The sequence below is a fragment of the Lactuca serriola genome, chromosome 4 (genome assembly GCF_051521515.1).
Source record: "Lactuca serriola cultivar US96UC23 chromosome 4, Lser_US96UC23_V15, whole genome shotgun sequence".
Lineage (NCBI taxonomy): Eukaryota > Viridiplantae > Streptophyta > Magnoliopsida > Asterales > Asteraceae > Lactuca > Lactuca serriola.
In genome coordinates, this window is record NC_136411.1 from 128,112,659 (window position 1) to 128,184,747 (window position 72,089).

General features: G+C 35.3%; 1 protein-coding gene and 1 long non-coding RNA gene across 2 annotated transcripts; both read right to left on the reverse strand.

Moving 5' to 3' along the window:
• Nucleotides 1–33,003: 33,003 nt before the first annotated feature.
• LOC145102531 (uncharacterized) lies at nt 33,004–38,659 on the reverse strand. The gene is made up of 4 exons (XR_013706176.1): nt 37,649–38,659; nt 37,413–37,515; nt 35,848–35,947; nt 33,004–34,786 (listed from the first exon to the last, which is right to left on the reverse strand). It is a non-coding gene; the product is annotated as an uncharacterized LOC145102531 (long non-coding RNA).
• A 1,697-nt stretch (nt 38,660–40,356) lies between these two features.
• On the reverse strand, nt 40,357–42,711 carry LOC145102530 (cytochrome P450 736A117-like). The gene is made up of 2 exons (XM_079039949.1): nt 41,755–42,711; nt 40,357–41,057 (listed from the first exon to the last, which is right to left on the reverse strand). Exons 1-2 carry the CDS (start codon nt 42,637–42,639, stop codon nt 40,446–40,448), a joined length of 1,497 nt encoding a protein of 498 aa, XP_078896075.1. The 5' UTR covers nt 42,640–42,711; the 3' UTR covers nt 40,357–40,445.
• Nucleotides 42,712–72,089: the final 29,378 nt, after the last annotated feature.

Here is a 72,089-nt window from a genome sequence, read left to right on the forward strand (position 1 = left end):
TTGTTCCTTGAGGATTGTGGTATGGTTATGGTTTGGTGTTGGAAAATTCGCTGGTTGTCACTCATGAGGATTATCTGTGGGAATCTGACTTTTGGTCGGGATGTCGGGTAGCATCTGCAGTCAGAGGAGTGGTTAGCTGAAGATCGAGTTTCTTTCGAGCCCGGGATGATCAGTGTTGTTATGTAAATTTGTGAAGATTGCTCGTTCTGGTGGGAATCAGTTCGCGTGTAAGGGTTTGTGTTGTGTAAGGTTGTCGAGAGAGGTCGGTGATGGCGACCGGTGGTCGATAGTTAGTGCTTTAAGTGGGGGAGAATTGGAGAATTCTCCGGAAGATCGATAAGCATGTGAGGTTGTTTAGTTGTTGGGATTCAACAGTGGTTCTATCAGCCGAGCATAGGCTGGTATGAGCAAGTGATAGACAGGCGGGGCAGGATGCAGACAAAGGGTGATTGATTGTGGAAGGCCTGGGATCAGGCCGGGTTTGAGTATGAAGGGTGGAGATAGAGTTCGGAACCCCTAGAGGGCTAGAACAGTATGCATGAGAGAGTTTTCTGGAGAGATAGCGCGGGATGATGAATGCTAGATGAGCGGTCCGGATAGACTGAAGGCCGGTGGGCGTACCAATCAGGCCAAAGGCTCGGAGAACGGTCCAGATAGGCTAAAGGCCTTGGAGGGCGGTACAAACCTGTTGAAGGTTCTGAGAGTGTTCCAGATGGGCTGAAGGCCTCGTAAGGCGGTCTAGTCATGCTGAAGACTCTGCATGTGTTGATAGATTTGTATGAGGATACGGAATGACTATGTCGCAATGTGATATCATCAGAAGGTCTGGCCCCGGATATTGATCACGGTTAGGGTAGGTCGTGCATGGACTCGAGGAGTTCCTGCGAGCGGATTCAGAGTATGTGTGGTGCATGGGATAGCGGTTATGCTATAAGGAAATGGTGTAGTATTGGGTGAGCGCTGTGGCACTTGTGGTAGTGTCAAGGCAGCCAAGTGGTTTTCCTTGGTAAGGAAAGGGAAAAGAATGTAGCTCCGAAAGGGAGTGTAAGTTCACAAAAGTGAAGGCAGTAGTGCGAAGTTATGATTGGGGTGTTCCAATTATGGTCATTGAGTAGCGGGTTTGCGGTAGTGGTATGGAATCACATCCGGATTGGATGTCTGCTGAAGTCACGGAAGGAATTCCAAGGGTGTAGAAATTCATCCTGAGGGATGTGTATGTAGTAGAAATTCATCCTGAGGGATGTGTCATCCTGTCAGCATGGAGTGGATAAAGTTGGACTCAGATCAGGATTCCAGTGGTTCAGGATTATCACTAGCTCGTATGAGCCAAGTGGTTGTTGTGAATTGGAGCGAGTGAAGTATCATGGAGTGGTACTTGGTTGATAAGTGTGGTTATCAGAGGATGAGGCCAGTAGCCGGCTTGAAGCGGTGGTCAGAACACCGCAAGAAAGGGAAAGTTGGGTTTTGGGTTTCGGTGGTTGTGTCTTGAGGAACCTGGTCTGGTTAATGTCAGGTGATGCATTGCGGGAGTAGTTCTGGAGTTGAGTTGTCGCATCCTTCGAGGACAAATCCTAATTTAAGTGGGGGAGAATTGTAACGCCCCGTTCTTGAAATATCTAATTTTGGGTTCCCAAAAGCAAAGTAAGGGCGTTTCGGTCCTTGATGTGGATATAGATTTGGCAAGAACGGCTTGATGGAGGAGAGGTTGTAAATTAAAGATGTGGGCAACAATGGTCCTTAAAGGGGGGGGGGGAATTTAGCAAAGGGGTCCCATGCATGCGTGCTTGTGTTTGGCTGGGTACGCCTAGCGTAAGCTGGACGTACGCCCAACGTAGTGAAGGAAAGAAACGTGGAGGTCTCTCGACGTACGCCCAGCGTCCTAGATGTACGCCCAACGTACGTCTATCATCCAGAAACCCTAAATTTAGGTTCAGCGGCTATATAAGGAACATAATGGTTCTTACCCTAGCCTCCATAAGCACTCTCTTGAAGAAGAAAGAGGGAGTTGTCAAAGAAGGATTTGAGTGGCTAGAGCTTGTAGATCTTGAAAGACATCATATTCTGAGGCTCTTTTGAGGTAAAAATTCTCTAGCTTGACAATCATATTGTGTAGATCTATGTGTTGTGAAGTTTTGACATCATTATTGTCCCAAAAACCCTTATCTTGATGCATGTTTCGAGTTGGTTGAGATTAGCTGTCCTTTTAGACCTTAAGAGAGGTCTTGAGTAAGAAAAATGAGGCCCCAAGGGCTTTGGTTGTCTCACATGTGTTATAGATAGTTCTTAATGGATTAAGACCTTGGATTAAGAGCGTTATTGACGTCCCAAGTAATAAAGTTTGAGACTTTATGAATCCTAGGCTTATTTGGTCTATGGATCTGAAGTTTGGACTTAAGAGCTAAAGCCATTAAGATCTTATGAGAAGTTGTAGTTCAGCGGAGTTACACCCAGCGTAACTGGGAGTACGCCCAACGTAGTGGGTCTGTGTTCCGTTTCCAATTCGCGAGCATCGTTGTACGCCCAGTGTACCAAGGAGGGTACGCCCAGCGTACTCCCTCTGTTGGGTTTTCATTTTGGGCCTTAAGAGATTGGGCTGTTATTGGGCTACTAGATCTTGGGCCGTGACTGGACATTATGGATGGAGTATTGTGGACTCACTAATTATTATGGACCTTGGATCTAGGCCCATTTGGTGAGGTGGGCCCAATTTAGTAAATTGGGCCAATATTGGGCTTTGCTTCGGACTTTTGGTCTTTGGGCTATTAGTGGGCTTAAGAGCTTATCTAGTGATGGGCCTTTTCATATTTTGATTGTGGGCCTTAGTCATGGACCGGATTGAGTTAAGGGTAAATTGGTTAATTTACCCTTGGAAGAATATTGTGTTTGGTCTAATGGTTATTTTGCTGCTTCGAATAGTTTGGGATTTTCGATGAGGCGGTGATTCAGGAATCTGCTTCTTCAGTTCAGAGTTTCGGCAGTTATAAGTTGAGTTATCCTCACTATAACAACAGGGTCTAAGGCGCCAAGGCTGGACCTTTATCGGATTGTGATCCGAGTATCGTTGTGTGTTATTATTTTGTTATGTTTGCATCCTAGTAGTTAGGATGGTATTGTGCAAGTATCCTGGTATATAGGATGATGCTATGCTAGTGACCGGTTAGGTCGGTATCCTGGTTAGGATGATGTTACATTATGTGATCTGGTAGATCGGCTTGATTGAATGTAAATTGTTATATGATTGAATGTTTATGTGCACATGGTTGTTGGACTGGGGATTGGGTTGAGGTGGGTCCTGCTTTGTGTTGTAGGCCAACATACCCAGGGCGGAAGGGTTGTCCCGAACGCATAGCGAGCGGTCCGGATAGGCTGTAGGCCCCAAGAGGGCAGACCAGACGTGCTGAGGCTCGGTGAGTGGACCAGGGCGACTGAAGGCCCAGTACGGGCGGACTAGTCATACTGTAGACTCAGAGAGTCGACCAGGTGGATTGAAGGCCCAGTGCGGGCGGACAAATCACATTGTAGACTCAATGTATATGGCTAGACTCGGAGGGTGGACCAGGTGGACTGAAGGCCGGTATGGCGGACCAGTCACACAGTAGACCCGAAGTGCATGGCTATTCTGTGTTCTGTGATGATATGGCATGTTGTGCGTGTATGGTATATGTGGTTGGTATTTTGGGGGTATCTCACTAAGCTTTTGGGCTTACAGTTGTGGTTTAATGTTTTTTAGGTTCTGCAGGAGACCGTGGCAAGGCAAAGGCGTGATCGTACCGCTCCTTGTGATTTTGTTTTATGATGTGATTCTGGGAAGACTCTGATGATAATTGTATTGAAAACCTTTTTGTAATAACTTAATGAAACGGGGTTGTTTTTGAAAAGTTTAAATTGGTTGAAATTTTATGGCCGTTACATCATACACCAAAAATGCCTCATGGAAACTCCAAGAATAACTAGTTGTGATTTTGGCTATGGAGTAACATATTTATATATGGGATTCCAAAGGTCACGGGTTAACCCTAACCATACCCATGGGTATAGGATCCATGGTTCATGTGGCCCAACTCTTAGTCCAACATAGATCATTAGCCCAATCCATATGTTTCACTAATTACGATAATTGGTCCACATAGATTTATTTAGTCTCTTTTGATCACTAAATTAATTCCAAACTAATTCTTGATCAATACTAAGTATATCATGTTATTTCATATTAATATATTAGAACTTATAATATATTAATAAATCGTAAATAACCTCTTCTCAAAAGTCCATCCTAACAAATTGTCCTAATGATATGCAACCCAAATGGACCATGCTACTCTCGGGTCACGTACATAACAATTATAGTTATGGGCTTAACACCTAATCCAACAGTCTCCTACTTGGATAAGTCTAATAACTATTATTGCAAATATGAATCTAAAATCTGACCAACAATCGTAGCTCTTAAAAGCTGTTGTCGAACTTTGACCTAGTCAATGACATGTATATTAGATAAGGGATCATATATTCCTCCATTCTAGATATCATATGAACTGAGAAATGGATTATAATTATTCTCTCTGTCCATCTGTTGTTTCCCGATTTCTGATTTATGACGACCGACTAATTGAACAAATCAAATCATTCCAGGCCCAACCGAGCACTTAGGGTTGTCATCACTAAATCATCGAGGGGCCCACAAATATCGCTTTTATCCATCCAAGGGTAAAAGGAATGGATAAACTTCGACTCATATGCTTGCTCTATTTACTCATCAAACCACATATAACAATGCATTTTATAACACCAAGTTACTGGTGCATTTTCACATTATCAATGTGCAACCGACTTGTAGACTGCAACTCATATCTATCCGTTTGAAGAATATAAGATATTATCGTCTCATGATCACTCATGATAAAATCCATGAAGTGATTTAAATGAGCATGGGCTTAATCAAATACTCGAATATTATTCCAGGAGCACTCATGAATACTGCAGCTATGTCTAAAACACCTAGACATACTATAGACCCATTCATGACAGTCTTGCCTTAATACCTACTTCCAAAGTATGATCGGCTGTGGACGGTTTGAATAACATAGTTATTCGGGAAATCAAAACATGCAAAGTGAAATACAATAATAATACTAATCCTATATGACCCCAAAAATTTTGAGTCATATTGATTACTCATTATTCATTGTATAACGTTTCGAATAATCAACTTTATACTTGAATTAAAACAATAGTTATACCATGCTCCAAGCATGCACACTATGTTTACCTATGCTCCTTTCTTTGTGGAATAGATCAATTGAAAACATTTCAATGATGCTCATTTCACAGTTCCAAATCCTTATGATAAATGTAAAAATACAAGATTCTTTTCCATTTATTGAAATCTGTTAGATTCTAAACTTATATGTAACGGTCCTCTTGTATTGACTATGCACAAAAGTCACAAAAACTTTGCAACAGACATTACAAAGTATTCCAATGGAGAGAAATTCCATTGAAATGAAGTCTCACATTCAAAGTACATTCCTTTGAACATCCTTCTTGCATTTAGTTTTCTAATCTTACATAGATTTAATAACTTCCACCTATGGAAACAGTTCCATATTCCCATTTTGAGTATCACTTTTGAACAAGAGTTGCCCCTTTTCAGAATATGTCAATATGGTCCTACCAAAAATTTACACCATACTTCCAATTGTCCATGAGCAACCAATATTTTGTAAACCTGAGATTGTCCTCGACAATTGCTTAATCAATTTAGTCATACCCGGTTCTATTCCTTTTTCCTTCTTAATGCCCTAGGCATTTGGAAATTTACAACGGATGAATATTACAACACATATAATCGATCCTATATCCGAAGCATATGGGACACGATTCATGATGTCTCACATAAAGACATGATACTTGACCAGTCTTTTGCTATAATTTTTCTATTTGCCATGCTCTCACAATTCGGACTATGAAGAGGGATGCCGTAATCATAATCGAATTTTGAGAATGCAGTTAACATTTCCATATATAGAATTTCCTTATGTTGAACCATTCCAACATAACATTCATATATATACTTGACTAAATTTGATTAAAATCTCAATCTAAGCTTTTTATTTCCTCTCCCTTAATTATAGCAAAACAACTTTTCAAACCCTTCAACTTTGCAAATTGAAACTTTTCTTCCCTATAATTAACATTGCTAACTTGCATTACTTAACATAATAATAATCATGCTCCCACTAACATGATGATTATATCCTTATTAGCATAACACTCATGCTCCCACTAGCTTTGATATGTATCCAGAAATCAGCTGGACTTCTAGAAATCAATACTTATCGACTTTCTTACAAAAGTTCAGATTTCTGATACTTGATGCTCTGATAAGTCTTTACAAGACTTCTCAATCCCATACACTTTTCAGATTAAATAGCACATGTGTGTGTTTGAACCTTTTAGAACTTAAACTAATAACCCGAATGTTCAAACTATTTCCCATTTCTCACAATTCGAACTATGAAAAGGGATTCCATAATCATAATCGAATTTGAGAATGTAACTACAAAACTGCCAATTCTAATTCTTTAAAATCTACTTAGTGAAAGTGTTTCCTCACCATCATTTCATGATTCGAAGAGAAACCTTATGACATTTAGATTTTTATAGTGTATATGTTCCTATCCATATGAACATGTCAAAACCATAATCACAAGACAAGGTTAGTGACAAATCCAAGCTCATATAGACTAAACTTGTTCAATCTTAACTTCTTGCCACTTGATAGCACAAGGGCCTACCATGTCTTCCAAGTTGTCATGCAATCAATTGAGAACTCATAGAACTGCCAAGCATAGTCAACTTTAACTGGAAAAGGCACAGAAATATGAATATGTCAACACGATAGGTTACAAACCTCAAGTCGTGTGCTAGTGATTTACAATAGGTTTTATTCTTGATTAGTTCTTGAAACTATTCCAAGATCTTTAAGGCTCCCACTGACCTCTTGACATATAAGATTCTCTTTGTCAAGAACCATTCCTTGACAAAAAAAAATATATTCAAGAGTTAGTGCGGATTCTTATCAAGAGAAACACTTCACACAATTAGCCTTAGTTGGTCTTTGTTTTATCCAAAACATCACAACTCACCAATTTCAAATGTACAAGAGTAGAAAACATTTTACTCTACATTTTTTAAGTGTTTTAAACCTTCTTAACATTATGTCACTCAAGGATAGATCTTGGAGTGTTACTCTAAGACTCAATTTTGGAACGAGGTATGATTCATCTTTTGATTTAACCATTTCAACAATTCACGATTCCTCTTCTTAGTCAAACAAATGCACTAAGATGTCCTTAGAGGATCAATTGTGATATGGTTTTTCATAATCATTAAGATGATCATAAAACATGATACTGAAGTGCTCTCCCATCTTTTCAGATTGGATAAACATTTATCTTTCAGCCTAATTTGATTCTTCTCATTCGTCCTGCCATAAGTTGAAACTTTTCCAATGTTTTAGAATTATACTTAAACTTGTAAGCAAAACCAGATTTACTAAACTTTAGTAAATCATGACGAATAGCCTTATCGTTGTTTATGGTGGACCTGATCAACACACAACCAAGTGTATCCGATCTCCTAGTCCTTCACTTGACTCACATATACATGTGTACAAGGATATAGTCTTAATTTCCCAAAGATGAAAATTCTCATCCATCACACAATACAAGTTGCAGGATTCCAAGTTTCTATGCAACTGAAACTTGGGTGATGAGAATCTTTTCTTATTTGCTAAATTATGACACTACCACAAACGAAAGAATCAAATCCATTTTCCAATATTGCTATCAACAGAATCATATAAACAACAATTTTTCACAAATGCCATTGTAAGGAAACTTAAAATAAAATAAAATCAAAATTTTCTTTTTATTTAAAAAATTGCGGAAAAAACTTATCCTTACAATGCAAATGCATATGAAAAACTTTGTTGTTATCTATTCCTAAGAAATATATCATAACTCTGAAGCAGCAACTCAAAATTCTGATCATCGAACCATGCGATCGAAATCCATCTCTTCACGATCAGAATCAGCATACTCTTCCTTTAAGCTTCCTTTGATTCTACTAAAAATCAAAATGTAATTACATTACATCATGTATTAAGAATCTCCGAATAGGAACTTCATAGAGTTAGATAGTGGACTTTACCTAAAGCATAGCCAAATTTTGACTTATACCATCCTAGTGAACTTTAAGGTAAATAAGGCATCTTCGCAACCAATTCCCCTTCTTTAGGCAATAAAAACATATGGACTCTTTAGTAATGGTACATGGGACTATCTCAGACTTTTCCTTTCTCTTTACCTTTTGGTCAAATGACTTTACCATGGCCGATCCCTTTCCATTGGGAAGATATAGCTTTTATGGACTTATAATGTTACCATTTTCAATGTCCATGGAAGTTTGGGAAGTAGATCTTCCAATCAGCTTTACCAGTGCTCCAAATCATTGCTGATTCAGCAGCCACAAACAAATAGGTAAGATCGATATGTGTCATGTCGTGATCTATCATCAAGGAGTGACTAAAGAACCTAGTCAACAACCAACTTCTTCAAGACTTCGACACCCAGCTCTCCCAACTTGTTAATATGTGACTTCATCTCCAAGATGTGAACACATACAATGATTGCTTGCCAATAGGGATTGAGTAACCTTGAACTTTTCAAGAACTTGTGGGTTAGGGAGAACAATTGGAGGGGGTGTAGGAAATGAAATATGATTTCCAGTCCTATTAATGCACAACAAAGGGATTAATCTTTCACCTTGACCGCCATGTGGGATATCATCTTCATTAGGAAAGCTTCTTCCAAAAGGATAAGGAAGACCATAGTTGTTTGAACTGAGACATTTATGAGGGAGAAATTCAAGTTTAATTGATTTAAGTCCTTAATATAACACCCAATATGAAATATTAAGGCTAGGACCCAACACAATATTTTATAACTTGGATGAGGGATGCCGTAATCTAAACTACAAAATATTTGAAGGTAGGTAAACGACGATTTACCAATTTCCATCATGAAAAACAAAATTTAACATTAGGTTTCAAATGAATTGAAATTCCTAGATCCTTTGAGATTCATTGAAATTTTCAATGGCATGTTTAAATCTCGATTGTGCCCTTCAAGTTTGTGACTAGGATGTCAAGGATCACAAACAAGGAGTGAATAACCATGCAAATTAACTTGGTACACTTAATGTTCCAGCCATCTAATCAATGTGTCGGTTAACCATACACGCTCCATTGATCTATGATTAATATCAAGCTACCCTTTGCCACACATTGTTAGTCCCAGATTAGTGTTCTGGTTAACCACACATGCTCCACTAACGACTTAACAAGGTGCAAAGTGCAATTTCATGGGTTAGCACCAAATTCACATTTTCCTAAAGTAACTAAGATTAGGAATTTAATAAAGTTTAGTTACTTTATATTTATCGTTATACTTTTAATGAATGGAATTAATGTACTGTCCTACCCGTTTGGCTAATGACCCTCCACCAGTCAAGGAAGCGGTGGGTGAGAGTGGACACCCATTAAACTGCCATTTTATAGGTAGTAACATTATACCCCCTTATAAACCGGCTTCGTGCATGAGACCTACTAATGGTAAGATTGACTTTGTTCTTATACATATATATATATATATATATATATATATATATATATAAATATTAAACTTTTAATATTATAATAGTGTAAGGGTTAAATTTTAATTTTTAATTTCTAAGGGTTGGAATTAAAGTATACGTGGGGGTAACTTTACAAATTCGAAAACTTGAGGGAAAAATTTAAACAATTCAAAAAACTTTTGGTTTCCATAACTTATGAGTTTAATATGGTTTTATGGAAGACTATTCAAGTTCCATAACTTGAGGACAAGTTATCGAAGACATAAAACTATTTTATGATAACATTAAAAAATAAGAGACTCTTCCATTTTCATAACCTATGAGACTTAATGTGCTTTTAAATGAAAAATTCTTCATTTTTCATAACTTGAGGACAAGTTATGGAGTTCATAAAAACCATTAACATCAATTATTCCAATTAAGACAGTAATCAAATAATTTTTCTATGAACAAGATTAAACTCATAAGCAAAGATAACTCACATCAACAATTTTCAAGAAATTAGCTAATTATATAAACTAATACAAATCTTGAAACTTTAACAATTATCATTAATTTGGAAGACGATAATCATTACCATAGCATCAAAATCAAATTGTATGAACAAAAAACATTTTGTGGTAATGATCCTAATCCAAAATAGGCCAAAAAACTCGAAAATCTGCATTCAGGACTGCCAAATCGTCGAGCCCCTTGATGCACTCGATGAGTCCAAGACAATCTTCAAGCAACTCGTCAAGTCACCCAGCGGACTCGGTGAGTCCAGCTGACAGAATGCAGAAAATTCAATTTTTTTCTTCGAAAACCGATAATAACATCAAATATAATAGAAAACAACCCATGGCTCTGATACCATTGTTGAGTTTTTGTATACTACAACATCCTCTGGTGCACATACAACCCTAAATGCCTTGGATCTATGTTTTCTCTAATTATACATGTAATGGTGTTTCCAAAGCATTAAGCCTATAACTAGCATGCAATTGACATAAATAATATGAAATACTAGTTAGGATGACATACCACTTATGTAGCTTGAAACCTGATTGTAGTTGGCCTTAAGAGCTTAGCACCAAAAGTATGAATGCCTCAAAAGGCTCACGACTCACCTAGGACAAAGGATGACATTTGAGAGAGAATTCATACACCAAAAACGCCTGATGGAAACTCCAAGAATAACTAGTTGTGATTTTGGCTATGGAGTAACATATTTATACGTGGGATTCCAAAGGTCATGGGGTAACCCTAACCAATAACCATGGGTTTATGATCCATGGTTCATATGGCCCAACTCTTAGTCCAATATGGATTATTAGCCCAATCCATATGTTTCACTAATTACGATAATTAGTCCCCATAGATTTAATTAGTCTCTTTTCGTCATTAAATTAATTCCAAACTAATTCTTGATCAATACTAATTAAATCATATGATTTCATATTAATATATTAGAGCTTATAATATATTAATAAATCATAAATAACCTCTTCCCAAAAGTCCATCCTAACAAATTGTCCTGATGATATGCAACCTAAATGGACCATACTACTCTCGGGTCAAGTACATACCAAGTATAGTTATGGGCTTAGACACCTAATCCAATGTATGATTAGTATCCCAGATATATGAATTGCATGTTAGAGTAGGGCCAAGGATACCTTCAAGAATCGTATGATAGAATTGCCTAATTTGTGTGATGCTTTATAGCCTAGGAGAATTGGATGATATTTTCTAATTCGAATTGATATCAGCCTAGTTAATTGCTAAGTGTATGCTTTAAAAGTTGTATACGATTAGGTTTATGTATCATGTAAAACAATGTATTCATATGAATTATTGCTCTATGTATCATAAACTATACCTATTATAATTTATATGTACTTTATGAATTGGTAAATAACTATTTTTGCATGTAATCCTTTGCTCAACATGTTACAAAGGGTGATTAAACTGATGAAATAACTTTTAATTTTATATACATATACAATTTTATAAATAAGTAAAATTTGAACGACCTTCGGACAAATAACTGGTACTATAAGTCCACATCCAAACAAGGAAAAGGACCTAGCATGAATTATTAGTCCTAAGCCTTTTAAATCTTATTTATATTAAATTATATATACAAATATGTATATTTGGGAAAAATATAAGTTTATAAAAGAGTTCAAAATTTGAAGTATTTTCGATGCTTTAAAATCATTTTATCGTGATTTGAAACCATTTATTTATAACACAAAGTTGTTGTGTTATACTTGTATTTCCCCCCTTAAAATAGTAGAAATTATGAAAATACGGGGGTATGAACTCACTTGGTAGATGGTAATTCGGACAGGGTTTCGTTTCACGAAAAGGAGTTTATTTGTCGAGAAACCGGCTCAAATTGGGCAGAGTTTTGACAGGAGAGAGGATGAATTCTCGAGAATTTCGGGGCTTCACGGCTTACTTCGGGCTCGAGTCTTGATACCGGGGATTTAAGGGTTGTATATAAACTTAAGGGTGTGGAAAAAGTGAAAGAGAGTAAAATTTGGGGTGAAAAGTGTAAAAAATCCGGAAACCCTCGCATGCCTTATATAGGCCGAAGCCTCGGATCCGAAGCTTGTGCGAGGCTATGCGAGGCTGACATTCTGCGAAGGGAAGCAGCTTCGGTTCGGAGGTGGTAGGCTCGGATTGGTCTAGCCCTCGGTCCAATGCAAAGAAGCCACGTGCGAAGGGGTGTCTGAGGGTGGTGCGAGGCGTGTGCGAGGAGCATCCCCGGTGTGTCTCCTTGCGAGGCTGTCCGAGTGGGATTGGACCGCAGCAGTGGCCGAATCAGGAGGTGACACGCGAGACTTCGGTCCACTCAGCAGCCGACACGTGGAGGCTCGCATGCGAGGGGTGAGGTGGCGCTACTGTTCATGCGAATTTTCCCGGGTATTTCTATTTTTCTTTATTTTTTTGCCAAAACTTGTAAAATTCATAACTTTTGCATACGAACTCCGTTTTTGACGTTCTTTATATGCACGCGTAGCTAAAATTATACTCTACGACTTTCGTTTTGACTTCGTCGGCTAATTTTGAATTTATTTTTAATATTATTATTTTAAACAGATCGGGACGTGAATCCGTTATAAATTCATAACTTCTTCATACGACGTCCGTTTTTGTCTGTCTTTTTACCGTTGTTCTACTAATGACGAGACCTTCAATTCTCGTTTAGGTCATGTCGGCTAAAAACCACTCGATCTTTATTTCGAGTTTTTAGCTGTACACTGCTATATTGAAACTTCGAAAAATCATAACTTCCTCATACGAAGTTGGATTTTGGCGTTCTTTTTATGAAAGTTCTCGGTTTAACATAAACTATAACTTTCATTCAGATTGTTAAGGCTAGAAAGCCTTTTATCAAAAATTCAGTTTTTACACTGAACAATGTTTTGCCGGTTTTGTCGCGGATTTTCGATTGGTCATAACTTCTTCGTTATAACTCGGATTTTAGTGTTCCTTATATTTTTGGAAACCTTGTTACAATCTCTATCACTTGGTTCAACCCAATTGAGATTATTTAATAATTTATTTTTGAGGGTCAATTATGTAAATATACATAGTATGCCAAAATTTCTCTTTATTTAATTAAAAAGAAGAACAAATTGACCTACACTATTACATAAGTTTGAAATAACGGTTTGTTACATTATCCCCCCGTTAGAGAGAATTTCGTCCCGAAATTTACTTTACAGATAGACTAGGGAAAAAGATGTGGGTATTTTTGTTGCATTTGATCCTCCCGCTCCCAAGTGAATTCAGGTCCCCGTCTTGCATTCCAGTGAACCTTCACTATCGGGATGCGGCTTTGTTTGGTTTTCTTAACTTCCCTGTCTAGTATCTCTACGGGTTCTTCCACAAAATTGAGGCTCTCGTTTAACTCGATTTCCTCGAGTGGTATCACAAGAGTCTCGTCGGAAAGACACTTTTTCAAGTTCGAAACGTGGAAGGTAGAATGAATGTTACTTAGTTCTTCGGGTAATCGAAGTTTGTAAGCTACAGGGCCGATTCGGGCAAGAATCTCGAATGGTCCTATATACCTTGGGTTCAGTTTGTCACGCTTTCCAAAGCGTATCATGCCTTTCCAGGGTGAGACCTTTAGCAAAACTCGGTCGCCAACCTGGAATTCCAAGGGTTTTCTCCTTTTGTCTGCGTAGCTTTTCTGTCTATCTCTGGAAGCTTTAAGTCGTTCCCGAATTTGTACGATCTTTTCGGTAGTTTCTCGAATAATTTCTGGACCAGTGAGAGCACTGTTAGGAGTTTGACCTCTAGCTAGCTGCGTGTCACCCACTTCAGCCCAGCACAGAGGGGATCTGCACTTGCGACCATAGAGGGCTTCGAATGGAGCAGCTTTTATGCTAGTGTGATAACTGTTGTTATAAGAGAACTCAGCAAGGGGTAAATGAATATCCCATGCTTTTCCAAAGTCTATCACGCAAGCTCGTAACATATCTTCTAACGTTTGAATCGTCCTTTCACTTTGTCCATCAGTTTGCGGATGGTAGGCTGTGCTCATGTCTAGCCTAGTTCCCAGAGCGTTTTGTAAAGATTGCCAAAAACGGGAGGTGAATCTACTATCTCGGTCTGAAATAATAGATATTGGTACACCATGTAATCTAACAATCTCCTTGAGGTACGTTCTGGTTAGCTTTTCCATCTTGTCGGTCTCCTTGATTGGTAAGAAGTGTGCGGATTTGGTTAATCTATCGACGATTACCCAAATAGTATCATAACCACTTGATGTCTTGGGTAACTTGGTTATGAAATCCATTGTAATCCGCTCCCACTTCCATTCAGGGATTTCAGGTTGTTGTAATAAGCCTGAAGGTTTCTGGTACTCTACCTTAATTTTGGCGCAAGTAAGGCACTTGCCCACAAAGGTAGCGATTTCGGCCTTCATGTTAGGCCACCAATATAACTTCTTAAGGTCCAAATACATCTTGTCTGAACCTGGGTGGATGGAGTATCGGGTTTTGTGTGCTTCATTCATAACCACATCTCTGTAACCACCAAACTTTGGTGTCCAGATCCGATTCATGAAATAATAGACTCCATCATCCCTGACTTCGAAGTTCTTATCCATTCCTCTTAGAGTTTCACCTGCTACGTTTTTGGGTTTCAAGGCTTCAAGTTGGGCTTCCTTGATCTGCGTGGACAGATGCGAATGGATTGTCATGGTCAACGACTTTACTCGGCATCCCGAGTATTCTTTTCTACTAAGGGCATCAGCTACTACGTTTGCTTTACCAGGGTGATAACGAATTTCACACTCGTAATCGTTCAGTAGCTCCACCCATCGTCGTTGTCTCATATTCAGTTCTTTCTGGTCGAAGATGTGTTGGAGACTTTTATGGTCCGTGAATATTGTGCATTTCGTGCCATATAAGTAATGTCTCCAAATCTTCAGAGCAAACACCACTGCTCCTAGTTCAAGGTCATGTGTTGTATAGTTGACTTCATGTGTCTTTAGCTGTCTTGAGGCGTAGGATATAACCTTTCCTCTTTGCATAAGAACACATCCAAGCCCTTGATTAGAAGCATCACAGTACACTACGAAATCCTCTGTCCCTTCAGGGAGAGACAGGATTGGTGCACTACACAAGGCTCGCTTCAGCAATTGGAACGCTGTTTCTTGCTTTTCTCCCCAACTAAAGGTTACACCCTTTTGGGTCAGAGTAGTAAGAGGCTTAGCTATTCGAGAGAAATTTTGAATGAATCTGCGATAATAGCCAGCAAGACCTAAGAATTGATGGATTTCTGTAGGTGTTTTGGGTGCTGACCAGTTTTCAATTGCCTTTATTTTGGAAGGGTCGACATGTATTCCTTCTGAACTAACCACGTGACCTAGGAAATCTACCTTCCTGATCCAAAATTCACACTTTGAAAACTTCGCATAGAGCTTCTCCGACCTAAGTTTTTGTAATATTTGATGAAGATGTTGGCCATGTTCCTCTTTGCTCTTTGAGTAGATAAGGATATCGTCAATGAAGACTATAACGAATTTGTCCAAGAATGGACGACACACTCTGTTCATTAGGTCCATGAACACTGCAGGTGCATTCGTCAATCCGAATGGCATCACTATAAACTCGTAATGACCATAACGAGTTCTGAACGCGGTTTTGGGAACGTCTTCCTCCAAAATTCGTAACTGGTGATACCCGGATCTTAAGTCTATCTTCGAGAAGTAGTTCGCCCCTTGAAGTTGGTCGAACAGATCGTCAATGCGAGGCAGAGGGTATCGATTCTTAATGGTAAGTTTATTCAGCTCGCGGTAGTCTATACACATGCGGAATGATCCATCCTTCTTCTTTACGAACAAAACCGGTGCTCCCCAAGGTGAGAAGCTCGGTCTTATGAAACCTTTGCTTAGGAGTTCGTTAAGTTGGCTGGATAATTCCTGCATTTCAGAAGGTGCAAGACGATAGGGGGATTTGGCTACAGGGGTAGCTCCAGGGATTAAGTCGATTCGGAATTCGACTTGTCGTTCGGGAGGCACTCCTGGAAGATCATCGGGAAATACATCGGGAAAGTTGCAGACTTCAGGAATGCTTGCGATGTCTTTCACTTCTTGCTTTTTATCTACCACATGAGCTAGGAATGCACAATACTCCTTGCGAAGGTATTTCTGTGCCTTGATGCTTGAAATGATCTGAAGGTTTGTTCCAGGTTTGTCACCATAGATAATAAGAGTTTCGTTAGTTGGTAAGTTCAAACGAATAGCTCTTTCATAGCATAGGATGTCGGCATGGTTGGGGCACAACCAATCCATACCTATTATGATGTCAAAACTTTTGATAGAGACCGGCATAAGGTCTATTGGGAAAGGCAAGTCATTTAACATAAGGGTACATCCTATGTATATATCGTTGGTGGATTCTGATTTCCCGTTAGCCATTTCTACTGTGAAGGTTTTATTTAGTGGTTGGGAGTTCTGATTTAGTAGATGTTTAAAGTTATGGCTCACGAAGCTCCTCTCGGCACCACAATCAAAAAGAATGCATGCATAAGTATTGTTGAGAAGGAACGTACCCGTGACCACAGCAGGGTCTGCCACCGCTTCTTCGTGACCTAGTGCTAGAATTCTCCCAACCCCACGGGCATTTCCAGCTTTTGGACAATCTTTCTTGAAATGCCCCACATCACCGCATTGGTAGCATGCTCGACTTACTCCAGCGGCAGGTACTTGGTTAAGGGGTTGAGGCAGTGTTCTACAGAATCGGGCAGTATGCCCTTTCCTGTTGCAGTTACGGCACTGCATTTCAGGGCAATTTCCGGTGTGGTGAAAATTGCACTTGTTGCATTTGGGTAGGCTACCGGCATAGGGTTTAGTTGGTGCTGAGTAGTTAGGGGCAACAACAGGTGTAGTAGTAGGTATGGTAGCAGGCACAGTAGTAGCATGGACTGCCACTATTTTTTGCTTCTTTGAAGGTTCCAGAGGAGATTTTCCCTTCCTTTTGTTCCAGCCCTTCTTGTTGTTGTTGTTGTTCTCCCTAGGTTGTTCTGGGGCGGTAACCACAGAGTTTTGACGGTTTCTGTGGTCAATAAGTGACTGTGCCAGTTCCTTGGCACTGTCAAAGGTGACAGGTTTTGATGCAATGACACTTGCTTGTATCTGGGGTGACAGTCCCCAAATATACCTTTCAATCTTTTTGCTCTCTGGAGCAACCATATCTGGACACAGAATCGCCAAGTCACAGAATCGATTCGTGTAAGTCGTTATGTCGGCACCGGCCATAGTAATACTCCAGAGTTCTTGTTCCAGTTTCTGGATTTCCCCTCGCGGGCAGTATTCACGCATCAGCATGGTTTTTAGGTTCTCCCAGCTTATAGTATTAGCCACCACCAAAGTTAGTGACTTAACATGGCCATTCCACCATGTTAGGGCCCTATCTAAGAAAGTAAAGGCAGCAAATTTAACTTTGCTACCCTCTGGACAGGAGCAGATTTCAAATACTGCTTCTATCTTCTCAATCCACTGCCTTAAAACCATCACTCCTCCAGTTCCATTAAAGGTCCTGGGTTTGGCATTCGAGAAGTCTTTATAAGTGCACTCCCTCGAGCGCTCATGACCCTCGACAAGGTTAGAAGGACGTGGATCAGCTCCCGACCCACTAGTGCCGCCAGCATTGATATGAGATAAGGCAGCCGCTACAGCTGCTGTGACTGCCGCTTGGAACATGGCAGCATCGAATTGAGGGGGTGGTGGTGGAGGTGGTGCCGGTGCTTCCGTTTCATTGTTACGTCTAGGATTCCTACGAGGAGGCATCTTTTTCTATAAAAGTCAATAGATAAAAAGATAGTGAGATATCAAGAATGAATATGAATTTGATATCTCTGAACTTAAACACTTAATTCAACAAGAATCTTGTAAAGAATTGAAAATAGATGTCCACTGCAAGTATAACTTGCAATAGGATAATATAAATTGGAGTGGTTATTTTTCAAAGAATATCTAAATACATGTCGATTGTGTTGATATCTATGTAATCTGTATATGTGACCTTCAAGTAGGTCCACAATACTATGAAAGTATCGACATTAAACCGACCTACCGAAAATAAAAATTTTCGCGGCCGTATCGAAAAGTATGAAAAACAACACTGGAACATATCCTTAATCCCAAAACTTTGGAACGGAATGTTTGTGAAAATTGTAATAGCTCTTGTTGAAGTAAGGTGCTTATTATTTTATTGATGCTTAATTTTGTACATGTCCTGAAAGTAGTCTATACATTCAGTATATTAAACTAGAAAAGTAGTGTAAACACTACTTGCGACGGTTGCTACGACGGTTACTGGGTTCCGCTTCGTCTTGTGATTTCCAACGCCTTTCTTGGGCAGCTTGATGCTCCCTCAGTCCTCTGATCTCTGATTCGGCAGCATTAAGTTGCCTTTGAAGGGCTTCAGTATGGTGTTGGGTATCATCTTGCATCTCGTCAAGACGAAGGATATCGGCAGCGTTAGCTTGTGCAGCCGCATTCACTTCTAGAATACGATTGATTGACATCCTTGATTGATCGAATTGTCGGGCAATTCGATTCACTATAACTGGAAGAGCTCTGTCAGCTGCTCCTCCTTCTGAGACGTTATAGAAACCCTGTTGCATTCCGTAGGGAGGGCGTTGGCCGTCTTGTCGACTCCAATGGTTTATGTATTGGCCCCACTCGGGTATAGGTATTGCTTCCTCTTGTCTCGGGGGACGTATCCCCGGGTTGCAGACTTGTGGCTCTGTATCGGTACCGCTTGACTCGCTGTCCTCAAATGGTTCTTCATCTGAGTCTTCTTCTGGATCTTCCACTATCCATTCCTGATTGCCATGATTTGGAAAATAAGGGTCCCCTGGTGGATGATGTCCTGCCATTGTGTCTGTACGAGAATAAGGTTATGAGAAATGCTTGAAAAGAAAACTAAAGCATATCGACGTTTATAATATTCTTATAGTATTTTATGTTCTGTTCTTAGAGTTTCTTTGGTAGTTGGTAAGTTTTAGATACGTCACAACACTACTATCACTCCCAAACATATGTTGGTCATGTCTGAAATCAATATAGTTGATCAGGCTATATTAATTCTAGACATGATTACATAACTGCTTGGGTTTAACTATAATGTTCAACATTCAAATACTTTTAAGTTCTTATGACTATGTACTTGTAGGGATGAGGGTTAGTATACTTCTTGTAAAAATACTTAAAATTCTTAAAAGTATACTTGTAGTCAGAGCTCTTAGCCCCAATGTATTTATAGTTTGTATATCTTTTATGGATTGATATACTGAGTTCACTATAAACAATGCTCTGATACCAATCTATCACACCCCCAAACCAGACGGCGGAAACGTCCGGGGGTGGAGGATTTCATTTGTAGTATCACAACACATGCATCATAGTAATCAAAGTACAAACAACCATTGTATTTAAAAGTGTAATATTTACATGTGTTCAATCATTGTATATTGAAACCAAAACAGTTATACAAAGGAAGAAGATAAGACTCCTAATGGCTTCATCTTCTCAAAAAGCTCGGGGAGTACCTGTTATTATTTCCCTGATAATACAAGTAATTTGAAAAGAGAGTATCAACAATAAGTTGAGTGAGTACATAAGTCTTTATGTTTTGAATGGGTGTATTTGTATTTTGAATATGAAAACACTTCTAGAAAATCCCATATTTTCTGTGGTATGTGAAAAGTAGTTTTATTCCTATAAAACCGTCTTATTTGTAAACCATTGTATTTGTAAAACTTGTATTTGAGAGTGTGCCTGGCTTCACCAGCTGTTATTGAAAACTATAGTATAGCATTGTACTTTGTATTTTGTAAACTGGTACTTTGAAGATATACTTACGTTTAGTTGTTTATACACTAACGTGTTGTTAATATCTTTTTAATGAGTTATTATAACCATACTAAGACATGGACGCCTGAAACAAACGCCTGATGAGCGCTTAAACTGTTGATAACAATTGCCACTCATTGGCATGTATGCCTGACTGTAGCTAGCAGCCTGAGTGCGGGGTTGTCAATCCCGATATAGATCTACACACAACTTGTTTCGATCCCCGGACTGGAGATTCTGGTTATAATGTCAGGGCTTTACCTTGGTTGTCTAGACTGAATCTAAACAACCTGAATTGAATGTCTCATAAAAAGCATATAAACGTTACATGTATATTAGTTATGAAAACCCAATCATTCTGAGATAAATGATTGACATTATGTTCTTGACTTAGTATCCCGAACATGTATTTGATAAGTGTAAACCCTTGATTTGTTTTGAGTTAAAACTCTTGTTGCATGTAAAACAATGTATTCATATGAATTATTGCTCTATGTATCATAAACTATACATATTATAATTTATATGTACTTTATGAATTGGTAAATAACTATTTTTGCATGTAATCCTTTGCTCAACATGTTACAAAGGGTGATTAAACTGATGAAATAACTTTTAATTTTATATACATATACAATTTTATAAATAAGTAAAATTTGAACGACCTTCGGACAAATAACTGGTACTATAAGTCCACATCCAAACAAGGAAAAGGACCTAGCATGAATTATTAGTCCTAAGCCTTTTAAATCTTATTTATATTAAATTATATATACAAATATGTATATTTGGGAAAAATATAAGTTTATAAAAGAGTTCAAAATTTGAAGTATTTTCGATGCTTTAAAATCATTTTATCGTGATTTGAAACCATTTATTTATAACACAAAGTTGTTGTGTTATACTTGTATTTCCCCCCTTAAAATAGTAGAAATTATGAAAATACGGGGGTATGAACTCACTTGGTAGATGGTAATTCGGACAGGGTTTCGTTTCACGAAAAGGAGTTTATTTGTCGAGAAACCGGCTCAAATTGGGCAGAGTTTTGACAGGAGAGAGGATGAATTCTCGAGAATTTCGGGGCTTCACGGCTTACTTCGGGCTCGAGTCTTGATACCGGGGATTTAAGGGTTGTATATAAACTTAAGGGTGTGGAAAAAGTGAAAGAGAGTAAAATTTGGGGTGAAAAGTGTAAAAAATCCGGAAACCCTCGCATGCCTTATATAGGCCGAAGCCTCGGATCCGAAGCTTGTGCGAGGCTATGCGAGGCTGACATTCTGCGAAGGGAAGCAGCTTCGGTTCGGAGGTGGTAGGCTCGGATTGGTCTAGCCCTCGGTCCAATGCAAAGAAGCCACGTGCGAAGGGGTGTCCGAGGGTGGTGCGAGGCGTGTGCGAGGAGCATCCCCGGTGTGTCTCCTTGCGAGGCTGTCCGAGTGGGATTGGACCGCAGCAGTGGCCGAATCTGGAGGTGACACGCGAGACTTCGGTCCACTCAGCAGCCGACACGTGGAGGCTCGCATGCGAGGGGTGAGGTGGCGCTACTGTTCATGCGAATTTTCCCGGGTATTTCTATTTTTCTTTATTTTTTTGCCAAAACTTGTAAAATTCATAACTTTTGCATACGAACTCCGTTTTTGACGTTCTTTATATGCACGCGTAGCTAAAATTATACTCTACGACTTTCGTTTTGACTTCGTCGGCTAATTTTGAATTTATTTTTAATATTATTATTTTAAACAGATCGGGACGTGAATCCGTTATAAATTCATAACTTCTTCATACGACGTCCGTTTTTGTCTGTCTTTTTACCGTTGTTCTACTAATGACGAGACCTTCAATTCTCGTTTAGGTCATGTCGGCTAAAAACCACTCGATCTTTATTTCGAGTTTTTAGCTGTACACTGCTATATTGAAACTTCGAAAAATCATAACTTCCTCATACGAAGTTGGATTTTGGCGTTCTTTTTATGAAAGTTCTCGGTTTAACATAAACTATAACTTTCATTTAGATTGTTAAGGCTAGAAAGCCTTTTATCAAAAATTCAGTTTTTACACTGAACAATGTTTTGCCGGTTTTGTCGCGGATTTTCGATTGGTCATAACTTCTTCGTTATAACTCGGATTTTAGTGTTCCTTATATTTTTGGAAACCTTGTTACAATCTCTATCACTTGGTTCAACCCAATTGAGATTATTTAATAATTTATTTTTGAGGGTCAATTATGTAAATATACATAGTATGCCAAAATTTCTCTTTATTTAATTAAAAAGAAGAACAAATTGACCTACACTATTACATAAGTTTGAAATAACGGTTTGTTACATTATCCTTTCGACTGTTTGGTGGGCAAGTAATCAGATAAGGATAAGGACTAAAACCCTAGTTCCTACACCTATATAAAGACCCCTTGGCATAAGAAATTGGCCCACTTGATCCTAGAAGTTCCTAGAGCCGATTTTTACCTCTCCCTCTCTCTCTCTCTCTCTCTCTCTCTCTTACTTCTTTAATTTCTCTTGGTGTTTGTGAGCCATTAAAGGTACTACACTTTTGGTACTTGCTTTCAATGAAAAGAAGATCCAAGATACAAATTGTTATTACAACATAACAACAAGAGGTATGTGTTCTATTCTTCTATGTGATTTTTGAAAATACTAGAAGCATGCTAGGTTTTTTTTGTTTTCATAATGTTGTATAACTAATAGTGAAAAAATAGATCCGTATCTAGGGTTGCATGCACACATAGGATTGTTTGTATAAAACATGTGAAGTGAAACACAATAATAACCTAATTAAATATGGTCTTAGAACTATTGAATATAAATAAAACACCTATTATTTAATCACCATATTAATTAGACTTTATTAATTATATAATGTTTCGATTAATCAACTAAACACTTGAATTAGACATTAGTCATGCCATGAACATGCATACAATGTATCTCCATGGTCCTTCCTTTGTGAACAGATCAATTGGATATAATTCCAATGATACTTATTTCACAATTCCAAATCGTTATTACAAGTGTAAGGATTCCAAATTCTTGTCACTAATAAGTATGTGTTAAAGTCTAACCATGCATGCAATATCCTTTTGTGATGACGTGGCTTCAAAGTCACCGATACTTAGCCAATGATATTACAAAATGCTCTATTGAAACTTTGTTACTTAAAACAATTTCATGGTATTGAGCTATCAAATTCAAGGTAACCCCTTGAATATCTTCCTTGCATTAAGGTTTCTAACTCATATATAGATTTTAACAACCAACTCCCATTATGGAAACATTTCCATATTCCCATATGACTATCAATTATGATCAAGAATTATCCCAATCAGAAACATGTGAATATGGTCGTTCCAAATATTACTATACTTCCAACTGTCGATAAGCAACTAATCTTTAGCGAACCGCAGATTGTCCTTTAACATTTGTTTAACAACTCTAGTCACATCTTGCTCTAGTCCTTTTTCCCTCTTAATTCCCTATGCATTTGAAAAAAATTAGAACAAGTGAATATTATAGCGTATGTCATCAATTCTATATCTGAAGCATATGGAATTCGATACATAATGTCTTACATAAAGACATGATACTTGATGATTCTCATGCTATAATATTTCCATATATCGAATTTCCTATGTTGAAGCATTTCAATACAATCTTCATATATGTCCAACACTAAGTTCCAATAAAAATTTCAATCTAAACTTTTAGATTTGAAATGAAGTATGACTCCCCTCTCCCCTAAGCTTATTATAGTGAAACAATTTCTCAAACATTACAACTTGCAAATTGAAAACTTTGTTTCCTACCAATAGTATTGCCAACCCGCAACACTTAGCATAACAATTATGCTCCCACTAGCTTTGACATGTACCCAGAAATCAACTGGACTTAGAAATCAATACTATTGACTTTCTTTCTAAAGTTCAGATTTCTAATACGTGATGCTTTGATAAGTTTTCATCTTGACTTCTCAAGCTGATACACCTTTCATTAGGTAGCATATGTGTGTGTGTTTAAACCCTCTCTGAACTTACAACAATAAGTCTGGAATGTTCAAACAGTCCTTTGTCATTTCTCACAATTCGAACTACGAAAAAGGATGTCATAATCGTATGCGAATTTGAGAACGCAATTATCACAACTGCTAACCATAATGATATCAATCAAATTTAAAGTCTACTAGCGAAAGTGTTTCCTCATGATCATTTTAATGAGTTAGAGGAATCTTTTGCCACTTAGATTTTTGTGGTGTATGCATTCTTATCCATGTGAATTTATCAATTCCAACCTACAATCATAAGATAAAGTCGAGGACAAAACCAAAATCAAATTTAGTTTTCCTTTCATGGACTGAACTTTCTTAATTCTAAATTCCTTGCCTTCTGGCAGCACAAGGCCCTACCAGTGCTTCCATGTTGTTTAAGCAGATCACTTCCATTGACAAATGTACCATCACTGACCAATGTGCTCTGCCTTTTTGCAGTCAAATGAGAACTATAGAACTCACATGCATTGTTAACTCAACTGGAAGGTGCATAGAAACAAGAATGTGTCAACACGAGAGGTTATTAACCTCAGGTCGTGTGCTAGTGATTACTAAAAGGTTTATTGTTAATTGAGTCTTGAAACTCTTCAAGACCAATAAGACTCCCACTGACTTCTTGACATATAAGTTTCTCTCTCAAGGAGCAATCCTTGACAAGCAAAAAAAATATTCAAAAGTTAGTGTGGATTCTTGACAAGAAAACACTTCATGTTAGTTTATCCTTTGTTTTAACCAAAACATCACAAATACCAATTTCACATGTGCTAGAGTAAGAAAACTTTTTTACTCCACATATCCTGAGGTGTTATAAACCTACTTAGTTTGAAATAAGCTTTAAGATACGATTCGAAGTTACTAGAGTGTGACTCTAAAACTTGATTTGATACGAAGTATGATGAATCTCTCGATTAAAGCATTTCAACACTATCTGATTCCTCTTCTTAGTCATACAAATGCACAAAGATGTCCTTAGAGGATCAATTATGACATGGTTCCAATATAATTAAGATGATCAAAAAACATGATACCAAAGTACTCTCCTTTCCTTTCAGATCAGAGAAACTTTTATCTCTCTACCTAATTGATTCTTCATATTCATTCTAAAATTCTTTGAAACCTTTCAAAAAAACAAAATTACACTTAATCTTATAAGTATAACCATATTTACTGAACCATCAGTAAATCATGATGAATAGAATTATCATCCTTTGTGGTGGATCTAACCAGTCCACATCAATGTGTACTAGATCCTTTAGTCCTTCACTTGTCTCACACAAACATGTGAACAATGAATTAGTCTTAATTTTCCAAAGCCCAAGATTCTCATACATCACACAATTCAAATTGTATGACTCCAAGTTTCTATCCAATTGAAACTTAGGTGATGAGAATTCCTTTTCTCTTGGTTGATTATGACATTTCCACAAACAACATAACTATGAATCAAATCCATATTTAACATTGCTAATAATAGAAATATCATCACCAATTTTCATAAATGCCATTGAAAGGAAATATAAAGTAACAAAAATTCACTTTATTGATAGAGTGCGAAATTTTTTTTCCTTACAATGCAAATATAAAAACTATGTTTCTAGACATTTCCTAAGCAATCTATTAATCTATCATAGCTCCTAAGCAGCAACTCAAAAATATGATCATCAAACCATGCGATCGAAATCCATCTCTCACGCTCAGATTCAATTCACTCTTCTTAAGCTTCTTTCTTTCTCTTAGATATTGAAAAACATCAAAATATGACTATCACATCATGTAATAAGAATCTATGAATAGGAATTTAATAAAATAGAGTTAGATAGTGGATGTACCTGAAGTAGAGTCATACAACTTGACTTTACTATCTCTGCGATCTTTCAGATAGACAGGGCAGCTTCGCATCCAATGTCCTTTCAATTGGCAATAGAAACGTATGGACTCTTCGAGAATGGCACATGGAGCTATCTCAAAACTGGCATTTCTCTTTACTATATTGTCAAACGATTTGAACTTGGCCGATCCCTTTCCATTGGGAAGAGAAACCTTTTCTGGACTACCAATCTTACCATTGTTAATGTCCATGGAAACTTGGGAGACAGATCCTTCAAACACATTTACTTGACCAATGCTCTTTAGCATTTCTGCTTCAGTAGCAATTAGCAAATATGTTAGATCAATTAGGGTTAGGTCGTTGTCAGTCATATAGTAGTCCCTAACGAACTGACTATATAATACAGGAAGCGGGTGAAGAACCAAGTCAACAACCAAATCCTTTGGGAAAACGACATCCAACATTCCTAATCTGTCAATGTGTGACTTCATTTTAGAACATGTCCACACACAGAATTTCATCTACGTGTTTGTATGCCAACATGGCTTGAGTAACTTTGAACTTTTCAAGTTGAAGAAAACATGGGTCGCGGAGAATTACTAGAGGAGGTGGAGGAAGAGTTGGAGAAGCAAGATTTCCAGTTCCACCATTTGAAGAAGGGCACATTCTTTCACCTTGATCAACTTGTGGAAGATCATCTTCAGATTGAGAAGGAAAACCATTTCCAAAAGGATGAGGAAGACCATTGATGTCTGAACTCGGCATCTACAAAGGGAGAAAATTCAAGTTAGTTTATTAATTTAATCCTTAATTATTAACCTAAAATTTAAATTAAAGCTAGGATCCATATTTTCGATTCGAATTCCAAAGAGGGATGTCGTAATCAAATTCGAATATACTTTAGGTAGGTAAGCAATTACCAGTTTCAATCAAATGAAACTCCTAGATATTTTGAGATTCATTGAACTATTCAATGATGTGTTTAATCTTGATTATGCTCTCACTTTGTGACTGGGATGCCAAGGATCACAAACGAGATGTGAATAACCATGCAAATTAGCTTGGTACTCTCGATGTCATTTATCGCCCAATCAATGTGCCGATTAAACACACATGCTCCATTGATCAATGATAATTTACGAGACACCCATTTCCAACAATATTAGTCCACATTAGTGTGCCGGTTAACCACACACGCTCTACTAACGACCAATAAGGTGCAATGTGCAATTTCATGGGTTAGCATCAAATTCACATTTTCCTAAAGTAACTAAAAATGAGATTTTAGAAAATGGTTTAGTTACTTTATCATTATACTTTTAATGAGGATTAATTGTCCTATCGAACCCGTTCGGCTAACGACCCTCCACCATACAAGAGAGCGGTGGGTAAGAATGAATACCCAATGACGGTCATTTTACATGTCACTTCCTTAAACTCCCCTTATAGTATGGCTTTGCGAATGAGGCATACTAGTGGTTCGACTGACTCGTCTTATATATATATTAATATTAGACCTTTAATGTTACATATAATATAAGCATGTATTTTAAACTTTTAAAATACTAGGGATTTAATCTTTTAATAATTAAACTTTTAATTTGATTAAATTTAAACCCTTTATGGATTTATTAATTTTCTTTTAATTAAACACTTAATTAAATTATTAATAACATCCATAAGGACGTACTTTAAACCTTTTAAAATACTAGGGTTCCAAAATTTAAGATTTCAAAATTAAACTATTTAATTAAATTTTAAATTATAAAACCAAATGGTGTATTTTTAAAACTTTTCAAAGATACCAGGTTAAATTTTTAATAATTAAACTAGCTATTAATTTTATCTTTATCAAAAATTAAACCAAATCATTAAATTTGACAAGGATATAAAATTACCTTTTTTATAAAAATTCAATTTTAGGCAGAAAAATGAATTAAGGTAATTATCCTAGTAAAGCCAAGATTATCAAAATCGAAAATCCAGGGATCTAACCGGCCAACTCGTCGAGTCTGTGCAATGCACTCGTCGGGTTGGACCAACTCGCCGAGTTCCAAACATGAACTCGTTGTGTTCTATGAACTAATGACGATTGTACTCCCTTCTCCTTTGAAAGATTCACAATCGCATCAAGTTCAACTGAAAAATATCCTAGGCTCTGATACCACTGATGGTTTATGAGCATAACTACAAATCATATATGTTCATGCAACCCTATAATTAAGGATCTAGGTTTTCACTAGTTGAACATGCAAACTTGAATATCAAAAAGAAAACCCTAATGGCATCTATATAATCGAAATTGATGAAATATAAAAGTTTAGATGTGTACCTTACTTATTATGTAGTAATAACAAGAAAACCTTGTAGATCTTGAACTCTTGAAAGCAAGTGACTTAAATGTGACACCTCTAATGGCTTACAAACATTCTTTGCAAGAGGATGAGAAGGAGAGAGGAAGGAGGCACACTATATTTTTAGCTCTTCTAGGGTTAGGGTCAAGTGGCCGAAAATCCAAGGGGTACCCTCATTATATACTTATGGTTGCTTAGTCCTAAAGTTAGGGTTTGCAAGTGGAAACCCTAATTCTCTGCTTAAGGCCTAAGTAACCCATGGACTCCTCATTAGAAGGCCTTAGACAAAAACTTATAGGGCCACCCTATAATTTTTGTCCACTCCTATCCAAGGAGTCCAAGAGCCCAGTTTCACACCTATCAATGATTTGCAAAACAACCCTTGTACTTTTAATTAATTCCTTTAATCCCAAAATTAATTCCAAATTAATTTCTGATTAAATATTAATTAAACAAAATGATTTCCATTTAATATATTATTTTCATAACACATTAATAAATCATTTACATGAATTTTTTATTCCAACCAATAAATTCAACTTCTCTCCAAAAGTCATTATGTCACGTTGCAAGAGTGAAGGCAACCCAAAAGGACTTGTGCTTCTATCAATTCAAGTATATATAATTTATAGTTATAGGCTTAGACACCTGATCCAATAGTGACCACCATGTCTCACGTTGTGACCCTCTTCCCAAAAGCTATAATTCAAGAAATTGAGTACCTCCATGATTCGGGTGTTACACAGTCGTTACCCATTCCCATGTGGAAAGCGGAAGAGATCACTATGGATTTCATCACAAATTTGTTGAGGACGGCACGTAGGGTTAATTCTATCTTGGTCATTGTCGATATATTGACCAAGAGCGCATTCCGATTGTTGAGAGTATATATTAGTCGGGAATTGGTCGACCTTTACATTTGGGAAGTGGTGGTTCGACACGGAGTGTCTGTTTTGGTGGTTTTGGATCGAGATATTTGTTTTACCTCCAAGTGTTTTAGGAAGTTTCATGAGGAGTTGGGTACTCAACTGCATTTTAGTATATCATACCACCCCCATACCGATGGTCAGAGTGAGCAAACCATTTATACAGTCGAAGATATGCTCATGACGTGTATGCATCGGGTCATGGGGAGTACTGATGTAGTGCTCAAGACTACCGGGATGATACAATAGGTGCTTGACAGGTTGCGGGTCACACAAAGTCGACAGAAGATTTATAACGATCGATATCATTCAGATATCGAGTTCTAGTGGGGGATTTGGTACTATTGAAGGTGTCACCTTGGATGGGTGTCATTCAGTTTCAGAAACGGGGGAAGTTAGGTCCTCATTTTATCAGTCCTTTCAGAATTATCGTCCAGGTAGGCAAGGTTGCATATAATTTCGAGTTTCCTCTTGAGCTTCGTCAGATACATAACCATTTCCATGTCTCTTAGTTACGGAAGTGTTAGCTGATGATTCTGTGGTGATTCCTTTAGATGACATTCATGTTGATGAGCGCCTGAATTAAGTAGAGATACCAATTACGATTATCGATAGAAAGATAAAGCCTTTGTACAACAAAGAGGTGAAACTGGTGAAGGTGCAATGGCAGCACCAAAGGGGTTCTGAATGCCATGTGTGAGTCAGAGGACGAGATGTGAGAGAATTACCCCAAATTATTTGTAGAGGCATACTTCTAGGTTGAAGCCTGATTCTAGTAGGGGAGACTTGTAACATCCATATCACGAGGTACTTTCTATTTTGCAAATTTGGCATTTTATAGGATCTCCACGACATGGTGGTAAGGCACCACGACGTAGGCAATTGAAGGTTAGCCCACATAGTTTATTTAAGCCCCAACGACATGGAAGTATAGGCCACGTCATGGAAGCTCGCAAATAAAAAAACCCTATTTTTCGGGTTTTGCTCCCTATTTAAAGGAATGTGAAGGCTAGGGTTTGCACACCCTCAGCCTCCATCGAACCTGTGAAACCCTAAATCCCTATCTCTCTCTCCTCTCTCTTTCTTTCTCATTTTGAGTCTTTGTTGGTGTTCTTGAAGCCTTAGAGGGAAGAAAGAAGAAGAAGTGAGCTAAGACTCAGCAAGCTAGTCCTTATCCTTGGTGTTAACAATATTTTGGACCTTTGTAAGTGTCCAACACTTAATTTTTATTAAAACAGAATGTTGTATCTTATGTTTTGTCCCTTAATCTTCATATTTTGTGAGATGGAATGATGGGATCTGATAAAGCTTGCAACTTTATGAATCTATGGGACTTTTGGGTATGCTTATTGGTTTGGATATGGTTTCTTGATGGATTTTGAGCCATGCATGGGATTTCCATGGAAAACACTCTTTTTGGCTCATTATGGCTTCAAGACATGAATTGCACATGCATGTCTATAAAGCACCAACTTTTATGTTGGATTAGGTATTAAAATATGTTTTTGGAGTAAATGAGCTATGGATTTGTTTTTGGAATAAGTGCTTAATGGGGAAATCCATGTCATATTTAGCTACTTTGAATCTAGGGCTTGAGATTTTGACCTTGTGGATGGTCTTATTGGGTAAAGTTGGAAACCTTATCCTTCTAGACCTTGTTTCAAATCAGATCTGAAATTTGGAGCCTTTGGGATCGAAGAAAACAACTTAATCCATTAAGCTGTTGAAAACCCAATACTCACAATGTGGCTCAGCTTGTCACGACATGGCGGCGGGGAAACTCACGATTGGCTGTTACTGGAGGGCCACTGTATGGCCATAGGTGTGGCAATGACGTCGCGATTGACAAAAGTCAATGTTGACCGTTGACTTTGACCATTGACCTTTGACTTGAGTTAACTTTTGGTCTAGCACCTATTTTAGAGGAAGAGCTCAAGGTTTATTTGGTTTGACTGATTAGTTGGTGTGTAGCAACGATACTCTGTCAGTGAGAGCAGTAGCAATAGAGCATTTTTCTGTGAGGTGAGTCTTCTCACCACACTAGTGGGTCAAAGATACAAATGCTTGCCCACGGATACATATGTATAAGATGTATGTGACTATTAATGATATGATTGTATGATTAATGCATGGAGCCAAACTGGGCTCGGAGTCATTATAGACTCGGGGTGGATACGGACCCAACACAACTACTATCTGTTACATGGGGTTAATACAGACCCGACACAGGCACATGCTGTTATATTTATGTGTATGTTGTATGTGATATTTTTGGGGAGCTAACTAAGCTTTGTGCTTACAGTTATGTTTATGGTTTCAGGTACTTCCAGTACGAAAGGAAAGGGCCCAACGTGATGGCACAACATTCCCCCGCCTTATGTTTCTGCGATTATGATTTTTTTTCCTCTGATGTTTTGGATAGTTTGTATCTTGGATATTTTCGATACATATCAGGTATGTGATTGATGAATTTAAAAATGAAAATTTTGTCACTGTTTTGGGATGTTATAAAAGGTCATCCATTGTTACATGAAACATATTGTTTAGTGATATTTCTGGTTTAATTAAAAAAATCATTGTTGTTCTACTTTTGGCTTTAGTTTAGTAATAAGTATTTGTTGCATATCTTCGCTTTGACAATGGAACTAAGAAACAAATTTTAGTGTGTGATTTCTAGGTTTAATTTCATCTCTGCGCCCTTTTCTTTCGTATGTGTTTGAATTCGTCCATGAAAATATATTTTTAGATTTGTGTTGTAGCAATTGTGATGGAAACTAGTGATGGTTGTTTATGATGTTGTTTACCGGTAGAGAGTATCGAGGTGGTGAATGTGGTGGGGAGGAGAAAATATGAAAAAGATGAATTAGGGCCAGGGGTACGATGGATGGGGACAAATTATTTTTCTATTTTTTTTTTAAAGATAGCAAAATATGGAAATTAAATGAAAAGGACAAAATAGTATTATTAAATATTATTATTATTATTATTATTATTATTATTATTATTATTATTATTATTATGATTGTCACCAAATCCTCAACCAAACTAAATGAAATGGACAAAATCTACTATTTTTTTAAAAGGTTTTAACCTTAGCCATATAAAATGAGAAACCATAATATCCGTTTTTGTAATTTTGTCAAAATAAAATACAACGATATAAATGAAAGTTTGCACTCAATTTGTGTGTGTGTGTGTTGTGGCCCCCTACATGGGTTGTCAAGATAACTTTTTTTAGGACCGATTCCATGCACTACTAGAAATATGGGTTTTAGAGACGGACTAATCCGTCGCTATTCCGTCGCTAAATGTTGTTTGCGATGGATCAACGACGGATTCACTCCGTAGGTAATTAAAATGTGGCTAATTTCTCAGCGAGGGTTTTAGTGACGGATTGGTTTTTCCTTGTGACAAATGTAGCGACAGAATATCCGTCGCTAAATGTCACTCAATGCATTTACTTAGGGCATTAGCGACAAAACTTGTTAACGACATTCCGTCGTTGTTCTGTCGCAAATTTCCTTTTATCAGTTTTTTTTCCAAAGCTAATCCCTTGCAAAACTCATGTATTAAGTTTTTTTCTTTTTCGTCGCTGATCCGTCGCGAACTTTAGACATGATTCTTTTCCATAGCTAATCCCTCGCAAATATCATAGAAAAATTTTCTTTTTTCCGGCCGCTGATCCGTCACAAACTTTAGACATTTTTTTTTCATAGCTAATCCCTCGCAAAATTCAATACATTAATAAATTTTTTTTCCGTCGCATGATCCGTCGCAAACATGTAATATCATTTTTTTTTTATTATTCTAAAACAAAAAATACCACAATCATCAAATTATTGTACAAAAACACATCAAATAATGATACAACCAAACATAACAATACCAAAACTATCAAATTTTACCAAAGTATCATTCAAAAAACATCAAAAACAAAATTGTCCACATAACATCAAACTCTATCAGTTGAGAACCAAAGTGTTTTGCAAAAGAGGTACAAACAAAAAAAAAAGGTTTCCAAGACATTCAAAAATATTTTAGCTGCTCTCTTCATTTCATGTTCATTTAATGATCTTCGGTTCTCAATCGTGTAAAAGATTATAACAATCAGAAACATCAAATGCAAAAGGTTAACATTCAATTGATTTATTTTGGCTGAACATTCAGTGGCCAGTAGTTAATTGAAAAAACTGTTTGGGATAAATGCAAGAAATGGATATGTACTTTCATATATATATATATATATATATATATATATATATATATATATATATATATATATATATATATATATAGAGCATCCAACTGATGTTAATTGAACAATGGAATAAGATAAAGGAGAACAAAGGCTCAACAGTTGACTTTTTGATAGAACACGCATGCAGGAACTTATGAACCAATCAAACAACTAAAATATATAACAAATCTCAAACCAAATAAATATTTGACCAAACTATTATAAAAATTAATCACACCTGATGCTGATGCAGAAAAAAAAAAAAAACAGAGGAGAACAAAGGCTCAACATAAATTTCTTAAACTCTGGCTAAAGCAAGACAAAAATTTCTTCACTCCCACCTCATATTTAAGAAATATGTTAAATAAATATGAAGAAACAAAAATAATGTAAGGCACATAAAACATAAAAAAAGAAGCAAAACATAATGTAAGGCGTTGAAAAGACTGTTATAATACTCTCTCTGTTATATATGTTTATCAGGTCTCATTACTTTGAAATAATTTGAAAAGACTGTTATAACACAATAATATAGAACGAAGGGATTAAGGACAAGGAACCACTGAAATTGCAATTATCAGACGTTGGTTTAAGTCTGGAATCGGAATACAAGATTCCGGAGAACACAAATCCGGAAACAAAATGCAAGATTCCGGAGATGGGTGTTGATGAAGGTAAAGATGAAAACAAGAATACAAGTCCGGAATCAGAATACAAGATTCTGGTGACAGGTGTTGTAGAAGGTGAAGACGAAAACAAGAATACAAATTCGGAATTGGAATACAAGATTCCGGTTCTAGTGACAAGTGTTTATGAAGGTGGAGTAGAAAACAAGAAAACAAATCCAGAATCGGAATACAAGATTCCAGAGACAAGAAAAGATGAAAACAAGAATACGAATTCGGAGTTGGAATACAAGGAGCCTGAGTGACCTGTAGCCTCTATCCTTTAACTAAAGCATTATCAGAAGGTTTTAATATTTCTTTCAACATCTTGAATATATATATATATATATATATATATATATATATATATATATATATATATATATATATATATATATATATATATATATTTGTGGTGTTGTAAGTAAGGCTGCTCCAGTTGAAGAGCCAAAGTTTAATCAGATTACTGGATCAGGAAGAAGGTTGGATGAAAAGCCTTTAAAATACCAACCACCACCTGTTTCCGCCTCCTCCACCACCAAAGACAAGCAAGTGACGGTTTCTGGTGTGCTGCCACCATCAATGGGATCTAGCTCACGAAGCAGTTCTCGTCGGTCACAAGGAAAGCTTGTGTTTGGTTCTAATGCTAACCGTAGTGCTGAACCCAAAAAAAACAAAAGGTAATTTCTATTTATTTCATTGATGTAATTAAAATTTGTGATTCCATTCCATTGATTTGAATTTTAACCAAGTATTGTATTTTTAGGAAGTTGCAAAAGAGACTAAACTAGAGCAGGACCCGAAGAAAGATGGGCCCAAGTTCCAAGCCTTCACTAGGAAGAAGTACTCACTTAAGGGTTAAGGTTAAATTAGTCATTTGTGTTCTTATTTCACAGTCAGCCTCGAAAGCTTGGAAAATAAGCTCAAATCAAAATCAAAGGAGTTATCGAACTCAAATTAAAATAAAGAAATTGTCAAGAATCTTGAGGAAGAGTTAGTGAATCAAAAATAGGGCGATTTGGGCAGAGGAAAATTTGAAAGTGAAAACAGATTTATGGGATTTCTGTGATTGTTTTGAAGAAAAAGTTGTTGGTTTTTGGAGGAAATGAGTCTAAAGTTGAAACATTTGGAGAAGTTGGAGAGTATGACTTCTTTTAAAAAAATGAGTTTGTAAAAAAGTTGGTTTTTGTCATCCCACATCACAAGGAGGGCTTACTATGAACTGACCAAAACATAGCAAAGATCCATGCAATGGTGTCCAGGGGTAAAACAGTTAGAAAACAGAAAAGCAAACCAGGGGCAAACAAAATAACATCCAATGCATTTCAATTTTGATCAGAATGAAAAATATTAAGTATCATTTTTTTTGTTCTTTTTTTTCTGTAACCAGAACCTTGCAAACTTTTAAATTCTTGTACTGTAGTAAACTTTTAAATTCTTAAAATAAACTTTTAAACTTTTAAATTCTTAAACTAAAGTTAGAGTTAGTTATCATACTTATAAAAACAATTCCATGACAAAAAGGTACATTTCAATTTTAATCTTGTGAAATTATACCTCCTTATTCATAAAAAAAAAACATGCAGGAACTTATAAAACAATCAAACAACTAAAATATATAACAAATCTAAAACCAAATAAATATTTGACCAAACTATTATAAAACTTAAGTGTAGAATGTGAAAAAGGGATGTGTAAGAGGATAAAAAATAATCATACCTGATGCAGAAAGAAGAAAATAAAGGAGAACAAAGGATCAACGGTTGCTTCTCTCTTGAACTCTGGTAAAGCAGGACTGGAACTTCTTCACTCCCACCTCCTATTTAATAAATATGCACAAAAAACATAAAGAAAGAAGCAAAACATAATCTTTTTGGAGGGTCACCATTTGAATGGCAATTACTCCATCGTTGTGGTTCAAGCCAAATTGAGTTGCACATGATTCTGGATACTTAGAAATAGAATAAGAACTTGATACTTATAATGGAATCTGTCTAAAGAGTTGGTATTAAAGGATTTGGAATTGGAATTGGAATTGAAATATATCATGCATTTGGTTGGCAAGAAACTTTTCTTGTGAAATTGTAGGGTTAAAAGAGTATTTTAGTATTTGTTTAACAATAAAGAAATGTTGGAGTTGAAAATTCCATGGTTTTTATAATAGAATCTTGAAATTCATTAGTCAAAGGAGTTTGTGACTTCCGATTGAATTGAATTCCATTCATATGCCAACCAAACTTTGGATTCCATGGGATTTGTCCTGAGTTGGAATTCAATTCCATTCCCATCCTTTGTTTGGTTGCAAATGATTACGGAATCAAATTCATTCAGAATTCAAAAAACACTTTCACCATTGGAATTTCAAGATTCCATCCTAAAATTCATGGTTCTTGAATTGAATCTGGATGGGTTTTGGTGTGGGCCTGTCATCTGAAAGTAATATGATTCTGACTTCTTATTGTATAACCCAAAATCCAAACACTTTATTTTAAACTACATTTTGGTAATCCAAAAAGAAACAGCCATGGCCCATATACAACTGTCATGCTTAATTGCTTAGCCCATTAAGTCAAAAAAGAAACAACCCCTCAACTGGACTTAGTTTAATTAATATGTTGTTACTTTGTTTTATTGTAATTTTGTTTTATTTTGATATACACATAACACATAAATGTGATTGATTTTGTTTCAGCCACCAAAAAATTGAGCTAAAAAGATACAGGATGAGTGGAGAATTCTTGAGAAAGACTTGCCCGGTAAGAATGTGTCAGAAATTATTAATAGTTGGAACTCAAAAAGAAAAATGAATAGATGTGGTTTTGTTTTGTTTTGCTTTAAAAATAGACACAATATTTTTAACGACACTCTATATATTATTTAATTATAGAATATACATTTCACAAAACGAAACAATTAAATCATATTAAAAATTCATCAAAACCCAAATAAAATCATAATAACAAAAAAAATTCTAGTTACTTTTAGAAAATAAGATTTTAATCTAATTAAAAATCATGAAATTCCTCGATCGTTAAAATATTTATAAAGAAAATAGGTTTTACCACATTTTTTAATTTCATACACTTGAGTAATGAAAACTAACCAAATGGAAGGAATTAGATTCCATTCCATCAAGCAAAATAAACAACATTCCTTAATTCCAATGGAATGAAACTTTCCATTCCTTTTCCAATTCCACCACACCAAACACTACCTAAGTTTTTATTAAATTAAAAACCAAACATATATAAAATAAAAAAAATAAAAAAGTGAGAGTATCATACTCCAGAAATGGTATCTGCTGAAGGTGTCCCAAGAAGATCAGTTATTAATTCCAACTGATGAACAATAGTTTACCAGGGAAAAGTGGCTTTCTGGTTAATACTTCTGCAAATATACACAATTGGGATATCAGAAAAACATAAAAGTGTTCATGATAGCAGTTAAAGATTGATTTTAGATCTAAAATTAACTAAAATTAGATAGAAAATGGAATTAACAGTGTTCAAGATTGACTCACAGAACTTTGTATACATCCATCTGTTATTATTGGAGTAGAGGGCACCCAGCTGTGATAGAAATGGATCTATTAAGAGTTGTGATTATTGGAGCAGAGGGCACCCAACTGTTTTCAAAGCAGCTATCCTAGCTGCCCACCTATAATACATAACATACACGTCTTCTTCTCTTTTTTAATTATGCTTGTGAGTTGTGATTGTTTGGTAAGTTGATGTTGATGAATGCAGCTTTTGCACTATCACTCTCTGGTGGGCTGTGTATCAATTCGAATCTGTATAACTATGGGAAGGTGGGCCTGAGCCTTTTAAACACATGGTCAGGTGGCCAAAAAGAGACGTGGATCCCTGGCACCTCAACCATGCTCCAGGTGTTGGTCTCCATATAGGGTCTCATCTTGAACACAAAGCCTTACTTCAATGAGTCTGGATATGCACACTCCAGTAGCTCCGTCCAGGGGAAAAAGAGATCCATGCAATACAACGAAACCACCCTTATTCTATCACTCAAAACCATGGTCTATACCATGAAAAACCCACCCAAGGTAAACACCAAACACTCCCTCCCTTTCTTCTTCTTCTTCTTCTTCTTCTTCTTCTTTAAGAATATTGGAGCTAAAGAAGTTGAGGAGTTTATAGGGTTAAGTGTAAAGAAAACCAAAACTCAAAGTCATTCATCATCGCATCATGCATTTGTACCTGCACTTGCACTTGCCTCATTTCCTATTTATCTCTAATTCATTCCTTTATCATTCCATTCCAAACAACCAATCAAGCCCTAAATCAAGTTCTAATTCTAAGTATCTATTCTAATATAGATGCAATCGATATAAGAGGAACGAAAATTGAAAAAGGAAAAAAAGTGGAGAAATTAAACCCTAACGTAATATAGTGTGCAACTGAACCAAACCTAACCTAATATATTACTAAAGTAAATAAAATCAAGAGAACCTAACCTAATATATGACTAAAGTAAATAAAATCAAGAGAACCTAACCTAATATATGACTAAAGTAAATAAAATCAAGAGATTTACCTGAATCAGAAGTTATCGAAGAATAATTTTAGATTTTAAAAATGTAGAGGCTATTGGAATCGGAAGCTGCATTGGTCCATGGTGTCGTCATCTGTTTGAACGGAAAGGGTGAGATTAGGTTAAGCTGCAATTCAAGAATCATGCATGTTCAATTGGAGTGATAAAGCAGATTTGGGGGAAGGAAACTTACACAAACATCGTGAAACTGGAATTGGATTGCGCCAATTTCAGCGAGAGATCGTCAATTAAAAAAACTTAATGTGCGTATGCTCCGTCGCCATTCTCTCGCTAAACACGTACCAGATGGCAAAAAGTCGACAATGTTTTTTCCCTTGAACCCTCGCCAAATGCCTTTGTTTTCCACCGATTACCGAGGAATAACGGTGCGTCGATAAATACTTGTGAGATCTGTAGCTGATCCCTCGCTTAACCCTCTCTAATATGCTATATGTTGAATAAATAAAATAGTTCTTTAAACCCTCGTAGATCTCACGTAATTCCCTCTCTATAAGCCTAAAATTTGCTACAAAATAAATCCCTCTCTAAATTTGTAGCTGAAAATCAAGTTTCTAGTAGTGATGTAAGGAGTATTTGAAGAAAACAATAGTTAGAAGGTGATAGAATGATGTATCTAATAAGTCAGAGTTGATATCAAGATGAAAGGGAAAGAGAACCCGATCTCACTTGGACCGGTAATGAGAACCCGATCTCCAGATGATAATTGGTAAGGTTCGACTTCAGAATTCAGAGCGGATCGCAACTTAAGCACAACTATCATGCCCAATACTTGATGTGATGATGGTAGTAGTATCATCAATATTTGATAATTTCATTATCATCTGATTGTTTTCTAATAGGATTATTCAGATTGCAAAGCAAACGATGCTTCAAAACTTTATGTTTTTTGAAAGTTTAGACAAAATTCGTTAAAATAAATTTATAAAGGATGAATGTGTCAAAAAACTAACTGTTACATGCTTTACAGCTGAACATGCATAAAAACAAATTATAAAATGTTTAAAAAAATATAATATTAATTAAAAAAATACATAAAAGTAATATATAAAAATAATTTAAAAGAATTCCGTAAAATCGAATTCTTCAAAAATTATGAAGGAAATCTGTTTAGGACATCAAGTCCAAGTTAAAAAAATATATGGCAAACCACTAACCTTCAATAAGAAATTCTTAAAAATTGATATAAAATATTTATAAAGAAAACATAATGAGTTAATGCTAGTGCTTATACAATTCCAAACCGTAAGGATTATACGATAAATATGTTGTAGCAAAATAGTCTTTCCTTGAAACTAATCTAAAACTAGGCTATGTACGTAGGGACCGGGTTATTGATGTGAGATGGGTCACTTGGATTTGGTATTCCATATTTTTGATCATTTATTAATAATTAGATTTTGAGTAGAGTAGAAATCCAAGTATATCATTACGATGACACTATTTCATTTGATATACGATGAGTTATTTCATTTTTAGTTGAAGTTTCAATCTTGTTTTCTATAAGGCTATTTTGAGTGGTCGCATAAGACCCTCCATAAGAAAATGTGGCAACTCAAGTCATTTCCTGATGTTGATGGATGAGTACTGTAGGTGATGATATGGCCATCTTGACCCGTTAAGCACTCCGTATGACCTAAGGTATTGGGTGTGAGCAACAACTCAACAAACTTAACTGCTTATCACTTTTGCAATGTAAAACTATCATCAAATTGTCTATAAAGCAAATATTATATAGTTCTGAAGATATATTAGTTATGAAGAGAAGGTGTTGCTATAGCCAAAAGAGGAGTCTTCTTACGAATAGCAAGGCCAGGTCGTTCAGTCATATCTAGATCCTCTTCCTTCCCATTGGGTAACTCCCAGTCAAACTTGAGCAAAAGATTGGCCAACACATTCTCATTTGTAGTCATTGCAAACGCAATCCCAGGACACCCCCTCCTTCCAGCACCAAATGGAATCAAATCAAAGTCAAGACCTTTGTAATCAATTGCACAATCCAAAAATCTCTCAGGTTTAAACTCATCGGGTTCATCCCACACTTTAGGGTCTCTTGCAATGGCCCATGCATTAATGATAACACTAGTTCCTTTCATGACATCGTAGCCCATGATTTTGACATCTTGGCTGGCAACACGAGGAACTAAGGTTGGGATTGGAGGATGAAGACGAAGAGTTTCTTTAAGCACGGCTTTTAAGTATTTCATGTTGTCGATATCATCCTGGTTTATGTGTGATTTGCCTTTAAGAACCATCCTTACTTCATCCTGAAGTTTCTTGAGAATCTTTGGATGTTTTAGAAGTTCTGTAAATGTCCATTCTAGTACTGTTGCTGTTGGATCTGTTCCAGCGGTATATGCATCCTAAGATATAGCAAAGCTTTGTTACCATTAATTAAATGTAACGTATTCATTCTGTATATATATATATATATATATATATATATATATATATATATATATATATATATATATATATATATATATATATTAACCGCTTATGTTTTATTATTTTTGAATGAACATTACTATATATCTTGCTACATGGAGGCCTCTTGATAAAGGCCGAATCCATGAGATGCAAGAATTATAAAATATATACAACAACTATACCCATCTAAATAAATTATTGAAGAATTTTTCAAATCTTGTTGCCACTCATTATGGACCGACTCGAAAGGACAAGCTAGTTTTGTGTGAATCTATTGTATGTGGACTAAATTGGCTTAACTTTTTTGTAAGTTTTTAAATTTATACCATTTTTAGATCAATATATTGAACACAACTTTATTTTACCACGTATATTTTTTCTTTAAATTGAATTGAAAAAGTAAACCACTTTGACTAACCGATTAATTATTTTAACCATTTATAGACAAAATTTCTGGATCTGCCCACTATTGCACGTTTTAGTACGAACGTTTTAGATTAGACTCATGGCCGATTTTCTTACTGAAGAAGGGCCACCCGAGTCAATTTGATTTACTTAATCTGTCTTTTTTGTAAACAACAAATATCATAAATCAAGATGTTCAAGTCAAGATAGAGGAAAGAGAGTTACCAAGAGGAGTGCTTTAATTGCAAGTCTGTCAAGACTAGTGTCTATCCTATCATCCTTCTGAATCTTAAGCAGTATATCAACGAAGTCTTCACCACCACCACCACCTGCCGACTGTTTCTTCAGCCGCTCCTCCACCACACCCTCCAAGAACTCATCCACCTCTCTCGCCACCCTCTCGACTTTAGCATTCATCCCTCTCAATCGATCCACCCATGCAAGTTGAGGAACAAAATCCTCCAAACTAACACCACCCAACAACTCGAAAAACTCGTTCAGCATATTCTTAAACTTCCTCCCACTCTCCCCCTCGCTATACTTCCTTCCAAACGTCAACCTACACACCACATCATTCGTAAGCGTCACAAACATATCACTCAAATCAACCACCTGGTTACAAGATTTCATGATTTTTTTAACAACAAAGGCGATCTCTTCATCCCTCACTTCACCGCTAGATTCCACCCTTTTGTTGCTCAAGAGATGGAGAACCATTATGCCCTTGACTTGCCTCCAATACTCACCATAAGGTGCCACCGAGACTTCTTTCAGCTCGTAGAGCAGTTTCCGCCACATTTTCAGTTCCGGTCTGTTGGCAAATACGAGATCTAGTGTTTTCATTATCTCCGAGGCTGCTTGGGCTGATGATACCACCAAGGTTGGGATGCAGCCCATGTGGATGAGCATGAGTGGACCGCCGTGGAGTTGGGATAACGAATGGAGGGAGCGGTGGAGGAGTGGGCTGAGCTGGTGGAGGTTACCGATCACCGGCAGTTTTGGTGGTGAAGGTGGTAGGTTTTTCTTGGTTGAAGGTCGACTAAAGTAGTATAGTTTGATGAAAAAGAACACTAGGATTACCAAGGAGGAAACATAAACCAAAGGATTCATTGTTTCGTTTTTGGTGGAACTCAACAAGAGAAAATGTAGCGGTTTGGGGGCCTTCCATCGTTTCTTCTATGAGTCTATTTATATTTTAACTTATATTTTTATACTTATTAAATAATAATACACAATAATAGAAAACTTTTTTCTAACACATCAAAAAGAAGGTCAACAATGAATTGAAATACTAAAAAAAAAAAAAAACCAAGTAACCAACGACAATTCATGCTTTGGATGGAAAAAACTAAAGAAAAAAATTTTGAAGTTTTATTTTTTAATGGTGTTTTATTTTGAACATATTTTTTAATTTTAAAAAAAAGAAAATAATTTTAAACCAACCACGGTTATTTATCATTTACATGTTTTATTTTACACATAAAGCAAATATAAAAAATTGGCAAGGATATAAAATCAAAATTTAAATTTAGAAGGATGTAACATGTAATGTTAAAAGAAAAACAGATATAAAAACAATTTGCATTTTGCACTCAATTTGTGCATGTTGTGGCCACGAGGCGGCTTTTATTAGGATGAGTTTTAGGACCCATTTAATCCACTTGATATAAATTGAAGCTTATCAAGATATTTATTGTACCAATTCAATTTCTTTTTCTTTTTGACCTTTTGAAATTTGATGCTTTTAGGGTCTTATTTATGAAGGAGATGTCTCATTTAACCCACTCAAACTCCGCTGTAAACTCGTCATCAAACAAGTAAAATTTGGAAATGATTACCATTTTATATTATTTATCCTTTTTATTTATATTTCTTTTCACATTAAAGTAAATAAAAAACATAATTTAAAATATAAATAAATATTTTACATTAATTAAAAAAAACAAATTTAAATCCTAAATTACTTAAAAACACGTAAAAAAATTAAAACTTAAATTACTAAAAAAACATAAAAAATACTAAATAAAACATTATATTACTTAGAAAACATAAAAATTTAGAACATAAAAAAATATAGAAATACTAAAAAGTTATCCATTTTATTGAAAATATGTGTTTGTTTATATATAAAAAATATGTAATATATATATATATATATATATATATATATATATATATATATATATATATATATATATATATATATATAGAGAGAGAGAGAGAGAGAGAGAGAGAAATTTTAATTTCAGTTTGAAAGGTTTTTTTTATTCATTTTCAGTACTTTCAAACAGTCAAAAAACTCTTGCATGTCCATTGGACACCGGAGCGGTGTTCACGCGTGACTTGGTTGTCCACCTCAACTCTAACGCGTCTTTTTAACACCCACTCCGGATAGCCTTACAATTAATACTAAAGAGTAAATTTCACTAATCTTTATTATATGGTTTGGTTCAATTTATCTCATCATTTTTAGGGTTCTTGAAACTAAGATTGACATACATATTTAGGACGGTCAAATAGGATAAGAAGGTAGTGATCTAGATTTTCGGTGAAGATCTAACGATTTAGGGTTTTTTTTTATTTTATTTTGAACATATTTTTTAATTTTAAATGGTGTAACTTATTTATTATACCGATATTTTTTTATATATATTAAGCAAATATAAGAAAATGACAAGCATATAAAATAAAAACTAAAATTTAAAATGATCTAATATATAGGAAAATAACATATTAGCCCCACGATATTTTGCATATATGTTCATTCAGTCCCTTAAGTATTTTTCGTGCTTTTGAGATCATTAATGTTGTTTTTGTCGGGTCAATTTAGTTACTTTAGACAAAATGAAGGGGTAACTCGATTACCTCTTTGCCACATGGACATTGACCCATTTTTCCTTTCCATTGACTTTGAAAAGTCAAAAAATTCATCATCCTCCTCCTTCTCTCTCAATCCGATTCAGGAATTCAAAATATATGGAAGAATCAAAATTTTGATCACAAGCACCAAGTAAAAGAAGGGTTAGTTATGTTTTCCCTTTTGGGTCAAATGTTACACGCTCCGATTGAGACAGTATTAGAAGAACACACAGTAGCAGTTCGATGAACAAACTCGTTTCATTGCAGGATGGCTTATGATCCCCCAAATCCATAATAACTGCCTCTACCTTGCAAGTTTGTTACAAACATGAATCTAAAGATAAAAGAAAAGAGAAAGAGAACAAAATGAAAGCTTTTATCGAATAAAGCATCCTTCGGTAATCAGTATCACTCAAAGACATAGTCATAGATATCAAGGTAATACCACCACTTGCTGCTAAAATACATATCTACATTTAAACTGAAGAAACCCTAAGAACAATCTAAACATAAAATCCATAATTAATGATAAATTAAACAAAAAAAGCACAAACAATCAAAATCAGATTGAAAACATAATGTATGACATCATTATCATCATCAAGACCGACGGAGCTTTGACACTATCAACGGCGTTGCTGGCACTACTATTTTTGGAGTCGGTCGTGGGGCCAACTAACGAAGTAAGAACGACGGTGGGAGATAACGTCAGAGGAGAAGTAAGTTCTCGACTGTAAGATATAAAGCGACGTCGAATTGAGAACTATGCTAGGAACATACAAAGCGGTAAATCCATAATCAAGTGTGACGAAGTCTCCGACCATCTCAACCGTTAGATTGTACTTTCTGACACTGTTCGTCGCTAGGGTGCTAATCGGATCCTCCGTTGTCTTCAACGAGCCTTTTGGAGTATAATTAGTGAGAGTGGTATTGTAACAGTTCAACAAGCTCTACATTAAACTTTTTTAATTAATTAAAAGTCACTACCGGTAATGGTAGGTTAGAGGGACCAAATAAGCAGGTCACTAGCAACTTTGTTCCTTCATAAAGCACGAAAATAACTTAGCGGACTGAATGGTTAAATGTACAATACATAATAGGGCTAATATGTCATTTTCCCTAATATATAATATAGAAAAAAAAGATATAAAAACTTTGTGCATTCAGTTTGTGTATGTTGTAGGGCCAACCCAAGCCAGGTTCTCCAAGTACGCATGCACAGGGCCCAAAAAATCATAGGGCCTAATTTTTTTTATCATTTATTGTTGCATATGTTCATTTATTGGATCAAAAAAAGGTTACTCTTTCTCTACTATCAGCCGATGTTGCACACAATAAATGAGGGAGTAGGAAAGAATTTTTGGAAAAAGAAAAAAAATACGTTTTGGTTTCTTCTTCACTGATAATGCAAGCATACATGGGGCATTCTCCAAGGGAAATTGTTGATGGTAGAAATCATTATAGAAACATTATTATTCATTTATTCATCATTCGATTCAATTCCAATTTCTGTTATCGAATATCACTATATATCAGAGACGCAATCAATAGACAATAATCTTATTTCTTTTTCTTTGTTCTCAAATCTCTTAAGCAAGTCAAGTCTTCAAGCAATGATTTTACTTTACAATCAGAAATTCAGAGGTAATCACTCATCATTCATCAGCAATATCAGTATATATAGGAAGTGTATTTCTGATTTTTAGAAGCTTCAAATTCGTTATCTACTTGAGGTTTCGAAATCAGAAGGTAACATTAAAGTATTTCTGATTTTTTTTCATGGGTTTGTTAAGTGTTACTGAAAAGTGCTTAGTTTTTTTATTTCTAAGTTCTGATCAATTTTTCTTTTTCTTTTGCTTCCAAATCAGTAATCAGTAAATCAAAAGAACAAGGATATTAGTTTCGAAAATTAGAACTTAGAAGGAACAAGGAATTGTGGAAATCAATTTATGATTTTTAAAATTACAAGCAAATAAATTTCTTCTTTTTTAGTTTTTGTTTCTGATAAATTTATCTGATTTGTAAACAATAAATTCTTATTTCGTTTCTCATTTTGGATTTCAGATTTTTTATTTCGTTTCTGATTTGGGTTTTTGATTTCTGATCTCTAATTTCGTTTCTAATTTTGGTTTTTGATTTCAGATTTCTTTAGAAGCATATCATTGTTTTTCTGATCTAAAGTGTCAAAAATTAGTAGGTAATTTTCTTATTTATGGTTTTCATTAGAAACATATCATTGTTCTTTTTTTTTCTAACAATAAAATATATGATGCTTATTTGGATTCTGATGTTTTTTTTACAGTATGGATACTCTTTTGTTGATTTGAAGTGTTGAAAATCTAGAACCAAGAAGAAATCTACAAATCGCAAAAAAGATCATTTCTTTCTTTTCTATAGGTTACAATGCCTCCTATATTAAAAAATATGAATCTAGATATGAAAACTGTAAGCATAAACAAAGAATTTACGAATTTAATAAAACTCAAGCAGGATCTATGGATAAATTTATAACAAAAAAAAAAACACAAAACTTTTTGGAAAATGAAACACAAAATGTTAATGAAGCTAATCTAAATGATAATAATAATTTTGATGTTAATGATAATGTTAGCGATAATCTTTATGTTAATGATAATGGAAATGTTGATGTTGATGATAATGTTGATTTTCACACTTTTGATATATTTGATCCACGAAATTGGGATGTTCTTGATTCTAACATGATAAATATTTTAGCATTTAAAGATCCTAAAAGAGATTTATCTATTATAAAAGGTCCTAAAGTTAAATATTTAAGAATATTTTCTGCAACATATTATACCAAAACTTGACCAAATTGAGAAAAATATGATAGAGATTGGTTTGTTCATTTTAAAGAAATTAATAAAAAAATTTGTTTTGGATATAAAATATTTCGAAAAAGGTGTGGAAAGGGTCAATTCGCAAATATTTGTTTTAGGGATTGGATACATCTTAACAGTAGAATTAAAGAGCATGAAACTAGTATGGAACATATTAAAAATATTAATGCTTGGTATGATTTGCATTTAAGATTACCAACAAAAAACAACTATTGATAGTGTGCCTAAAAAACAATTAGAAAAATAAAAAGTTCATCGGAGACAAGTTTTGTTCAGAATTATCTATATTGTGAGATTTCTTGCTAAGCATAATATAGCTTTTTGTGGTACCAATGAGAAATTGTACGAAGATAGCAATGGAAATTTCTTAGGGTTATTTGAAATGTAGACTGAATTTAACATGGTTTCTTATAAGCATATACTACGTATTACTAATGAAATTGGTATCTATAAACATTATCTTGGGCATACAATACAAAATGAATTAATACTTTTTCTTTCTTCATAAATAAAATCTATGATTATTAAAAAGATAAAAAAATGGAAAATATTTTTCTATAATACTTGATTATAATCCCGGTATAAGTCACGAGAGCAAATGATTATTATTTTAAGATATATGGATGTCTTGCCAAATGTTATTTGCATTGAAGAATCTTTTTTGGGATTTTTAGATGTAAATGATACAACTGGCCAATGACCTTTTCATATTTTACAAAATGAATTGAATTTGCTTGATCTTGACATTAATAGTGTACATGGACAAGGTTATGATAATGGATCAAATATGAAAAGAAAACATCAAGGAGTGCAAAACAAAAACTTTTAGATGTAAATATTAGAGGTTTTTATACTCCTTGTGGTTATCATAGTTTAAATTTAACTTTGTGTGATATGTCTAATACTTGAGGTAAAGTTAAAGCTTTTTTTGGAACAATACAATGTATCTATATAATTTTTGCAAATTCCAATTAGAGATGACAAATTTTAAAAGATAATGTGAAAGTGTTAACTTCTAAATCGTTATCATCCACTCGTTGGGAGAGTCATGTTGATAGTGTTAAAGGTATAACATTTTATACTTTTGATATATAAAAAGCTTTATTTGAAGTAGCCAAAAATGAGAATGATCCAAAAATAATAAGTGAGGCTGAATCCTTAGCAAAAAATGAACTTGGTAATTTTGAGTTTATATTGGCATTATTAATTTATTTATGAAATGTTAAAGACTGTTAATTTAGTTAGCAAACAATTGCAATCAAAAGATATGCTTATTCATAAATGAAAGGGTTGATTTCTTTTTTTTAAGGAATATAGACAAATGGTTTTTTTAAATGCTTTACAAACTGCAAAAGATATTGTCTTGAAAATAGGCATTGATCTAATATTTCCTAAAATATGTGAACCTAAAATAAAATAAAAACATTTTTGATGAAATTTCAAACAATACTTTTTGTAGTGTTTTAGAATCCACGCAAGAAAAATTTAGTGTTAAATATTTTATTTATATTGTTGATCAATCATTTACTTCTTTAACTACAATGTTTGAACAATACTAACAATATGATAAAATATTTGGTTTTTTTGTTTAATTTAGAAAAATTACTTTCATTAGATGATATAATCTTAAATTCTTGGTGTAAGCCTCTTGAAACTTCACTTAAGAAAGATGAACAATTGGATATTTATGGAAATGACATATATGTTGAGTTACAATTACTTTTACATCTCTTGCCTAAGGAAAAAATGGCAGCAACTAGTATTCTAAATTTTTAAAAATGTGTTGATTGTTTTCCTATTACATCTATTGCATATAGAATTATGTTGACTATTCTTGTTATTATTGCATCTGCAGAATGACGTTTTTTAAAATAAAAGATTTTGAAGTCCTACTTATGATGTACAATGAATCAAGAACAACTTAATGGAGTGGCTTTGATGACGATTGAGTGTAACATGTTGGATAAAGTTACTTATATGTAACACCCTGTTCAGGATCATTATGTGATTCAGGGCCATGGGCCGCAATTCAATTATGTAACGGCTTTGGGGCTTAAGGAGACGATGTTTAGACCTTTCGGAAGGAGGCAATGATGTTTATGAGATCTAAACCTTTGAATTGTGTTTTGGGACGAAGTGTGGAATGGGAAAAGTCATAGGTCGGGTTCTTGCATGAAATATGAATTTTTTCGAGAGGTTTTTAGTCCAAGATATTTAGATAATATTGTAGAGCTCTTCAATACATTTCCGTGGAAATAAAGATCGTCAAAATCGGAGTTGAAACGAAGAATTTATGACTATTTGAAGTTAGGAAGGTTTTGGGCTCATTTTAGTACGTTGGGCGTAAATTGAGTATGCTGGGCGGAAATTGAGTATGTTAGGCGTATGCGATCAGTTCCCATTGAGTATGTTAGGCGTATGCGGAAATTGAGTATGTTAGGCGTATGTGATCAGTTCCCAAACCTAATTTGAGGGTTTTGAGCCATATTTAAGCTCCTTAACTCCCCCATACCCATTCCTATCTCAGCCTCCACCCCTTCAACGTCCTCCCATGAAACCTTAACCCTAGTTTGAGCCTTATGAGCAAAAGAAGGTGTTTTTTAGTGCTTTGGAGTGTGTTTGGTGCATCTTGGAGAAGAAGGAACTCATTGGAGAAGTGTTGGTTCCATTGGAGCTTGTAGATCCAGACTATGCTCACATTGATCTTTCTTCTAGAGGTATAATGTTTGAATCTTGATGATGCATTTTTTAGATCTAGCTACTTTTGGGTGTTATGAGCTTTTGATTACTTTAGTTTATAAAGTTTAGATCTTTAAATTTTGTGACCTTGTTGTGGATAAAGTTCGAAACTTTATCCATCTAAACATCATATTGATTCGGATCTAAAGGTTGGAGACTTGGACATAATGGATTAAGTTGAAAGAGAAGCTCGTTTGGTACCTTTGAGACTTAAAAACTAGATCTTGGTGGTTTGGACCATTCTCATGGATAAATTTGGAAAATTTATCCATTATGGAGCTTTTAGGATCCATAAAAATGTGATATTAGTCCTTTTATTCCTTCCATGCAAGTGTCATGATGTCTTAATGGATTAATAAGTTAGGGTTTTAGCTTTTGGACCTTTTCTAGAGATAGAAAGTCATAAAGGTAGGAACGTTATGACTTAGAATGATGTTATAGGACTAGATATGAGTGTTGGATGAAAGGAATTAAGAGAATAAAAACTTAATTGAAAAGTTCCATTTGATCGAGTACGATGGGCGTTGTACGTACTCGTATGGAGTCTCGTCCCTGGATAGTGAGTATGTCATGCGTACGAGCTGAGTACGTTGGGCGTACTCAGCCTGAAGTTGGACTTGTTGACTTTGACTTTCGTTACCGTTGCCTTTTTTACCAAGTTTTACCTTGGGTCAAACTTGAGGATTTTGGGCTATTAATTAAGATTTTATCTGGTTCTAGTGTTAGTGGATTCGCAAGTGCAAGCAATGTAGAAAAAGGATCGTATCTTAGTGTTTCAAAGTTCTTCGATTTGGGTGAGTCTTCTTATTTTGTTCGTGGGCCAAAGACACGAATGTCAGCCCACTAAATTGTGTATGTAGGATGATTGCTCTCCTTGTGACTCTTGTATGCTTGTCTATATAGTAGTATATACGTGCTGGCTAGTTGGGTCTTATTGTCATTAAGGTTGTTGATAACCAATGGGGCGTGCTGTTTTCCCACTGAGATTTCGAGTAGTCTCCAGGGTTGCTGATAACCCATAGATGTTTCTTTGTTTTGTGTTGTGTGTGGTATTTTGAGGAACTCACTAAGCTTTGTGCTTATGATTTTTGTTTTAAATGTTTTCAGGTTTTCTTATAATAAAGGAGGGGCAAGGCTCGATTGCATCGCATCAATGGGAGACTTGTACACGTGATAACTTTTGACAGTACTCTGATAAATGTTTTAAGATTAAATGGTCCTATTTAAAATTTTGTAGTTGTGATTTATATAAACACTTAAATTTTTAATTGAAAATTTTGGATTGAAATTTGGGACGTTACATTATGAAGATGTTATTGAAAAGTTTATTTTAATGAATATTAGGAGGATGGTTGTTTTCAAGTAGAATCCAATTCATTTTTTTGTGTATTATTTTAAATGAAATTCTAATTTTATGTATTTTAAATAGAAAATTAAAATTTATAATTTTTTTGCTTAAATTTTGAGATCTTTAAAATTTCAAGGCCTCTTTTTTTGTTAAATGACACATGGTCTCCAAAATATCAGACCGATGCTAGTATGTTGTGGCCACAACTCATAAGATGGCTTTTATTAGGATGAGTTTTACGACCTTAAACCATTTGTTATAAATTAAAGTTTTTAAAGATATTACTTGTCCCATTTTTTTTAAAAAAAAGTGGATCTTTAGAAGATATTTCTTGTACCAATTATTATACATATTAAATTAAAAGATGACATAGCTTGTGATTTTATCATTTTATGTATTTAATCATATATTATTATAGACACAAGATTTTTTTTTTCGAATTTTCGACTCAATAATTTTTATCATGTATTTAATCACACGTAATTATATGTATTTAATCACATATAATTGATGTAGACAAAGAACAACTTTTGAATCAAAAATGCAAAAACAAATCTTATGCACATAAATAATATGTGGTTAGATAAATATAATTACATGTGATTAAATACACAAAAACAAAAATTGAATAAAAACGTCAAACGAATATTGTCCATATAAATCATATGTGATTAGATAAGTATAATCACATGTGATTAAATACAAGAAGAACTATTGAATCGAAAATGCAAAAATGAAACTTGTCCACACAAATCATGTGTGAATAGATACCTATAATCACATGTGATTTATGTGGAATAAAAATGTCTTCACCTTCTTGATTTAATAGTTGTTCTTGTATATATAATTATATGTGATTATATGTACTTAATCATGTATGATTTATATGGAAAAAATCGATTTTGTCCATAAAAATTGTACGTGGTTAGATACATAATCACATTTTCGCATTTTTGATTCAATAGTTGGCCTCTTGTATTTAATCATATGTGATTAAATGTATTTCATCACATATTAATATATGGAAAAGATTTGGTTTTGTGTTCTTGATTCAATAATTGTTCTCGTGTATGTAATCACATGAGATAATATTTATATAATCAGATATGATTTTTACAAAGAAATTCATTTTTGTTCATATAAATCATTAGTAGTTAAATATATATAATCACATATGATTCAATAGACGAAAAAAATATTAAATTGAGAATGCGAAAATGAATCTTTTGAACATAAATCATATGCGATTAGATAGATATAATCATATGTTATTATATGTATTTAATCACATATGATTTATGTGGATACAATTCGTTTTTGCATTTTTTATTTTCTTAAAATATACGGTTGACCTTATCCGATTTAGACCCAATTAACTATATTTTATCCATTAAATATACTAATATTATTAACCCAATTGCAGTTTATCATTGATTTACTATATTAACTGTTGGAGCATGAAAATGCTCTACAATGTTGAGTGTTTATTAGGTTAGAATATTCCCTTGTATGAAAAGCATATTCCCTCCACTAGTATATAAAGTGGAGGTGATGGTCATTTTATTGTAAAAGTGCACTATGTAGACTTTGTAGATTAGAGAGAGTGCGGTGGGATCTCTCCCTCCATGGGAGAGTTATCTCTCCCAACCAAGAGTGTTCTTGTAATATTTTATATCTCTCTATTTATCTACTACAATTTTACTCACACAGTATGTTCTTCATGTTCATATACGATTATCTTCTTGGTAATATCTTCCGCACCGATCCAATCGATAAAATGGAAACCTACAAGTTGTATCAAAGCGAGACCCTGGAGATCTCACGATTATTTCAAGGGAACGATCCCGATTAGTTTATTATCTTGAAGATTTTCGTCATTTATGGTGATCATCTCAGCCTTCGCAACTGAAAAATCTTGTGTGAGTTATTTACTATTTTGTTGGTGATGTTGCTAGAAAAATAAAATTTTTGTTGCTACTGTTCAATACATTTTTGCTGTTGTTGAATTTGAGTTTATGAAATGAAAATATGTTTGTTGAAGAAGATGAAGTCTCATGTTAAAAAGGTGGTGTTTGATCTTTTTATCCCTTGCAAAAAGGTGTTTAGAAAAAGACAAAAATATGGTTATGGGGTAAGAGATTGAACAATTGGTGATAAGTTTAGAATATTTGATTTTTAGAGTGTTGGGATAATTATTTTGGAATGTACAAGGTGATTGAGTTGGTGATACAAGTGTTAAATGCATGTTATTTCCGAAATAAAATTGGTTATTGGTGTGTGTGGATAAGATTTTCCAAAATGCTATAATTTTTGGAGTAATTTTGGTATATAAATCCCGAGAGTACAAGTTTTGGTTAGTAATGTACAAGATTTTTATTCCGGACGTGTGATAAGTGGCATAGGGTTTTGATATCATGGGAGACAACAATTATTCTCTTGGTCTTGTGCATTTATTGCACTCTATCATGTGTCAGCTCAAGTTATTTTATTTTTTTATTCCGAACCTTTTGTTTTAAAACCAATTCTAGACTCACCCTTCCATTTCCGGAATAATAATAAAAAAACAACCTTATTTTTACTTCGGAACCTAGCCCTTCTGGATCAAAAATTCCAAACCAAAAAAAAATTCCGAACCCTAACCTCTCTTTTTCATTCCTGACCTTATTTTTTCACTCCGGAATTTTCACTCCTAATTTTTTTTTACTCCTAATCCATCCCCTAACTCATTTCTTTTCAAGTTCTTTTCTTTATAACCATTTTTTTAAAAACCAATTAATTTTATTTAACACCAATTTAAAAAAAAACCCATTATTTTTTATGCCAATTATTTTTATTTTATACCAATTATTTTTATTAAAACCAATTATTTTTTTAACACCAATTTTAGCCTCATGGTTCATGACTTCATTCTTCTGGCTGATTGTGAGTGAAGTCACAGTTGGTTCATAGATTATTATTTTTGTGTCTCACTTCTACCGAGCTACTCGCATTTTTACTCATTTCGGACTATTTATATATGGTTTCGTACCATTATTTGGGAGTTCAGGTTTGCATTTCGGTTATCGGCATTACTTCGGTTCACCATTATGATTTTTTAGCAGCGGGTTCATCATATATATTCTACGGTGTTTATTCAGTTCGGCAATACATCATCATGTCTACCCATTACCAAAAAATAATATCCTCATTTTTACGGGTAGAAGCTCACATCAAGGGGGAGCGTGCGATGCTCCATCATATCCAACGTATTTTCTTTCCTATTTTCATGATTATTTTTGATCTTATTGCATGGTAGATCAAAAATACAGGGAGAATCATGAGCATCCATTATGGTTTATTATTGGAGTTTTGACGTTAGAGACATTTGAAGACGAAGATTCATTTAGTAGTGTGATGTGGCACTGATTTTTGGTCTTCACAGATCAAATTTTTGGCATTACTGGATATTCTTCGGATTATGATGATTTATCTTCAGACTCTACACTTTGGGATGTCTCATTTGTGTTTGCATCTGATTCAGATATTATGAATGCTCGTTTCAGATATCATGAGCATCCATTCTGGTTGGTTATTGGTGTGTTTGGGTTCATAACTTTCGAGATTACAGATTGTACAGCTGCTGGTACAAGCCTTAGTACTTTTGTATATTATCGAGATAATATATGGTGTGTTATTAGATTTTTGTCGGCACAATAAAATGAAAAGGGGCTCAAGTTATTAACCAGGTATGTGGGATATCATGCATCAAATTAAAAAGGTGAAAAGCACTATCTCGACACCATCACCACCATTCTCAATTTCCATGATGAATTGGTTTGCTTCTACCAATGATCTCATCAAGCAGACCCATGTTTGCCATGAAAAGCAGATTCAGAGGATGGAGGAGGAAATCAAGAAGAAGGACGAAATGAACCTGATCATCCAGCAAGTCGTCATCAAATTGCTCCGCTTCACTTGGAACATTGTTAACGTTCTGAATCGCAAGTTTGATGAGATGCTTGTTATCCTTGGACACCTGTTTGATCATCTTTCCTCCCAAGCGCCGACTTCCGAAGCTTATGATGCTCTCACTCGTCAACTTAACGTCGATCTTCAAAAGGTGTTTAACAAATTTGATGATCTGAGTGACTATTTGATGCTTTCACCGGTTTATAAGGCCAACGATGCAAGAGGGGGAGACGGTCCAAGTCAACCATGGAAGCCTGCCTCGGTTTTTCAACTTCGAGATGAAGGTCTTGTTTCCGATGATGAAGTCCAAGTTCTTTCTGGACTTCTAGGAAACAATAATGATGATAATGAAGACAGTGAAGAAGAACAATATGTCACAAGGGGGGTACTTGCACTTGAAGCTCCACTGAAGCTTTTCCCAAAGCAAATGACTGAGAAAGAGCATAGAATCTGGTCTGCAGTTTCTTGTCCATCTTCTTTGCCTGATGTTCTTCAAAGAGGAATCCAAATGGCCAAGGCCAAAACCTTCCTCACTGCTCAAGCCTTCCGAGCCACTCCGTCTATGTTGCCACCAATTCCGGAGCCAAAAATTGTTCAAATAGATGAGGGTTCTCCTCTCCGGACTCCAGATGACATTCTGGAAGAACCTCATCCATCCTCACCTCCCAAGCTCACTGTGGACGAGAACACCATGCATGTGATATCCGTTATTAACCAAAGCAAAGAGAAAGGAAAGAAGCCTATCACGGAATCCGGACCTCCACCAAAACAAAAACTTGGATGGTCTCAAGAGGAAATTAACAAAGCTTTAGAGGATAGCATCCGAATCCAAGCACTCAAAGACAATCCTGATCCGATGCGTGGCATTTCTCCTCTCTACCGTGAAGGTATTCTTAAGGATGTTGATATAGTACCCCTTATGTACTATGACATTCCTTTCGATGATTTCGAACAGCTTGATCTTCCTTTCTCACCCTTTAGCAAATTTTACATCAAGTTCGCTCCTCTCCATCCCAGTGACAATCCGGAGGTCACCATCCAGACAGAACGAGAAAGGTTAAAAACCTTGTATGACAAGAATGCACTTCCCCTAAAGGAAGTATGGACGAGGAAGAGGATTACAAAGATTTTTGGGTACGAAAGGAAGGTCCTCACCAAATTCGAACTCAAGTGTCCACTATTTCGATACCATGTTGTCAAAAAAAAAACAACCTATCAAACCATCACCGATGCCGACTTCCTGACAATGAATCCGAATGATATTCTCACTTTAGCTGCTCACTTCCGAGGACTCCAAAATGATGATATCAGCATGGGTGCGTACTATGCTGCTCTAAGCTTCCTCAAAGATTATGTCGCAAAATTTTGTCGACGCGACTATGAGTTAGCTCATCTATTCGGAACTGAAGACTTTGTTGCCAAAATAGAATATGTGCTTCCGGAAGCTGAACTGCTAGCTGAAGGCCCTATTGATGATCCGGTTCTAGGGTTTGTGTACAAAACGAAGAAGATAAACAAAAAGGACTTTTTCTGGGTCCTTGCCAAACACCTGGTTCCAACGAAAGCTCTCAAAAAGTTCATCAGTCGTGCATCCAAGTCTGAAGCTCCGGAACATGTAAAGCAAAGTTTGTGAGTCAGCTGACCTAGTACATTGAAGTCCGAGAATGGATATCCCGAGCCTACACGTTCATCAAAGAAGAAGTGATCTAAGCTGACTTGATTGCTAAGTTCACTTAGGGGGAGATTGTTGGAACCTGAAAGTGAACCTCTAGCAATCTTAAATCCTTTTGCAAATTCCGAAGTTAAGCTCTAGTTCCAGAGTGGTGTCTGCTCCGGAATTCATTTGTGTCCGGATCTGAAGTCTAGATGGTGAAGAGAATATTGAGAGTGAAAGCATTCCGGAATAGATTTTGTGTGCGGAATGTTTGTGCTCTGGAATCAATATTTTGTCTTGATGCATTTAATGTAATTTGTCTTTTGTTTGATATAACTAGTCATAGGACTTAATCTTTTGTCAATTTGGATATTCAGAGTGTCAGATGTAACTCTTTTGTCCAGTCCTATAAATGCAATCGGTTAGTGCCATGTACTTCATTCTCCTATTTATAGGAGCATTCAATGTTAAATCAATTAGACGGATTGTTCAAACCTTTTAGCAATATTTCATTCACTTTCTTTACAACATTCTCTTTGTTCTTCATTTATTAACTTTACATTGATCTTTATTCTCATTCTTCATTTATGGCTTGATCATTTATTGAACACATTAACTCAGACTTGACTGGTCTATCCAGACTTGATTGGAACATTCATTAGCAAGCAGATATTGATCTTAAAGTATTAACTCAAGGTTTAAGTTTTCAAAACTTGTCCCTGCGCATTAGATTTGCAATATTTGGAAGATGATGATTATTTTAGCGATGCGGCGTGGCACTTATTTTAGATATTCCTATAAAACTTTTGGCATTGCTAGACCATGTATTCAGATTCACATTATTTATCATTCGGACTTTATTTTTGGATGCTTCACATTTTCAGCAGGTTATTCTCTAGATATTATTTGGTGCATTATCATTCGATTTCGTAATATTGAAGACGTGTGATTCGAGATCTTGCTCTTCGGTTCTACAGTCGAGGGGGAGATTGTGAACATGATTAGTTGTTGGGGACTGATCACATTCGAAGATTGGAATTTCATACTTTTATTTAGATATTGGGGTTTCTCTGTTTGTTCTTTGATGCTAGAGATTCCATTGCCAGATTCTGAGATCATGACAACTTCAGCTTTTCCGAGACGCTTCAGCACCAGACCCACCGGACTTGCCTATCGGATGTTCTGCCCTTTATCATTGCTTTACCCTCACCATTTCCGAGCATTTAGGGGGAGATTGTTGGAGCATGAAAATGCTCTACAATGTTGAGTGTTTATTAGGTTAGCATATTCTCTTGTATGAAAAAATATTCCCTCCACTAGTATATAAAGTGGAGGTGATGATCATTTTATTGTAAGAGTGCGCTATGTAGACTTTGTAGATTAGAGAGGGGTGGGATCTCTCACACCATGGGAGAGTTATCTCTCCCAACCATGAGTTTTCTTATAATATTTTATATCTTTTTATTTATCTACTACAATTTTACTCACATATTATGTTCTTCATGTTCATATACGATTATCTTCTTGATAATATCTTCCACACCGATCCAATCGATAAAATGGGAACCTACATTAACAATTAGTAAAATGAAATGTAATCCCATTTTATAAAAACAATCGTACATATTTTGTTTGAAAAAATGCTAATATTTCAACATTTAATTATTTGAATTCCTATAATATATTTATACAATTATAAGTGTCTACGAATCAAGAGCATATTTATAATTTTCTGTCATTTTTTATTTTTTTAATAATGCTAAAGTAGTTAGCATTTCTCCACTTTATGAAAATGTATTCACAAATTAAATGCATATATAAAATAATTATAGTTTAATGATGTCTGACACATCATATATACCTTCTCAAAAGATGGAATAGTTTGAAGATATTGAATATATGTGTGTTTGGTTTTCTTCCATCGTTTTGACCGTGGAAGACATTTTTTTTGCAGATTCAAGTTCCATGAATCTACACAACTCATTGATCAGAATGTCATAAACCACAACATCATGATCTAGTTTTGACTCTTTCAAATCTCGACAAAATTCATTTCTTTCTTATGATAAATTTTATAAAAAAAACCAGCAGGCCTCTTTGAGACATTTTATCGAAGAGCTTTAGTGCATCCGATTCACTGCTTTGTCGATCATAAGCTCAACCATTTTCTACTCCAAATCGCTAGTTTAGAGGAAGTTAAAACATAAGTTTAGTTGAAAATTCAAACATAAAGTCAATGAGCACAAGCTTAGTTGATAGTTGCCCACCTTTTGTATAACAAAGTGGGGAGGGGCACTTGCGTTATTCTGCCATAATTAATAAGAAACATTAATGGATTTCTAATAAATTGGAAATTTCTATCCACTCGGAACATAATCGGAACAGAATAAACAAGGTTATTAGAATTTGATCAACTATTTAGCACAATAGACCTCTACATGTATAAAATGGGGAGTATGAATGTAAAACATACGCGTGAAGTTGAGCAATGTTGTTGAAAGGATAATGAGATACCAAAATAGCGCAAAAACTGTGCAAAGAAACTTCAAAACTAACCAGTAAGTGTTTCCGTTTTGATAGAGATATTTTTTTTCGGTTCTACAACGATGAGAGATTCATAACAACGTCAATTGGTGAAACTGTTGGGAAATCGAAATAGGGTTATAGAAAATCTGGATCACAAACAGGAATCGTGTAAACACTTTCCTTGTTTGATATTTCGACCTTATATGTCTTGGGTATCACGAAATCCAAACTGGGATAATACCTGAAACAACAATTCTGATCTTAGGCATAAAATCAGAATTAATTTTGATCGGATTATGAAGAAGAAGAAGAAAAAGAGAGTTCCGTTGTTTTCCTCTGCGTTTCAATATATATCCGTTTCCCTAACTTATCCAAACAACGGATAAATGAAAAACGGTTTTAATCTTTTCAAGAATGACAATTTAGTCCTTGTGCACTCTCGACTTGACACAGTGGATTAGGGTTCAGTACTAATAATATTTAGTAAATACAAGTGTGCACTCCCGTACCTCCTAACTTGTATTATATCTAAAACATTATTCTTGAAACACTTGTTAAGTCCATTACACTAAAATATATTTGGAGATAAAATCACCAACAGAAGCAAGATCCGATAGCATATGATAGCCGATGAAACGGGATCGGAAATCATATCGTGAAACCGACAAGAGAGTTTACTGACAAACCAAATCGAGAAAAGTTTTTATCGGAGAGAAGAGACGAATGATTCGACGGCAGGAGTAGAGGTGGAGGGAGGTGGTGAACAACCTAGAGAAAGTGGAGAAGCAACGTTCGAAGATTCTGACACTATTAGGGTGACTCTATCGGCAATCTGGTGGCTCCGACGGTGGTGCGGTGGTCTCACTTGGGGAGCAGTTTCATTTAAGATTCATATAATGAAAAGAGACATCCGACTTCAGGTAGAATAGATGAGCGTGGGAGTGGGGTGGAGGTAGGATATGGGGTATGGGGTTTATCTGATTAATAAAAAATTGTTATCATTTTTTCTCAAAATTGTAACCGTTGTCGAATGAACATGCTTTTATATATATATATATATATATATATATATATATATATATATATATATATATATATATATATATATATATATATATATATATGGAAAGGATCAAATGAGAACACCTAAAAGGTTGAGAACGCGAGAACAAGTATATTGGTTTGTGATTCCATGTATTCATTTGTGGAGAAACGATAAATTTTTACGCACAATCAACATGAATATGTTTTTTCTCTTCAATTGAAATCAAAGGCGTAAAAATTTATCGTTTCTCCACAAATGAATACATGGAATCGCAAATGAATATACTTTGTTCTCGCGTTCTCATACTTTTTGGTGTTCTCATTTGATCCTACTCCTATATATATATATATATATATATATATATATATATATATATATATATATATATATATATATATATATATATATATATATATATATATATATATATATATATAAAAGCAAAACCCAAGAGATTATGTTAAAAATCGAATACAAGTACAAGACTTTTGTCTTTCCTAACTCCATGATTTATAAATCTTTTTCCGTGATCTGGGAATGCTTTCTAATGTATTTCATATATTATTTCCCTGTGCCCAACATACTTCCATCATATGCTCACATATCCCATTGTATCACATAATAATAATATTTTGTATATTTTCCCAAATATAGCAACCTATTTTTGAATTTTTTTGAATTCATGTCCAAAAACCCAAATTAGGAAATTAGGACACTCATATAGAAAGTACTTTTTTGAAAAAAATAAATAAATTCAAAACAAATGTTTCTGTATTTATGTGCACATATGTGCACATGGTGCACATTTTACGTTACATGCAAAAGTAAATAAATAAATCGAATATAAGTATGGGTAGACGATGCATATGGTGCACATGTTACATAACTGTTTTTTCCCGAATATCAATATTGAAAGAGATTACTAAATTATGAATTTACATATTTTTAGCTCTTTCTTTCTCTCTCTCTCTCTCTCTCTCTCTCTCTCTATATATATATATATATATATATATATATATATATATATATATATATATATATATATATATATATAGGGTTAGGTTCATGTGAGACGGCCTAATTTTGTGAGACCGTGAGATGCATTTTTTAATTTTTATTTTTTTTAATTTTTTTATTTATTAGTTAATTCATATTTCGAAAATAATATTTAAAAAAATAATTTTTGGATTTTTCCATTTATTTTTCATTTTAAAATTATTTTTTAGAATATGTACAGTGTAATATTCTATTAGAATATTTCACGTATTTTTCAAAAAAAATGGATTTTTTTTATTTTTTTTAGTTAATTCAAATTCCGAAAATAATATTTAAAAAAAGAATTTTTATATTTTAACATTTATTTTGCATTTTAAAATTATTTTTTAGAATATGTCAATGTAATATTCTATTAGAATATTCTATTAGAATATTTCACATATTTTAAAAAAAAAACGGAATTTTTTTTATTTTTTTAATTCAAGTTCCGAAAATAATATTTTAAAAAAGAATTTTTGGATTTTTCCATTTATTTTGAATTTTAAAATTATTTTTAGATTTGGTCTCACGGTCTAACAAAATTAAAATGGTCTCAAATGAACCTGAACCTATATATATTAAAATTATTTTTAAATTTGGTCTCACGGTCTCACAAAATTAGAATGATCTCAAATGAACCTGAACCTATATATATATATATATATATATATATATATATATATATATATATATATAAGCATGGACATTTGAGTTTGTTCATATATGCATTTTTGTTAAACTTTTTCTAAATATATATATTTTTTCAAAATGTTTTAAATTTCTAAAATATTAATATTGAAGGTGACTCGTTGAAATAAAATTTTAAAAAATGAGTTTTTTTACGAAAAATGTGCATATGTGCATTTTTTGTACAATTTGTTTTTTCGAATTCCAATATGGAAAGATGTTGAAAAATTATGAATTTAAATATTTTTAGATATGTTTTTTGATATAAGATAAGTTCTAAAATGAATGTTAAAATAGTGATCGTAAAGATCGTAAAATAGTTATGATGATATTTGAACTTTACTCTAAACAAACCATAATGTAATACAAAGGGCATGTTTGCGTATTATTTCCCATACTTTGTCATATTTTGCCTTATTTATTTCATATAACGAATTTGGTTCTTTATTTTTGGGATTTCAAATTCTAATATATTTAATATACTTGCATGTAGGTCACATAAGTGTCATATATATAACTTTTATTCTTCTTTATCAAACTCATATTTGATTGATATTTTCCTATTTTTTTTTTCAAATTTGAAACATATTCTTGTACCTTTTGCATGTTAAAATATGTATGATATATATAAGATGATGGGTTTTGGACATAAAATCTTTCCTATGTGCACATACAATCCTATAGCTTGGATCTAGGTTTCTCTAATTGAACATGCAATATATCCAAGACTTTCATGGCTAGATCTAGTGTATACTAATAATCAAAACATATGAAAACAGATCTAGAGTAATACCTTGAGTTACTTGCTTGAAACCTTCTTCTTTTTGGAGCTTAGAGTCACAATTGTCACTCCTCTAATGGCTTACAAACACCAACTAGTAAGAAGATGATTTGAGAGAGGTAAGGAAGAGGGAAATCGGCTCTAGGGTTACTCCAATAACAAGGGTGTCGATTTCCACAACCCCAAGGGTCTATTTATATTGTGAGCTCCTAGGGTTTCACACTAAAACCCTAATTGGATAACTTAGCCTCAAAGCAATCCAATATCCCTTCTAGATAAGGCCTTGGATGATTTCTAGGTGATCCACATCCCTAAAATCGTCCACCCCATATCCATAAGGATTCTTAGCTCAAAATACAACTATCACACATTTGACAGTTTATACCCCTTTCTTCAATTAATCTCTTTAAGTCACCAAATTAATTCCTAATTAATTTATGACTTAAATTAATCAAATAATATTATTATTCCTTTAATATATTATTCTTATAATACATTAATAACAATATCTCTTCTCTCTATATAAATCACCCTGTCAAGTTGCTATGGTGAAGGCAACCCAAAAGGACCATGCACAATCGGGTTAAGTACTTACCAAATATAGGTACATCCTTAGACACTAATCCAACAATCTCCCACTTGGATAAGTCTTGTAACTATAAATGCAAACACAATCCGATCAGCAATCGTAGCTCTCAAAGAGGCTATCAACTCTGATCTTATTAGTAACTTGTCCTTTAGATAAGGGATCATATAGTCCTTTGTTTTGATATCGTGCAGACAATTTCATGAAACATTGTCATACTTATTGTCCAGCAACTATTTTCTCGATCTCATATTTATTTAACATAGAACTTAATTGAACACATCAATTCAGTCCTGACCAGGCCCGACACATAAGTAAAATCAAATCATCGAGCGGCCGTGATATCGCTTTTACCCTCTTAGGATAAAAGTAATAGATAAACTTCGACTTATATGCATTTACTTATTGACTAATCAACTATACACAACAATGCGTTTTGCGGTTTCACATTATCAATGTACAACCAATTAGTAAATAATAAACCATATATCTAGGTTTTAAGACCATATGATATTATCGTCTTGCGATCACCCCAAAGTGATTCCAGCAAGCGCGAGTTTATTCCAATGCTCAAAACTTGTTCATAAGCACTCACGAATGTTGCAGCAAACCTTTGCTATGTCTAATACCATTTAGACAATCTACACACCAATTCATGACAATCTTCATTCATACCTACTTCCAACATATGAACGATTGTGGACAGTTTGAATAATTCGATTATTCTTAATAAACTCAATTATTCTAGAAGTCAAAACATGCAAAGTGAAACAATAGCTAAACAATTAACATAAGATAGTAACTTTACTTATAAACAATACTCTTTGATTTAATCATCAAATGTCAATTACATTTACCTATTACATGTTTCTAAAACTATCTAATCTAAACTAATATCATCCTTGAGCCCAATACTCCTAGCATGCCGCAAGTGCTTAACCCTGTTGAGTCCCTTCGTAAGCGGATTTGTTGGGTTATCTTCTGATGATATCCTCTTAACCACGAGGTGTCCTTCTACTCGGTGTCTAATAAAGTGATATTTTCTGTCGATATGCCGAGATCTACCATGATCCCTCGGTTCCTTGGTTAAGGCAACCGCTCCTTCATTATCATAGAAAATTTCCATGGGCTCCTTTATAGCAGGCACAACTCCAAGATCGCCAATGAAGTTCTTCAACCATATTTCCTCCTTTGACGCTTCGCTCGCTGCAATGTACTCTGATTCGCACGTTGAATCAGCTACAGTTTCCTGTTTGGAACTTTTCCAAGTTACCGCTCCTGCATTAAGGGTAAATACCCATCCCGACTGCGAACGGTAGTTGTCCCTGTCGGTCTGGAAACTGGCATCACTATACCCTCGCAGCTTTAAGTCATCACTCCCTCCGAGGACTAGAAACCATTCCTTGGTCCTCCGAAGGTACTTAAGGATGTTCTTGACCGCAATCCAATGCGCTCTTCCAGGATTCCCTTGATATCTACTGACCATGCTCAAAGCAAAGGCCACATCAGGACGAGTACAAGTCATAGCATACATGATTGAGCCAACTGCGGAAGCGTAAGGTACTCGGCTCATCTCAGCTATCTCGGCTTCGGTACTCGGACTTTGAGTCTTACTCAACTTTGTATTACTCTGTATCGGTAGTTCTCCCTTCTTCGAGTTCTCCATACTAAAACATTTTAGTACCTTATCTAAGTAAGTATTCTGACTAAGTCCTATTAGTCTCTTACTTCTTTCTCTCACTATCCTTATTCCCAAAATATAGGAAGCCTCTCCGAGGTCCTTCATAGCAAAGCACTTCCCAAGCCAGGACTTTACTTCCTGCAGAGTCGGGATGTCGTTTCCTATGAGCAGTATGTCATCGACATACAAAACGAGAAAGCTAACTATGCTCCCACTGGCTTTGACATATACACATGATTCATCTTAGCTTTGTACAAATCCAAACTCTTTGACTTTCTCATCAAAGCAAAGATTCCATCTGCGAGACGCTTGCTTAAGTCCATAAATGGACTTCTCAAGCTTGCACACTCTATTTGGATGCTTCGGATCGACAAAACCCTCTGGCTGAGCCATGTAAACATCCTCAGCCAACTTCCCATTAAGGAAAGCGGTCTTGACATCCATTTGCCATATCTCATAATCATGAAATACGGCAATAGCTAGCATCACCCTAATAGATTTTATCTTCGCAACTGGTGAGAAGCTCTCATCATAGTCAACTCTGGGAGTTTGAGTAAAGCCCTTCGCAACCAATCTCGCCTTGTACGTGTGCACATTCCCATCCATATCGGTCTTCTTCTTGAAGATCCATTTTCACCCAACCGTCTTATGTCCGGGCACATTGTCAACCAAATTCCAAACTTGGTTGCCATACATGGACTGAATCTCGCTGTCCATTTCCTCTTTCCATTTTACAGACTTCGGGCCTGCCATGGCTTCCTTATAGCAATTAGGTTCATCTAGATTTATTAGTGTACTATCACTAATATATGTTTCCCCTTCGGTAGTAATATGAAAACCATACAACTGGGGTTGAACTCTAACTCTTTCAGAACGTCTAAGAGTTAAGGACTCGTCAATTGGTTCTAGCGGAGTTTCCTCCTTGGGTTGAGTGCCAGCGGTAAAGGTTCCTTCGTCACTCGACTCTTGAATCTATTCAAGATCGATCTGCCTCCCACTGTCTCCTTGGTTTATGAGTTCTCGTTCTCGGAAAACCCCTCTCCTCGCAACGAAGACAACATTGTCACTCGGTCTATAAAAGAGATATCCAAAGGATTTCTGCGGGTAGCCGATGAAAATACATCGCTCACTACGAGGTTCGAGCTTGTCATGAGTTTCTCTTCTTACGAAAACTTCACAACCCCAAACCTTGATATGTGCCAACGAGGGAGCTTTCCCTGTCCACATCTCGTGAAGTGTTTTGGCAACCTTCTTTGTAGGGACTTGGTTAAGGATATGGGCGACAGTCTCTAAGGCATACCCCCAAAATGAGATAGGTAGTGAAGCACAACTCATCATAGAACGAACCATGTCTAACAAGGCTCGATTGCGCCTTTCTACCACACCATTTAACTACGGTGTCCTAGGTGGCGTCAATTGCGAAACTATTCTGCATTCCTTGAGATAGTCGTGGAATTCAAGACTTAGGTACTCTCCTCCTCGATCGGATCGAAGTATCTTGATCTTCCTGCCCAATTGATTCTCCACTTCATTCTTGAACTCTTTGAACTTTTCAAACGTTTCAGACTTGTGCTTGATTAAGTAAATATACCTATATCTACTATAATCATCGGTGAAAGTCACGTAGAAGCGGTTTCCATCCTTTGTGGTGGATCTAAAGGGCCCACATACATCGGTATGTATGAGATCCAATAAACCCTTACCCCTCTTACAAGTGCCAGTGAAGGGTGACTTGGTCATCTTTCCAAGTAAACAAGATTTGCACATGTCATCTTCCCTAAGGTCGAATGACTCCAACACTCCATCCTTTTGGAGTTGGGCTATGCGTTTCTTGTTGACATTTCCAAGACAACAATGCCACAAAGTTGCTTTATCCACACTATTGGAAGAATCCATACACAACACATCATTTCCTAGGTTATCTACAACCATAACAGTCTCATAAATTCCATTACAAGGCATTGCTTCAAAGTATAAAACACCATTTAGATATGCATAAATAGAACCATTCATATTATTAAACGAATATCTAAATCCTTGTCTAAACAAACCATGAAATGAAATGATGTTTCTTGCCATATCTTGCGAGTAGCAACAATTATTTAAATCTAAACCTAATCCAGTACTAAGCACTAAAGAATACACTCCAATCTTGGTCACAGGCGACGATCTTCTGTTTCCCATGATTAGATTTATTCTTCCTTTCTCCACATCTCTATCTCTTCTTAGTCCCTGCAAATCAGAACAAATGTGGTAACCACATCCTGTATCAAGAACCCAAGAAATAGTATGAGATGAATCATTAGATTTAATTGTGTATATACCTGCAAAAGATGGCTTGATCTTTCTATCCTTGATGGCTTGCAGATATTCCGAGCAGCTTCTCTTCCAATGCCCTATTTTGTGGCACTGATGGCACTCTGCCTCCTTTTAGGGTTTGGCTTAGCAGGATCAACCTTGGTCCCACTAGAAGAGGAACCATCTTGGGACTTTCCCTTGCGGTGGCTCTTTGACGGAGCCTTCCTCTTCTTTCCCCTTCCCTGCCCTATAGCCAAAACAGGAGCAGCGGTTGGTGCGGGAGTTGGTGCAACAAACTTGTCCTTTAGGTTGCTCTCAACAGTCCTTAGGAGTCCTTGGAGTTTGCTTAGGGTGACCTCTTCCTTGTTCATGTGGTAGGTCATCCTAAATTGGTTGTAGCATGAAGGCAAGGAGTGAAGAACAATGTCGATGGCCAAATCCTCCCCAAAGTTAACATTTAACTTGCGAAGACGATCAACATATCTTTGCATCTTTTGCAAGTGCACGGTTAACGATTCTCCACTTCCCATCTTGGCGGTTATCATGTTGGTGATGATCTCGTAGCGCTCTTGCCTCGTGCTTTGGTGGTACCTCTCCATCAAGTCTTGATGCATTTCATAGGGATACATGTCCTCATAGGACTTTTGGAATTCTTGGTTCATAGTGGCTATCATGATGCAATGGACTTTCGTTGCATCACGTTCGTGTGTCTCAAAGACAGCCATCTCTTCGGGAGTAGCGATTTCCGAGTTGACCTTCTCGATCTTTTCGTCGAGGAAATACTCTTTGTCCTCGTAGCGTGCAATGGTGAGAATGTATCTTATCCATTCGCTAAAGTTCGTACCATCGAAAGTCACCTTTTGGCAAAGACTCATTAACGTGAATGAGTTAGCAGCAACGTTGTTTGCGTTCGACATCTACAATTAGAAAGGACAAAGTTTGATTAGAATTGGATCCCTAATTAAACACCCAAAATGAAAAATTAGGGCTAGGACCCAACAACATTATTTACATATTAGAAAAGGGATGCCGTAATCCAACATGCAAATAATTTGGAGGTAAGTGAATGATGATTCACTAATTCTTCACCTTGAAAACATAACCTTAAGTTTTTTATTGAGAATTCCTAGATTTTCTTTGAGATTCATTGAACCTTTCAATGGCATGTTTAAATCTCGATATACCCCTCTAGTTTGTGACTGGGATACCGAGGATCACAAAGCGGGTGTGAATAACCATGCAAATCTACACGGTGCCTTCATTGTTACAATCACCCATTCGATGTGCCGGTAAACCACACACGCTCCATCGAACTATGATAAATAATGAATCACCCTTTGTCACCTTTGCTTAGAACCAATTAGTGTGCCGGTAAACCACACGCGCTCCACTAACTTCTTAGCAAGGGTGCAAAGTGCAATTTCATGGGATTGCATCAATTCACTTTTCCTAAAGTAGCTAACATTGGGAATTTTATAAAATAGTTTAGTTACTTTATAGATTCATTATACTTATTAATGAGGAGAGAGAGTTGCCCTATCCTACCCGTTCGGCTAACGACCCTCCACCAGTCAAGCAAGCGGTGGGTGTGAGTGTACACCCATTAAGGGCCATTTTATAGGCAACAACCTTATACCCACCTTATAGAACGGCTTTGTGAATGAGGCCTACTAACGGTAAGACTAGCATTTTAATTTTACTTATATATTTATTAAGCTTTTAATAATATAATAGTATAGGGTTGAATTTTAAACTTGTAAAATTCTAGGGGTTGAAATTTAAATTCTTCTAAATTAAACTATTAATCACCAAATTCAAATTTCAAAACTTCAGGATAAATATTGAACTTTTCAAAACAATAGGGATCAAATAACAAATAATTCAAATTAAACAATTAATTTCATAATTATCTATATTTCACCTAATTCAATTTTAGTCACTAGATGATTACCAAATAATCTTAAATAGTCCATATTTATCATATAAATAATTAATATTCACAAGATTTGAAATTATTTATTCTTATATCAAGGATAATCATTAAATTAGGTTAAAATTCATATTTATACTTAATAAAACGATTTAGGTATCAATCCAAGACAAAACAACAATAAAATCCCGAATTATCCTCTGTATGACGCTGGAACTCGCCGAGTCAAGCTTTGGACTCGCCGCGTCCAGACACTGACCCGCCGAGTTGGGTCGGACAAAGGTGAAGAAAAACGATTTTTAGCAAGCAAAACAGTTAAGCATCACATTCAATTGAAACCAATCATGGCTTTGATACCACTGATGGGTTTTGGACATAAATCTTTCCTATGTGCACATACAACCCAATAGCTTGGATCTACGTTTCTCTAATTGAACATGCAATATATCCAAGACTTTCATGGCTAGATCTAGTGTATACTAATAATCAAAACATATGAAAACAGATCTAGAGTAATACCTTGAGTTACTTGCTTGAAACCTTCTTCTTTTTGGAGCTTAGAGTCACAATTGTCACCCCTCTAATGGCTTACAAACACCAACGAGCAAGAAAAGGATTTGAGAGAGGTAAGGAAGAGGGAAATCGGCTCTAGGGTTACTCCAATAACAAGGGTGTCGATTTCCACAACCCCAAGGGTCTATTTATACTGTGAGCTCCTAGGGTTTCACCCTAAAACCCTAATTGGATAACTTAGCCTCAAAGCAATCCAATATCCCTTCTAGATAAGTCCTTGGACGATTTCTAGGTGATCCACATCCCTAAAATCGTCCACCCCATATCCATAAGGATTCTTAGCTCAAAATACAACTATCACACATTTGACAGTTTATACCCATTTCTTCAATTAATCTCTTTAAGTCACAAAGTTAATTCCTAATTAATTTTTGACTTAAATTAATCAAATAATATTATTATTCCTTTAATATATTATTCTTATAATACATTAATAACAATATCTCTTCTCTATATATAAATCACCCTGTCAAGTTGCTATGGTGAAGGCAACCCAAAAGGACCATGCACAATCGGGTCAAGTACTTATCAAATATAGTTACAGCGTTAGATACTAATCCAACATAAGAAACGTTCTATTTTTACATGATATTTAGCATGATAAAATGTAAATACCTTTGTTGACAAGAGCAGTGATAGGAAATATTTGTTGTAGATAATATCAAGTCCCTTGAGAATAGGTTGTACACTTGATAAGTTTGTTATTTCTTTGATGTATAAATGTATGTACCTGTGGTTGATGAAATATAGAAAAGTTAGAAGATATGGTATGCAGTAGGGAAAACCTTCTATGATGGAACATATGAAACACAACTCTTCGAATTAAATCGAAAATCATTCAACACTCGACAGAATGGAAGATCGCTACCCACATACTACAATGAACTTGTGATTATCTTTCAAGAGATTGATATTCGTCTAACAACACAGGAAGCAACAGTAGATGACACTATTGGTCTCAACAAAACTATGACTCGGTTCCATGTTTACATTTTCTTGGCGGGTCTAGATGCTGACTTCAACCAAGAAAGGAGTGAAATCATGAGGAAGGATCTACCCCTAAGTTTGGAATCTAGCTATGCCTACATCCACAAGGACCAAAACTAGAGACAAACTAAGGAAAAAACAAAACTCGAGCCAGATTGCATGGTACATATAGTCTCTAAACACTTTCCTCGAAAAGAGAAGAACTCAAATGGTAAGAAAAGCAAATTAACATGTACCCATTGTGAGGAAGGACACTCAAAGTTGAAGTGTTATAGAATCATTGGCTATCCTGAATGGTGGGACTTCTCAAATAAGCTAAGTAAGAAACTCGACCAAGTTATAGTAGCATCCTCTGGACAAACTCAAGAAGAATACATTCCCATGGCAGCCCACACATCCACCGCCAGCTCTGATTGTCACATCAACACCAAACTGAAAATAACAGTTGGATAATTGACACAAGTGCAACCGACCACATGACAAAAGTGTTGGATTAGGTTTCTATGCCAATAACTAAATTGGTATATACTTGAACTATTGATAAAGTCCTTTTAGGTTTCCCTCAAACCTAATAGTTTAATAGGATGACTTTTAAAGAGAGACTGATTTATTATACAATTAAAAAATAACAATAAATAATTTGTTAATATATTATGAAAATAATATATTAATTAGAAATGGTGTCTTTTAATTAAAAATTAATAAGAATTTAATTAGAATTAATTTTGGGATTAATTGGATTAATTAAAAGTGAAAGGGCCTAAGCTATAATTATTTAATAGTTGAATAAAAGGCATTCCAGAACCTTCCAGAAGAGGTGGACGGTTTGGAGTTACTTCTAGGGTTCTAGAATATCAGTTGGAGATAATTAGAAAACCAGATAATTACCTGATTTAAGATATTATTATTTTAACCAAGTAAGGGTTATCTAGGGTTTTCTTAACAACTATAAATAGTACCTATTGTGTTCATATTTTCGACCAATCAATCCTTTAGAATGATGACCGAAAATTACTTTCTCA

Excerpts from the sequence above, each read along its gene's own strand:
- LOC145102530 (XM_079039949.1), bottom strand. The coding sequence starts at position 42,639 with ATGAATCCTTTGGTTTATGTTTCCTCCTTGGTAATCCTAGTGTTCTTT. Across the intron at positions 41,058-41,754 it reads CAATTAAAGCACTCCTCTTG|GATGCATATACCGCTGGAAC; the intron begins GTAACTCTCTTT and ends GCTATATCTTAG.